The sequence below is a fragment of the Eptesicus fuscus genome, chromosome 14 (assembly GCF_027574615.1).
Source record: "Eptesicus fuscus isolate TK198812 chromosome 14, DD_ASM_mEF_20220401, whole genome shotgun sequence".
NCBI lineage: Eukaryota > Metazoa > Chordata > Mammalia > Chiroptera > Vespertilionidae > Eptesicus > Eptesicus fuscus.
This window is the reverse complement of record NC_072486.1, coordinates 26513389-26585477: the sequence shown is the minus strand read 5'-3', so window position 1 is coordinate 26585477 and position 72089 is coordinate 26513389. Positions and strand designations below refer to the sequence as shown.

Here is a 72089-nt window from a genome sequence, read left to right as displayed (position 1 = left end):
GTTGCAGAAAATATGCAAAAAAGGATTCTATCTCCAATCACCAGAACCTGGTGGAGTAGCGGCTGCTGCCTATAATTTGGTGATATAAGCTGTCTATTTAATTCATTAATTCTGACACAATATCCTCAATTTGAGTGAATGTGTTCTTTTTGATGAAGGTGTTATCTAGTGGCATGCCAGGGTCTGTGAGCTGTATATTGGACACCAGCCTAATTTATTTCTTTAGGAACTGACAATAATTTAGAGATAAGATTCTTCTGCATCTGTTGCGCATTTTAAACACATACTAATTGAACCTGGTAGTTACTAAGCATCACGGAAATATTGACTGTGCTTAACTCCTTGTGGGAATGCTGGGGGCAGTGAGCTGAGGATAAACCCTTAAATCTGAGAGACAGAGAAGTAATTACCTGCTTGCCTCAAAAGTATATGGAATAAATATGTGTGGAGTTATGCTACTGTCTCAAAGTAATTTTGTTTTTTGATTGACAGGTATATGATGAAGAAAGAATTAAAATCCAAAGGGGAACAGAAGAAAAATAGGTAGCATATGCTATTTCCCCAGGCACACTAGATTGTGTTGGAAGGAAAGATGGGTCAGACTGTCAGTAACAATCTGAGGAAGTGGTCTTCTCCCATAGGCTCAGTACTATTAGGTAATATGTGCTGATTTAGCTAATGATGATTGAGGATGTCAGCAGCGACCTATTAACTGTTTATTTCCTGCCAGGCACTACTAATTCATGTCATCTTGAAAATAACTCTATTGGTAAGCTAGTACTCATCATTGTTTGTTTTTTAAACATCTCTATTTCACCAAGGCAGAAATTGGGATATATATAGAATTGATCTTGTAAGCCCATATTATTTAATGCTTTTATATACTGTCTCTGTAGAAAAAAAAAATGGAGAGTAACAAAAACAAAACAAGCAAAAGACTTTTAACTATGAGCAAAGCACTTACACTGTTTTTTCTAATTGAAAATGGTACTTTTGAGCTTCATCGATCACTTCATTTTTTAAATGTTTATAGCAGCTTTATTTTGTCATCACTCCATTTTAATAGTGTTCAGATGTTTCCAAAATCCAGATCTAATTTAACACCATTAAGCATAATCCGAAAGAAATCTTATAACTGAGAGAGGAAGAAGGAGAAGTTCCAAAGGTGTTTTAAGCATCTTTAGAGACAAATATGCCAGGCTGATTGTTTTAAAAATCAGTCAGATTGTTTTATGGATATCAACATGACTTATAGAGAAATCAACATGTATAAACAAACACCAAGAAAAAAAGTACATGATATATTTAAAATTAAATTCTAAACGCACTACAAATTTAAGTGTGAAAAGTAAAAGCTAAAATAAGAAAATATAGGTAAAAGCTTGTAGAATAAAATAGTCGAGGAGTGAACACCTAAAATGTGGTTCCTGCCATTTAGTGGGATACAAAGCAGCAATAAAAAATCATTAATTAACTTCAATATAGCAGCAGGAACAGATCTCAATAATTTAATGGCATTTTGAAAAGCAATAAACAGTATAAAATTTATTGAACCAGGTCAGTTATGTAAACCGCACCCACATCGTAACACTATATACTTGTCAAAGGCCATTCATTAAGTAAATAAGAGTGGATGCCAAAGGGGAAGCCAGAAATGGCCCTAGTATGGGGAATTAAAGAAGAAAATACTAATAATAAAATAAACAGAAATGGGGACTTTGCAATAGAGTGAGAATTTGATCAAATCAATTCTGTGCCCCTCTGATTTTTAAACGTAACATTTTTATAACAAACGACCCTAGAGAAGGGCCTCAAATAAGCCTAGTACATTCGCAAGACTTTGTAAAGGAACAAAGTTTTCAGCAGAGTTTTAGAGTTACAGAGATTCTGGTTTGAGAAAGGATGTTCCAGGGAGGAACACATCATGGTCGAGGCAGGGACAGGAGAAAGACGGGTGAAAATTGTACAGGGCTTCATCTGGCAGAAATTTAATGAAAGTTTGACAGGGTGTGACAATAGATGAAAGCATAAGGCAGAGTTCCTTGCAGTTTGTCACTGGGGTTTTTATTTTGATCTTTCCATTGTTTTGGAGGCTTTTGGGAGCTCCTATAGACAAGTGAACGGAATCTGAAAACAATGAGACCCTGGAAAGGGCATTGGTGAGCACTCCTGCCCCATCCATTTTACTCTCCTTCAGAAACCACAGCTCCTCAGTTCTGTGACACTTTCCTGGCCCAAGACACTATAATAAGAGAAAGCTTCCAAGAGTCTTGGTTATTCTCCCCTTGGAATCCAAAACAAACAAAGAAAGAGAACAAAACCAAACCTGTGCTGGTGTTGCAGGAAACAATAGCAGCTATTCGACCCCCTTCGGGAGAAATTATTAAGGGGGCAGGAGTGGGAAACAGACCCTACATGGTTCTCTGTGTTATCATCTCAGAGTCCCCTAGTATGGCTCCTGAAGTTATTAACACCCTTTCTTTAAATTAAAACCTTCCCCCATTGGACAAGTATTCTGGGGTTTTTTGTTTTGTTTTGTTTTGTTTTGTTTTAAGGTACTGTTAGTCACTGTTGAAGAAATGTAAATTATCAGGGAAAATTATGAAGGGTAATTTGATGGTTCGTGTTGTATTACAATGTCACTATTTTTTTAACTCAATAATTTAACACTTAGGAATTTTCTAATTCTAATTTCTAAAGGAATAATTAAATAAGCACCAAAACACATGTGCATAAAAATGTTCATCATAATTCAATGTAAAAGTAAAATACGAAAACTAATTAAATGAGTAAGAACAAAGAATTAAAGGTTTTAGCCACCTTTTTTTTTTTGATGGACTGCTTATTAAGTTATAAACTTCTAAAAATATTTAGTAACATGGGAGAAACACTCTAAATATATTGCTTTGTGGAAAAGCAGGTTATAAATATATACCAAAATTGAGGGAAAAATACTTAAATGTTAACTGTTTATTTTTTGAGTGTGAGACTGCATGCTAAATAATTTCTTGTTTCTTTCTTTCCCAAATTTTCTTAAGTGATCATTTGCTGCTTGTACAAAACAAAATAAATCATACAGCTTATTTAAAATTATAGAACTGTACTGAATAAATAAGTTAAATATTGTTGAGACTGGTAATTTAAATAATTCATAATCCTTTTTACTTGTTAAAACATATGTTTGAATTTCTCTAGGCAATCTTTCAGAATGGAAAACGTAGATATACATTCAGCATGTTATAGAAATTACCCAGGAATATTCGAGGTACATATGCTACCCAGATATAGAGGATTTCATTAAAAGGAAATGGCCAAGTTAAACATGAATTTTACATCCTCAAAGAATCAAAGAAAATTGAAAAGGCAACAAAAGCTATGGTGCTGCAAAGTATAGTCAAGTACCTTTTTCAAAAGGGTATTTATTGCTCGGCTGGTGTGGCGCAGATCGAGGTTTCTCTCTCATTGATGTTTCTGTCGCTCTATCCCTCTCCCTTCCTCTCTCTAGAATCAATGAAAAAATATATATTTTTAAAAGAGGCATTTATTCTCTAGTTCATACACCAAGCCTCAGAATGGAATCACATTCTAACTCACTGCTCACAGTACCCAGGGCACTTCTGGAGCCTTTGGGCAGGGGTGTGGGTGTGGGGGGGTGGGGGTTGTTTCGTGGCATTTTTACTAGATAGGGAAGTAAAGAAGAAGCTCACTCCGGAAATTAAGAGGGGAATTTAAAGAAATAAATAAAAGCTATGAAGGTGATGACTATAACCTATTAAAAATGCTGGCCACCTCCTGTTTTCTCTTCTTATCTCTCCCCGGGGTGTTTTAACAGAGCATTCCCAACAACAGGTAATATTGCATTCAGCCGTGTAACCACCTGCAGAATTTCTGATTAGCAGGGATCAGAGTTTATTTTCATTTGCAGGAACCAATCCTTTAATCCACAAAGTAGAAAAATGAGACACAAAGTATGACAGACCTCAAACACAAGCAGAGTGTTGGCTTTGCTTGCTTAAGTGGCAAATGGCAGCCACCATCTGGCTTGATTTCAAGAGATGTGAACTCGAAAGGGCAGCTGGATCCCTAAGGTGCTCACAGCGGAATGCACTTCAGTCCTGTACATTCTTTGATTTTTTTTTTTAATTAAAGAAGTTTTTTTCAACTATAGTTCACATTCAATATTATTTTGTGTGAATGTCAGGTGTACAGCATAGTGATTAGACAATCATATACTTTGCAAAGTGTTCCCCCTGATATTTCCAGGACCCACCTGGCACCGTACATAGTTATTACAATAGTATTGACTATATTTCTTATGCTATGTTTTACATCCTTGTGACTCAGTAACTACCAATTTGTGCTTTTCAATCCCTTCACTTTTTTCACCCAGCCCCCAACCCCGCTCCCCTCTGTCTGTTCTCTGTATCTATGATTCTGTTTTGTTTGTTCATTTATATTGTTCTTTAGAGTCCACATATTCACAGTGTTTCTGAGGCCAAATGTGTGCATCCCTGGGTTCCTCGGAGTAGATGACAGTGACAGAGAACCCATCCCGGTGACTTGCTCCGTCAACACCACATGCTGGCTGCCTGGGAGAGTGAGAATGCTTACTGTGCTTCTTCTTAAGAAAGGAGGAGGGAGGAGGGACTTAGATGTCTGTTAAGGACACAGGTTAAGTTGAGTTTTAAAATTTTTCATTTTCCAGATAGTCCCTTGGAACACAGTAAATGGTGGTAGAAAATGCAGTTCTGAAGATTTGCCAGTCTCCCTTACTAACAACTTTCTAATGAATCATGGTTTAAGGAAAATGAATGCTCTAGTCATTGAGGAAAGGGGAAGATAGCCAAGATGAGAAAGGGAGACGGTCAGAGCTGAATCAGTGTTTGGCTCTTGAAGCAATCTTTCTGCCCTTTTCTGTCAATGGAGACAGATCCCCACTTCCCCAATAAGGGCTACCATCCCAGCACATGCTCACTGGACTGACTCTAAGTCTAAACCAGAAGGTAATGCCACACAAGAGTCAAGGTACAGAAGATGAGGGGTGGGGCTGTAGACATCACATTTCTGAAAATAACTAAGTGACCTTAGGCAAAGCTGAAGATTTCCCCCAGGAAATGCACATGCTTTCTTAAGATAAGCTTTTCATTTTGGTTGTTTTTATTGTAAAAATGGCTTTTTACTTTTTCAGGGTACCGATGCTTTTATAGAGTTACTGTGTGGGTAGTGAAAGCTATAAAACTAAATCTTGTATAATTTATATAATCTGACTTAATTAGTAGATATTTACTGAATCTCCATTGAAGCGTAGCTTTATGGGGGAAACTGTTTTTTTATAACAGAAAAAGATTATGATACCTCTTCTGTCCTCACAGGGCTTATAATTTATTGGATTATTCTTTAGGAAAACGTCATTCTAGTCCAGCTATGCAAAGATTTATAAACATGTATCAACTCATCAAGTTTTTTCATCAATTAAAAATAAATAAATAAATAAATAAATAAATAAAAGCTGTCATTTTCTAGTACCCACCAGGCACTGTACATAGTTATTACAATTATATTGACTATATTTCCTATGCTGTACTTTACATCCCGTGACTATTCTGTAATTACCAATTTATACTTCTTAATCCCTGCACCTTTTTCACCCACCCTCTCACCCCTTTGTAAATTATACACATGGGGGGGATCCCTTTGTAAATTATACACATGTCTAACCACTATGCTGTACACCTGAACCTAATATAAAATAACTAGAGGCCTGATGCACGAAATTCGTGCAAGAGTAGGCCTTCACAGCCCTGGCTGCCTCGGCCACCGTCACAGCCCTGGCTTCGTCCAAAAGGTCGTCCATCCGGATGGTCATTCCGCCGTTCGGTCAATTTGCATATTATGTTTTTATTATTATAGATATTAAATGCCAGTTGTAATTGGAAAAAAATATATAAATTAAATTAAAGCTGACATTTCATGCCTTTTATATGGATGTCTTATATGCTGAATGTGAATTACTTCCTGATTTGGGAGGGGATTATTTTAATACAGGCTTGCATTTGTATTTTAGTCTGAAATGTTTTACTCTGAAATGGTAAGTTCATTAGCTAGACAAATGTATTTGATCATTAAAAAGTAAAAAGCTTGCTAAATGAAGTGAGCTCATGTTAAGGTATCAACTTATCAAATATTCCCTGCCCCCCCAAAAAAGGAAGGCATCTCACTGTTACTTGGAAGTATCAGCCAGAAATCATGTGTGGGTGGCTGAACTGCTTCTTGACCTATGGAAAGAAAGTAAAAATAAAATAATTGCACAACACGATGCTTGTGAAAGTTGCATTTTCACACAACTTTCCCAAATTGCAAGACTTCTGCTGCCACGGAAGACAACACCTGCTGATTTACCAAAGTCTCAGAGGCCTGGAATGCACAGTGGCCCATTCAAACAGGAAGTGAACATTTAACTTTGTGTTTTAAGTACCGATTCAGACTAGAAAGCATAATGAAAATCTCACCTCTTAGAAGCCATAAAAGTCATATGGAAGCCTTGGCTGGGGTGGTTCAGTTGGTTCGGTGTCGTACCATGCACCCAAAGGTTTCAGGTTTGATTCCCAGTTAGGGCACTGCCTGGGTTGTGGGCTCAATCCCCAGTAGGAGGCCTGCAAGAGGCAGTCGATTGATGTTGTACTCTCACACTGATGTTTCTCTCTTTCTCCCTATCCCTTCCTCTCTTCTAAAAGTCAATAAAAATATTTTTTCAAATCATATGGGAAGTTGAAAACTTCATAAATATAAGATGGGTCAGGACTGACTCAGGTCTAAAGTTTGCTAGCTACTAAAAATCGCCATCTTTTAATAGAGCTAAATGCTTTAGGTACGTCACCAGTATGAATTTCAATATCAGATTGTAGCATACAGGAAATGTGATTTTCTTTATTGCCATAATTGTCAGACCTCTGAGTTGAGCTCCTGGCCTGCTTCATTTCTGACGTTTTATTTTCTCTTTTCAATACACCAAGATTTTGGGTCCATTCATATCTAGAGGGTCAGAACCCCTACAGTTCACTCTTCCAGCTTTTCTCTCCCTCCTGTCACCCAAAGACCTACAGGGACAAGACCAGGTGAAAACTGGCATGCTGGGCACCCTTCCTTTGGTCCAAACACCTCCTGGCCTTTCCTCCAAGGGCTGGCTCGGTTTTTAGCTTCCCAGAATTTCTCTCAGTCCTTGACTAAGCGTTCTCCCCTGATTTAGAAAATGCAGCTTAAATACTCAGCTGGCCCTGGAACATTTCCGGAACTCTTCTGACCTCGTGCCTTTTTTATATCAAGCAGTTTCCCACATCTAATTTTTAAAGTCACCCTTTCTTCAAAATATCTCTCCCTGATGCCCCTGAACCGGAAGAAAATGTTCTTGTCTGAATTCACAGTCTGTGCCTCTCTTATGACCTTTATCACCTGCTGCTGGCACAGGCATCCCACTGCCCTACACTTGTACCGGTGGAACCTTTTGACAGCTGGCATCTGTGTGATTGGGGTGATGTCCATTCTCATTGGCTCTTGGCTATGTCCTCCTGGTTGTCTTGTATCTTTAATACCACCTCTGACTTCTGCCCTGGATTACAATAAATTACATCCAGGCCTTGTTCTCCTACTGTAACCCCTTTGAGGAAAGATAAACGGTTCGGTTTGGTAGCTGATTCAATTGCCTTTGCCTTGAACATAGGCAATCAAAAATAATTTTTGAATGAATCCTTAGGTAAAAATAGACGAGGCCACATTTTCCACGGTATGAAAAAGGCAGAAGGTATCATTCATCATTGGCATATAAATACAATTTACTTGCCAGCATTCTTCTCTTCTGCCTACTCCCTAATGCCTACTCAAAGTCTCATAATTTTTAATTTGAGAAAAGAACCAGCGGGGTACTTTGGTTTTAATTTGTGGAGGAAAAAAGAAAAGAAAATTATTCAAACTTTGCTTTTCTACCCCTGACAGTTAATAATATCACTATCGTCACACAGAGCATTTTAAAGAGGCATTTGGGAAATCCATCTTTTCCCTGATTTAACATTATGTTTTAATTCTGATTCCCTCTCAGGAGGATTAAAACTCAGCAGCCACTTTGTCACTGTTGTGTTCCTCTGTTGCATGGATACAAAAACAGAAATAATAAATACAGTATAAGAATACTTACAAAAAGAAAGAATACTTAAATTCACAAGGACCAGATCCTGAAAACGTCATAAAATCTAGATTACTATACAGTATCGTTGTCTTTTGCTTTAGAACCATTAAATGAAAACAAAATAAAATAAAAATAAACTACTTTCACCCTAGGGTAGATACTGAAAAACAACATTTTTTTTAAAAGCCACTTTAGAAGACTTAGTTTGTGAGAATAGAGAACAGAATTAAAGCTCTGAGGATGTACATGTTGGTTGGAGGGCTTCGCTTACCTCCTAGCTCACACCAGCTGTCCAGAACAACAATTCAATTTTCTATCCTCACAAAGTTACCAATGAACATTTGAGATACCCATGAAATCATCTGCAAACTGCTGAAGCTACAAATGTTAATTCCACAAATGCCAGAGGCCTGTGGTTTAGGCACTCACCAAGTTAACACTAATTTATGAGTTCTTCATGTTTAAAAGTTTTTTGTGTTTGTTTGTTTGTTTTTAAATATTTTTATTGATTTCAGAGAGGAAGAGAAAAACATCAATGATGAGAGAGAATCATTGATCTGCTGCCTCCAGCACACCCCACCCTGGGGGTTGAGCCCACAACCCAGGCATATGCCCTGACCAGGAATCGAACCGTGACCTCCTGATCCATAGGTCAATGCTCAACCACTGAGCCATACCAGCTGGGCTTACGTTTAAAAGGTTTTTGTTACTGCTACCACTCCCCTCCCCACAGGACTCCCAAGACTCCTGAGGGACCTGCCACCGCCTATGTCATCCTTAGTCTCCTGGCCTCTAATGTTTCAAGGAGCTCAGAACTTGGCGTTTAGGATTTGATAAGGTTCAAGAGGGGCTGAGTTCTGGTCACACTCATAGTCCTGATTCTCAGAGTGTGGACCACAATCAAATGCAGGTTCTCGTGCCCAACACCTGACCCACTGCACTCGAGGGTCAGCCTGGGAACCAGCATTTTTATCTCACTCCTCAAATGATTTTTTAAATTAAAAAAAAAATGCCACGCTAAAGGTAGCATGTAAATTTCATACTGCCTACAGTCCCAGCAAGACAAGCTCCTAGCATCAGTAGCTTCACTGACAATTTCAGTTCACACACCCAGGGTTCCTCCCCAAGCAGTGCCTCAACCTGAGTGAATCTGCACAAAGAACAGAATTTGATTTTAAATCATTTCAAATCCAAACCCCTAAAATGTAAAGGAGTGTTTTAGTGAGTCCTGTGTTTCCCCAAAATCCCGAGCAAAGAAGCCCATGTGGCTTTGGTTAAACTAGAACCTCCCAAGTCAGGACGCCCCGGGTGACAGCAATGGAGATGGGCTGCCTTTGCCTCACTTTGTCCTCACAGATAGCCCATCCGTGAGCGAACCTTTCTGCTCTACTTACTGTCGGCAGCCTTGAAGGATAATTGCAATAAAAACTTATATTCACGTCTGAAACCAAATGGCTTTTCACTGAGGGCTGAGCTGTTCTGTTTTAGAGAAGAACTGACATCTTCTGTTTTCCAAGCAGCACATTATAAACCTCAGAGCGTTTCCTTATCCACTTCTGGGCGACGAATGGCTTCTTCAAGTTAGTTAGGTGATTGCTAGCAATTAATTAGTAAGGTTAACGCTGTTTCCATTGATCAGCTGGGCAGGAGTGATTGACAACATTAATACAATGGCTTTATTTCTCAGAAAACCTGAGTGTAAGAACCTAATAGTACTGGGAAACAGGTAGAAAATAAAAGAAAAATAGATTATCTGCTTTAAACTGGGCCAATTACCTTAACCTGCTGCCGGGGCTTTGATAAGTGAATTAAGGACAAAGGCTTCCTTCCCCAAGGCTCCTCGGAACTTGTTTTTCTGTCCTTCCCCTGCACCCAACATGAAGATGAATCTCCACATCTCCACAGAGGACAGAGAACAGGGGGTGGGGGTGGGGGGGACTATGATCTGAGGAACGACCCCTGTATTACCATTTCTATTGCAATCACCCTGAGCAAATCAGGAAACAGTTTATAACCAAAATTTGAAAATTCGAGGTTCAACGACTCCATTTAACAGTGTTGCTGATGAAATCAGAGACCGAAAGGAAAGGGAGGACACGTTTGCTTTCTGTCCCTGGAAAGTTCCAATGAAGTTGCTTGTGTTCGCTCCTCGTTATCATTCAGGTGTGGGATTAATGTGGGTGATGTCCCAGAATGATTCTGGACTTGGCTAAAATATGATTCCCGTAAGTCATCCCTGTTCAAGGGATGTAAAACCTCCTAGGAAGAGGAGGTAAAACCTGAGGATCATCTCGTGATTAAAGCAGAGTTCCAGGAGCTTCTCGGGGAATTAATTCAGCAGGAACTTTGTTGTACTTGACTACTCCTGCAAAATGACTAGTGCTTTATTGTAACCTTCAAAATGACTAAGTGAAACCTTTATAATTACCAAAGTTGTTAAAAATTTAAAAATAGCTTGTCTTCCAGTTAAAATGATTAGGAAATTAAGTAGTATAGGTTTTGTTTGGATTTTTGCTCAGGGCGTTATAATTCTTCTAAAAGATGTTCAGATAAGTGTCTTAAGCTATTTATAACATGTAAAATCGTTACAATTACCATTTGTTAGAATTACCATTTTGCTACGAGCCGAGCCTACTGACTTCCAGATACTTTTCAAAGTAATCTGAATGCAGCGAGGGGCAAAAGTAGGTCTACAGTCTCAAGTACAGGAAACACAGGATTTATTCTTGTATCATCACTCATTAGCTTTTCTGTTATTTTCCATTGGATACCTAGGACACTGGCTGACATGGATTGCACTTTCAGTAAGTGTCAGTTGTGATCATTTAACGATCAGATAAGAGAAGACCACTTGGCAAAAATACTACTTTGGAGTGGATTTTTTTCAGGGAATGCTGATGGAAGAGATCCTACACATTGCACAGGGGCAGCCCGCCATGCCTGAACTTCTAAGAGGTATCACCCGTGCATACCTGAAGGGTTCCTTCTTACAGGAAATGATATAATTTGGAAAATGCAGTTAGGAGGATTTATTAAGCATCTTATGCTTTAACTGTTAGAGATTTGGGGTCAATTAAACATGTAGTATATGCCAGGTATTAAACTAGGCACTGGAAACACTTGGCTGTGCCATTATTTTAAAAAAGATTTTCCTTCAGAGAAAATGGAACGTACATTCCCCAGCACTAGTTGCAAGGTAAATGATTTGTTTTATAGGACATATCCGTCCTTCTCTGCTTCAGTGCTCCTTTTCATTTCATACCTATTATTCCCTAAGTGTTCCCTTTTGTTCTTCCATTTCAATGTTTACTGAACATACATCCTTCTTCTGGACAATTCCTGAGCATATTCACTTTCTCATCCACCCCATGCATTTTTCTTGACTGCCCAATTCCTAGGTAATGCACAGCTCTTCGCGTTGTGTGTGTCGGACAAAATAATTAACAGGTGATTAACCATAACTTACAGGGTCCGTGGTATTTTGAACAGTGTCCTACTTACTGACACAAAATAAACTCTTTCTTGCTTGTGTGCCCAGCATATCTGCAGGCAAATAAAGGAAAGAGGACATCTAAGTCACCATAACCTAAGATCCACCTTAAAATGAGCGCTGATCACTTGCCGTCCATGTTTAACTCTATCGGATGAAAGTGTTAGAACCCCAGCTGAAAAGCAAACTTCTCGGTAGCTCCAAATGAAGGTGGGGCCACATGGCACACATCAGACACAAAACCAGAAGCTGCAATAGTCAAGAACCCCACTAAGGTGATCTGAGAGTGTGGCTCTGTTAAAGGTGGGCCATAGAACAGCTCTCAGGGAAAAGAAATGCGAGGGCAGCTAGTTGATGCACACGGGCGCTTTGATTTCACATGGGAGGCTTCATTCTTATCACTGACTCATTTTACTGTGATTACCTTCACAGTTGCCACCACCCATGATATATTGGCAGGCAATTGCTTTACTTGCTTTAATCTTCAAGTTCCTCTTTTTGGAACCAAGAGGACTAGATGGAACTTCTCTTACATATACTGGTATATGGAGCAGTGAAGTAATTGGCGGAAATCCTATGCTTTTAGTCTCAAGAGCTTGCTTTTTCCACTGAGATACCAAAAGGCTCTCTAAGTAGGTTGAAGTAATTTGAAAGGAGGCTGAAGATAATGTTGATTATATAATTCATTGTTATAAATAAAGAATCTTTGACCATAGAAAAGTTCTTCTTGCTATAAAAAAGCTTCAAACATCAAATGCAAGGTTATTTCTCTTTCTGAAGGGAAAAAAATATATAGCAGGGATGCACTTTCGCTTCAAATTGCTTTTAAGCTAATGGACTAATAAGTCTTGCACTGTTCTATTTTTATGTTTTTTTTATTGGGCCTTAGTGGATGTAGAGAACTCTAAGTGTGTTGCCTTAATCTAATAAGAGAATTAAATTAAATTAATTGATTGACTCATTAACTTATTATTGAATTTATTGGGGTGACATTGATTAACAAAGTGATATAGGTTTCAGCAGTACAATTCTATAATACATCGTCTGCGTATTGTATTGTGTGTTCACCACCCCAAGTCAAGTCTCCTTCCATCACCATTTATTCTCTCTATACCCTCGTCAACCTCCCTAACTTCCCTTCCCCTCTGGTAATCACCACACTTCCTATTGTCTGTCTTTTGTGGGTGTTTTTTGTTGTTGTTCTTGTGTGTGGGGTTTTTTGTTGTCATTTTGTTTGTTTGTTTTTTATGCTTAATAAGAGACTTTTACAGTCACAAAGCCAGTTTCTCCAATTCAAAGTAGTCCCTTCCCTGATAATTCATCTAGTTTGGGTTCTCTGTAATTATATGGCATTTTATATTCTCTTCTCAATGTACTCACATTACTTTTATGTCCTTTGCCAGAATTCTTTAGGGCAGAATAAGTTGGACTTCTGCTGCTTCCCTGATGGTTGCTTAAATACATTTTAAAATTCTTCTCACTTTGAGAAAAGCCTTTCTGAAGGAGGTCACAATGCAGAAAGCACAGACCTGTGCTGGAATGACATTGTTTGAGAAAATGTCAGTGATTATTAATTTAAAGAAGATTTGTTAGGCAAGTGGGAAGACCTGATAAGCCTCATTTCCTTGACCATATTCGTTTTCACCCTGGAATATAAATTTTGCTAATCACTATTTAAAACTGCATTTGCTTTTTACTCAGCTACAACAGTGTTCATTTCAATTAGCTCAAGTTTATGGGATGTGAAATGTTTTCTTATTCATCAAGATGTTACTAGAATACTACTGTCTAGAGTCCTAGGCATTCCTGAGAAAGTGGGGTTCTCCCTTAATAATTAAAAAGCAGTTTCAAGGGCACTTCCCCCAATCCATGTACCTAAGGAGTCCAGAAATTTATAATCTCAAGGAAAATAACATTTCAAACCTCTTATCACTGAAAATTCAGTAAGTCTAAGAAATAATTACAATAACCTGCATTAGCCTTTACATTTGCTCAATGAAACCTCCGCGCACACAGAGTGCTGTATTCAAACAGTTCCACACTAACCCCAGAGACTGTTAAAGTGCGAGTTACATTTCTGCCCAGTACCAAATTCTCGCAACTTGCTTTCGGTGCTGGGAATGTCCTCTGAGGCTCCTCTGTGCATCCAAAGGTCAAGGGACTGACATTTCAATATCAACAACATAACTTCAGAAGCTAGCCGAAAAACAAACACAGTGAGCTGCTTGTTCAGTCTTGACAAGTACTAGCACTCGAGCACTGTGAGACATCCCAAGTGAGAACAGCAGATGTTAGTATCTGCTTCGGGGAAGAGATCCCTGCAGGTCATAGCCAGAATCAGAATGAGCATCTTAAACTCCCTTTAAAAAAAAGTAAAGAGCTATCAGGCTAAGAGGATCTAACTCCGGAAATTATACCTACCCTCAGAATTCATATCACAAACTCTGGAAATGGACAGAATTGAATTCCAGTCTTTGACAATGTTTTTCTGAACCACAGATATTTTTGTGCCATCAATGCTACAGTTGAGTTTTAAGTGGATTTGAAACAAAGGTGAAGAGGAATTTTTAATGAAGGCTTTAAAGAGGGTTTACATTTAAGTTAGTCATAAAAACTTTCTCCCAAACCTTGCTGAAGTGGTTATTTTAAGTTCATATATCCCTTCCAATACATTTTTTCTAAAAAACAGACTTTCTAAACTGGTTCTGATGAATTCTAAGCTATTCTGGAGCAAATAGTTTGAGTCATTCATCTTTCTCTTCCTCACAGCACCAGACAAAATGACTTGCCCAAAGTGATGCTCAATTCCCACTTGTTGAATAAGGAATGCTATCTCATTCCCTTGCTGAAAAATCCACGAGAGACCCCAAACCCATCCTATCCTATTCAAGCTGAAACTCTCCTTAGGTCTTGTTTTTCACCACTCTTTCCTACATGCTGGGACTTGTTTTCTTATGGAGTTCTTGCTATCGGGGTTGTGCTCCCTCTTTCCCTTTGTCTTCTCAAACCCTACGCCCTGGCAGGTGTGGCTCAGTTGGTTGGAGCATCATCCTGTACACTGAAGCATCACAGGTTGAATTCCTGGTCAGGGCACATACCCAGGTTGCAGTTTGATCCCAGGTTGAGGTGCATGTTGGAGGCAACTGATTGATGTTTCTCTCTCTCCCTCTTCCTTCCTCTCTCTCTAAAATCTAATTAAAAAAACAAACAAACAAACAAAAAACAAATATACTTGGGTGAGAATTAAAAAAAATAAATAACCCTAGGAGGCAGAAATATCACTGTTCCTATTTTATAGATGGAAAAAAATTGGGGGTAAACAAGAGCTAAATAACTGTGACACACCTAATAAGAAGTGGGGCTTGGATTTGAACCCACGTTCTCCTGACTGCTAAGCAGAATAGCTCAAACAGGCTTTAAATACCAGAGTGGTAACTTAAGTGGTCATACATGTTATGTGTTATAGTGAAAAGTCCAAACTGGGAAAGATTTGACTCTTGATATATTAAAGTCGTTTTATATCATGAACTTTATTTCATGTAGAGCTATTGGGGTAGTAAATGGCAGGGTTTCTTTTTCATATTAAAACCTTTATCTGTTAAACTAGTGCACCTTATGCAGCCTCCTGCAGTGTCCCTAATCTCCTATAAAAGACGTGTGGCTACAAATTAAAATTTTAAACATTTCTAAAATTCTTCAAATGAAAAGTACTCTCGTGATAGAAAAAAGACTGTTCAGTACTTTCTTCCCTCTGAGCTTGCTTTGTCTCCCGTTTGAGTTGGTTCTCACCTATCAGCTCTCAGAGGCCTCTGAGCCTTGGTCCAGAAGCCCACAGGCTGTGGCTAGTGGACCTCCCCACAGTGTGGGGCTCACCACCCAGCAGGGGGCTGGCAGCTGTGGACACCATCATTTCAGAAGTTTCCAGAAATGCGTTCTGTTCTCCAGAATGCTGGGGTTCCTTTACATGGACAAGTGCTTAGATGCCTGAGAAGGGTTCATGAGGATTTTGCAAGGAGGTGGGGGAGGCCAAGCCTCAGGTTTTGTTTTTGTTTTTTTAACTCACAGCTCTTGGGACCTACTTATAGTTCCTAGAAACCCTGTTGGGGGATGAAAGATAGAGGAAGCCAGGCAATAAGACCTGCTGTGAATCTGCGGCATACAGAATGTTGTACTACTGCATAAAGAAAACAACGTGCCTTGCTTCTTCCCCCGGGGAGCTTATTTTCTAAAGGAGGAAGGGCAAATATTTTGAAATACCCAACTCAGTCAATAAGCCATAGCCTAATTAGAGCCATGTAACCACTGGAGACACCTATAACAACTACAGCATCCTCCCTCCCCGAAGGGCCATTTCTTCCCAGAAGCCTATAGTACCGTGGTTGAAAAGATGGTCTCTGGAACAAGACCCTGACCTTGAAACTTTCTAGCCTCGTGACCTCAGCTGGGCTGTATAACTTCTTGTGCTATCGTGTCCTTATGTGTAAGGTGGGAATAATAATAGTATTTCCCTTGTAGCGTCGTTATAAGTATTAAAAGAGTTAATATATAGAAAGTACTTATATTAGATGAGTTAATATGTAGGGAGTGCTTGTAGCAGTATCTGAATAATTGCAAGAGTGATAGCAAGTGCTGCTGCTAGCTAGTGTCTTGTTCTGTTTGTTTTAAGACAGATGTGAAGATTAAGTCATTTCTCTATCCTAATAATAATTTTTCACATGTACTGAATGCTTAATGTGAAATGGGACATGTCCTAGCTCACTTAATTCTCATAACAATCTTATGAAGTAGTTACAATTTTAAACTTCATTTGAATATCAGAACACAAAGCTTAAAGATGTTTAAATAACTTTTCAGAGACTCAACCCCAGATTTGTCTGACCCATTTTCTATTATAACCTCTTGCTTCCTTCCCTCAGCCATAAAAGACTGTCGGGGAATATTCTGGCACTTGACATGGGACATGATACTTAAAAAAAAAAAAAAACACAAAGAAGAAGAAGAAAAAAATAGTAAGTGGGTGGAGGAAGAAATTGAACAGCTCTTTAAATTTCATAATTAAAAGCAATTGAACTGAAAGGCTAACAGCAACGTTTTGTTACCCCTAAAAGTTCTTTAAGAGTCAGAACCACACATGGGAAATCCACTCAGATTGTTTCCTATTTCTAAATTTTCTTTCACTAATATTTCTGATAAGAGATGGAAAGATGAATTATAAAGGCAAATAACCAAGTTACTGGACTCTTACTCAGGTTTTGATCAGAAAAAATATAAAGGCTGATGGAGTTGTCAGAAATCTGACAAGGCAGGTAAGAGAGAGAAAAAGGATCTGTGTCCTGGGGACAGACACTCTGGGCTGCATTATAGCAGCAGGTGGCTCTTTACAAATGGTCCTCCTTGGTCAGCCCACTCTAGTTGTAAAAGCTTTGGATGGAAGAAAGAGCTAGTGATACTCCAAGAGACATCAAGACAAGGCTAGCATTTTAATTGATCGTTTGGGGCCAACTGAAAAAATAATAGGTTTCTTTAAATTGCTTATGTATTATGCTATGAAAACTTCCTACAAGGATGCACAGATGGGCTTCAATTTGGACAACTCTGTGGCTGCATATTAAAGGCCTTTGATTTTAATATCCAAAAATGAATAAAACTACTGGTGGGTGTCCTCCTGAGTCATAACGTAATTAGGGAGGATTGGCTGGGTCTGGCTCTCATTTCTTTTTGCTGTTGAATGTTTGCTCTCAGCCAGATGTACCTATGTGGAGAACACAACAATGGATATTTGTGGTGGAGAAAACCAAGGGGATTTTGTCACAGGGAAGCAAGACCGATTAAAGTCAAATATAAACGTGGCTTTGCAATTATTGGGTTTTCTAGAAGAGATCAACTCTAGGTATCCATGGTCCTCCAGGTAAGCCCAAACTTTTCTGCAATAAAACATAGTTTCTTGAGAACTGCCACCTCCACTCTCTACCAATAGGCTCAGTTCCATGCTGGTCATAGATAACTCTAGAAGTAGAGCTGAAAACTAGGAATTCGCACTACCTGCCTTCTCAGGTGCCTCAGTGCTGGCTGCTAATCACCTAGGTTGGTGATTCCTGAGTTAGAGCTTCTCTTTATGATCCTAAAGATATCGTTGCCTGAATGTTGGGTAAGATTTCCATGTGCTTTGCATCCTGTACCTTTCTCAATTGGCAAACTGCATTGTCTTAGTTGAGTTGTTTTAAAACCAAATTCGGCTTTCCTTTTTTTCCTTCCTGTTCCCAAGTAAAACCATTGTGTGGCCCCAATTCGTCACCCTTTCTTCTGTAGACTTCCTTTTCAATGTAATTTTGCAGTTCCTTCCATCAAGTGGTGGAGTCTATTTCCCCAGCCTTGGACTTGACTGCCCTTTTGATCTGCTTGTGCCAATAGAATGTGAAGAAGTAAATGTGTACGATGTCAGCTCTAAGCTTAGTCCCAAGAGGCCATGAACACTTCAGCTTTCTCTACTGCTCCCCTCCCTTCATCCTGGGAACAAGAACAGGCCAGCCTGCTGAACGGTGAGAGACCACCTGGAGCAGAGCCAAGTGAGCTCAGTTGTCCCATCCAAGGTCCCAGGGAAGGTCTACCAAAGTCAGCAAAGCCACCCAGCTGACCTGAAGGTGACATGACTGTCACTGGCTAGCAGAACCACCCACCCATTCCAATGACTCTTGAGGGAGGAAAGGGATGATAGTTGTTGTAAGCCACTAAGTTTTGGGTGGTTTGTTACATGGCAATATCTAACATGCAACTACTATGGCTTATTTCCAATTCTAAACTTTGACATGCACCCTGATATAATCCCTGATGGAATGTGAGCTGGAATCTCCTGCTCCTAGCATAGTATTGAACATTTAGTACACTCAGTACTTTCCATAACATAATTATTAAATAAATTATAACATCGGAATTACACCAGTGAATATTTGGATTGCATCTAACTTGCAATCAGATCTAAGTTTATTTTTCTTATTAATCAACATCCTTCTTTTCTGACCATGTCTCTTTTGTATTCTTAATTTGATGTCCTCTCTGTTTGTTTCCCTTTCACTTAGGCAGAATGAATAATTTGAAAGGTTAATAAGAAGAAACCACATGAACAGAAGGGCAAGTAATTCAAAAGCAAACAAGAATGGAAGGTTTGCCTTTATCTTATAAATTTGATGATGAAATTCAGAGTCACAGAACAATTGTTAGGGGTATTATTGCATAACAATGAATTCTTATGAGACTATTTATGTGGTTTAAATAGCTGCTACCTGTCCTACACTTTATACATTATAATATCTCCTGGGTTTTCTTGAACCTTCGCTCAAAAGCCTAGGCACTAAAGGTAACTATGTCTTTTTTAATTTGGTGACTGGGTCTTTCTGCTTAGTAAAATTCAGGATAGAGCTATAGTTTGTCCAATCTTCTAACACTTTCAAATCTTCAATCAAGGAGCCACATGTTGTTGTTGTTGTTTTATCGTCAACAGTAGCCATTTAACAATATGCGTAGAGATTTCTTTCTTGGGCGTGAAATCTTCTGAAGAGAACACTCTACAAATGTGAAAATTTAGGACTGGACATACCAAGGTACACCATATATATATATATATATATATATATATATATATATATAGCCTTATTTCTCCTTTGGGACAAAAATCTGCTAAATTCCAATATTAGCTTTATGTGGCAAAGCAGAGAGTCCTCTGCCTCTTCTCTGGATCAAAAGCAGTAGTAAGATGTGGGCGTTGGGCAGCTGTTGCCCTCTAAGGAGATGTTGAGGACATCATTCTCTTGGCGTGGCTGAGGGGACTGGCTGCGTGTTTCCCCTTCCTACAGAAACAAGTGAAATGACAATCAGACTGGGCAATTCAGAAAGGGAAGAATAAAGGAGAAGTGGCCTGTGTTCTCTCAATTATCACATTAGGCTGCAGCCATTTAATAAGGCTTGGTGCTTGATTGTGTTCCTTGTCTCCGGAGGTGTAGAGCATTTCCCATCATGGCTTGGCTGTTGAGGCAAAGATGCTGCGAAAGCCTTGTTCTTGTCTCATTCCTTTTCTGCCTCATTAACTTGTTCATTTTAATGATTACATCTTCATAAAGTCTAACATTTCCATATCAAATGTTCCATCCTTAAATTAAGCATTAAAAATAGGAAAGGGAGGGTTGATCATCATACAATCTGTCCTCATCTATTTCAACACTTACAATGATTTCACTTCATTATTTTGGAGGTGTGCAGGGGCTCGTGTACCCCTTTGTCCTTGCCATCTATTAATACTTCACTTTTATTTGTCCCTATATTAGCATACATTTATTGAGCATTTTCTTTTTAAAAATATATATTTTTATTGATTTCAAAGAGGAAGGAGAAGGAGAGAGAGAGATAGAAACATCAATGATGAGAGAGAGAATCACTGATCGGCTGCCTCCTGCACTGGAGATTGAGCCTGCAACCTGGGCATGTGCCCTGACCGGGATTGAAACTGTGACCTCCTGGTTCACAGGTCGATGCTCAACCACTAAGCCATGCCACCTGGGCTTGAGCATTTTCAAAGTTTAAGTGCCTAGCCTAGAGAGTGGCTTTGAGGGAAAGAAAAAAAAACCTTTGCTTGCCTTCCTTCCCTTTAAAGAGCACGAATCTCCTTCCCTAGAAGGGACTAACTTCCAGGAAATCCTGATGAAGAAAGGTAACACACACTAAAGTATAGGAAAAAAATGGAATAAAGGTCCAGAAGACTAGGAGTAGACACAGGAAAGGATAAGTATATTAGGGAGAATCACTAGGCCTTGACTTTAATAACTGGTTAAGATCTATATTTATATTATGTACTTTTCTCTAGGTTTATTAGGCTTACAATTAAAATATCAATAAAATGAAAGCATACTGGTACTGCTTTAATAGGAGCGGCATGTGGAGAGATACCAAAAATAATTGGATACTCTTAGGATGCTAAGGACAGATAATTTTTAGAAAGACAATTAAATTGGTACCTCATTTAAGTATAAATTAGATCCATGGTGAGATTAGAAGATTTCTGGTATGATTTTATTATTCTTCCCAAAGAATAAAAATGCGGCCTGTTGTGTAGGTGTCATCAATTAGCCTTTTAAAAATACCCTACTCTAACAATAGTCTGTCAACATTAACTTTTTCATATCATCCAAGTTAACAGGCATTGAAATTTGATCAATTAAAATATGCTAGTTTACTTTACATGGAAACAAGTATCTCCCTATTCACCAATTGATCTTTTTTTTTTTAACTCTTTATTGCTTAAAATATTACATATGTCTCCCCACCCCCCCCCCCCGCCCCATTGACCTCTCCCTAGTCACTCCCATCCCCACAATTGATCTTTTTAAAATCTAAATCCAGGTCTTGCAATGTTCATGAAAATTTGGTCTGCATGGTGATATGAACTGTAGAGACTATAAGTATAAGAGAGGGGATAGGAAATATGGAGGCCTCTAGGTCCTGTCACCAGCTTTGGGTTTGGGCAGGAATAACAATGAGATCAGTAGCTATAGTGGAAGGAGAGTAAGAGGAAGAAAATGAATAGCTTTCATGTTTTTAAAAAGGGTGCTGTGTTGAGAATAGACTGAAGAGGAGCAAGACTAGAAGTAATGAGATCCGCTAACCATTGCAACAGTCCAGACAAAAGTTGATACTGACTTGGACCAGGTGGTAGCAGTGGAAGGTGTGAGAAGTAGTCAGATTCGGAACCTATTTTGAATGTTGACTCATGTAACTTGCTGACTGGTTGGTTATGAGGTATGAGAGAAAGAGAATTCTTAGTTGACTCCATTCTTTGGAGACTGAACAACCAGAGGATGGAATTCACTGTTTGCTAAGATGGGGAAGGCTGCGGAAAGCAGGTTCGAGGGTGGGAACCAGGAGCTTCATAATGGATGTGCTATATACTATTTGAGATGTCTAACAGACACACAAGTGGAGATGTTAAATAGACAGTTGAATAATTGAGTCTGAAGTTTAAGGGGAGAAATTCTGGCTGGAAAGGTAAATCTCAGAGTCATAAAAATCGAACAGACTAGCTGGAAGCATGTAGGAAAGTAGAGTAGATAAAAAAGAGATGATATCCCAGGACAAAGCTCAGAAGAACACAAATGCTGACAGATCCAAGTGTTGAAGAAGAATCAGAAAACAGACTAGAAATGTGTAGCCAGTATAGTTGGAGGATTTGAGATTTTGCTCTTCTATATTTGAGCAGGGTGGCTCACTGTTTCAGTTTTTAATAAAATATTTCATTAATTTAAAATATAAAGAATATGCAGTGAAAATTCATGTAACCCTTGTGCTTTACGAGTCTTTACTTTTTTATGCACTACAATATTACATGCTAAGGTAGACTCCTCTGTGGACGACTCTGCCTCCATTCTGCTCTTGCTCCCCCCACCTCTCAGGGGTCATCACTGCTCTTTTGAAGTTGATGTTTATCATTCTCATGCACGTTTTTTCTTTAAATACATGTAAATACTTAATTTTTATAATATACATGTGTGCATACATAATATATATTTAAATGTATAAAAATATAATATTTTCCAGGTTTTTAAACTTTCTTGCACAACCTGTACATTGCCTTATACCACTCTTGGTTTGTGTTTACTTAGTAGTATATTTGTAACATACTATTCCTTGTAGTTTTAGATCCTTTTTTAAAATGCTGTACCACAGTCCATTGCCATATGCTGCAGCCTATCTCCCTAAGTATTTTATGCAGGACGTTTAGGCTGTTTCCAATTTTTTCTGTTTCCAATCACGGTGCTGCAAACATTTACGTACTGTCTTTAATGTACCAATGTGTGTGGTTTTCTCTAGCATATAAATCCAGAAGTGAAATTGCTGGTCATCCGGTATGTGCATCTTTCAGCTGATTGAATATTGCCAAATTCTTTTCCAAGTGATGGCGCCAATTTACACTATGACGAGCAGTGAATGAGAGTTCTCTTTGCTGGACTCCTTGGCAAGCCTTAAATCTGAGGAGACCAAATGGCCATTGTTATTAAAATGTTCTTTCTCCTGATTACACAGGAAGATAAATTCACCTTCTCAAAAAGTTTATTATCCTTTCGGGTTTCCTTTTCTGTGAATGGCCTGATCATATCTTCTCCCATTTTGCAATTTTGTCTGTTAATGCTTTACAAATGGGAGAAATCACATTAAATTCTGGTTCTTGCTTTTCTTGTAAAACAAGACCCTGTAGTAGTTGTCAACCTTTCCCCAAGGCAACAGCTGAAGGGAACTGTTGAGCTGGAGCATATGCTTTGCCACTCTCCGGGCTTGCCACAGTCCCAAATACTCCTGGTGGCATCACAGCTAACCTGCTTCACTCATTATGTCATCTGCCTGACCCCTGGAGGCCTCTGAACCGGGGAGCCTGTCCTATAACCACCTGAGCCAGGTGAATCCTGGGTTTCTCTTGAAAATATTTGTATACAGGGTTAGACATTTATTTAAGTGACATGTAGGAATGCTATTCTTAAATACAAATGAACCAACACCACTCAGTTGATGCTACAGACATATCTTTATTTTAGATAATTCCAAAGCATGAAAATCCAGATTTTTTAAAAGGCCAGGGTGATTTTTTCCCCTGTTCCAAAATGCTTCTGTAGGTAGATTTTAAAACTTACCGAAATTCACCATGAGACTTCTCTTACACAGCCACCTCCCATAACACACTTAAAACATACATTATTATTCAGCCAACATATACTGAACAACCTACCATTACAACCCACTTTCTGAAAACATCTACCATATGAAAGAAGTTACATGTACACTTTGATTGTGACAACACTTTTGTCTGATTAAAAAAAAAATACATTCATTAGCACCTGCCTTATTGAAAGGTCGGTACACTGGCAACCCTGGGGAGGGGGGAAACAGAAATGAGAAGGAGGGGGGGAAATGTGAGGGGTTTTGAGTGGCGATCAACAAATGAGATATTCTGGGGCATTTTTTCACTGATGAGAATCTGGGATGCAAGGCTGATTCAAAAGAAGTGAATTATTTCCCCAGGGCACTGTGTGTGCTCTTCTGGTAGCTGCTACCACATAAATATTAATGTGTGTTTTGGATAGCATAGCCTCAGTGACTAGGCTCATTTCAGGCATGGGTAATGTAGTGCAGAAAAACAAGGATATAATACATTATTAACTTCTTGATATTTCTTGTACAAAATAAACTTTAAAATTGAATTTACTTAAACCAATTTATTTCTAATTGCTATATTATTATTATAGCAAAGTATGAAAAATATCAACCTCCTAAGTTCAAATTGAATACTCATCACTCTTTTTATTCTTTCAATAAATATTTATTGTTCACCTACTATGTGCTAGGAACGAGAAATAAAACTGTCAAAAATCTCTGCCTTGTAGAACTTAGACTGTGCTTGCCCAGCCCATGCTTAATACAGCTCTACCCACGGTTGTGTATTCGAATATACCCATGGCTACTGTTTATCGAGTACATCTCTACTCCTCTTAGAAGCTTAACGTTCTGTCTGTCATCGTGCTATTATCTTTTATGTCATCACTCAGCCAGTCGCAAAAAGTGGCAGAATTAGAGATCTAAGGAACAGTAGGGAGAGCATTCTCTAAATGTGGTACCATTTTTAAAAGATACAGAAATAAAGATAATACAGGCACATTTCCTACTCTACTCCAAATCGTTGTGCTTTATCTTCTCCCAGTAGATTTCAGACAGACACATGCTGTTTACAGTTTTTGATAACATCTCTCCTCTGCTGAGGCAAGCCTGTGTGAGGGCAATAGCTTGATCTTCACTTGATGATTCCAGCAACTACACTCAAAGTCAATAGAAGACACAGGAGAAGAAAATCCAAAGGAAATAAGGAAGAAAGATACAGAGGTAAGTGAACAAACAGCAAACAGTGTAAGTAACTGTAAAGATTAGGAAGACTAGCCATTGGGAAGTTGAATTAAGATGCTGGCAGAAGCAAGATGCCTGCGGTCCTGTAACTGACAGGAAAGCGTACAAGTTCCTTCGTGGAGAAAAGTTTAAAGGTCATTAAGAGCTTAAAAGAATATTTAAGGATATTGAAGAAGAGTTTGAAAATGTTGTGTGTGTTTTTTTTTTTTTTGCTTTCTACAACACATTTGATTTGATATCTGAAGAAACATTCCTTGCGTAAACGACCTGAAATGCATGATAAAGTGCAAATATCATCTTTGCAAAATATGGCTGAGCTTCTGGGAATGTTGGAGAAATCACCAGGGACCAGAGCTATAAGGAATCATGCATCTGGAAAGATAAGTATTTATTACAGGGATATGTGAAAATCCCTTGTGTTTGAGAAGCTACATTTTAAAGGCCTATGCATGCAGAAGACAGGAGTCAAACCTGTAGACTAGATTGGAGACCAAAAACAAGAAAAAAGTGTCACTCTTGGTGGAAATCACTGGGAAAAAAAGGTAAAGCTGAGCATAAGACTAAGCATACTTACCCTGGTGTTGGTTCTAGGTGGCGTAGGTAGGTAGATAGATAGATGGATAGATGGATAGATAGATAGATAGATAGATAGATAGATAGATAGATAGATAGATAGATAGATATGACAATGCCTAACCATATAACTGTAGACTCCTTTCAAATTTGAAACTGGAATTCATAGTAACTTATATGACCTAAAAGCCCAGCATAAATATGAATGTTAAATGGCCCCAAATTACCTACAAGAATGGCAATTAAACTGACATGGTATCAATAATGATAGAAACTGAGAAATATTTTTTAAAATATTTCTTGTGAGAAAATACTTGTCGTCCATCCTAGAATTGAATACTCAGAAAAATGATTGTTTTTATTTAGAATGAGGGCAAAATAAAAATGCTTTCAGACATTAGTAACAACAAAAACTGTTCACTAGTAACAAAATTTGCTAAAAAACACAAATAAACAAACAAAAACACACACCGCACCTTCTAATATTATACTTCAGGAAGAAGAAAAATAATCCTTGAAGCAGAGTCTGAAACTCAAGATAATGGTGAACAAAAATCTGGTAAAGCTTAGAGGAAAACGAAATAACATTGACTGTTTAAAAAATAATATTAACAATAGTATCTCAATGTGCAGTTTAAAATAGGAAAAAGACCTACCTCTCAAGAAAGATAGAACTTGTACTATGAGGCAGCAATGCTTATAAAGACTTAATAATTTATACAGTGCCATATTGGCACATAAATATGTAAATGAAGCTATGAAGCAGAAAAGAGAGCCCAGAAATAGCCAACTTGTATGTAGTAACTTGATATTTGCTGTGGCAGATCAGTTGGGGCGGGGGGCGGGGGCGGGAAGATGGACTGTTTAGTAAATTGGTTTTACAGATGGGGAAAAAAAAACTTGAACCATGACTCACATCATACACAAAATTCAGATGGACCTACAGGCGGAAAGCAAAATTTCTAAATGCTCATAAGACAATATAGGAGACTATTTTAAACCCTTGATTTCACAAAAAGATTTCACTAAGACCTTTAAACAAAGCACAGGTCATAAAGGAAAAGATAAAAAAAGTCAAAAATTATATCTGGAATTGGTTATCATCAAAGACACCATAATTAGAATAAAAACACAAGGCAATAATTGGGGAAAGTTATTTACAAAATGCACAACTGTCCAGAACTCAGCAAAGATGTCTACACATCAACCATGCAATGTCAAACCAAGGGAAAAAAACAAAAGGCAGTTCACAGAAGAAGAATCATGAATGATTCATAAGCAAATTAAAAGATGCTTAAATATACCACTGATCAAGGAGAAACAAAATACAATCACTGTAAAATATCGTTTAACCTCCAACAAACCAGGGAAACAAAGGAATAGCTGGCAGCAGCCAGTATTGGGGGACACGTGAGGCAGGGAGAATGCCCTTAGAATGCTGGGGAGAGTGGACATGAGCACCACCCTTAGGGAACCAGTTTCCACTCCTCCGTCATGTTTAACAACTCTTTGATGAGTCAAATAACTCTCGTAAGAATATACTCCATGAGTGAGAGAACATATCCAGTTGGAAATGATACTTACACTTTAAAATAAAAGTAAAGCAAGAAAACACTACATTTGGTATCTTCTATTCTTTAAGCTAGGTGGCGATTGCAGAGGGTGTTTTATTATTTTTCTGTAAACTGTGGCCACATGGTATATGTAGTCTTTGGGGGAAAATGAGTTGAATATTTGAAACTATTTGTGTGTTGATCTCTGTTATCATGCATAAGTAAATCAATTGGTAAACTGTAATTCACATCTCATAGTGTCTTCAGAGCATGGATATGGTGATTCTAAGTCAACCTTCCTACAGTCCTGTGGTAAAGGCGACCTCCTCCCCATACAGAGGCAGATCTTGGAATTGGGAACAGGCTTCCTTCCACGCCACCGCATTTCCGTCTGAGAAATCGATTCGTCTTCCCATTCTCAGCATAAGCAGCGGAGGCATGCAGTTTTCCTGGGCGCCAGACTCCATGGTGAGGTGAGGCACTTCATCGATTTTATACATACTCAGCTTCTTTTGAGAGCACACGCATGGCCAGAGTGCCACGGTGTGACCTATTCAAACACCAATAATCTCACAGAACCTGGAACAACACTCACTTTAGGACCTCAGATACTGCCTCTGGGTCTGGCTTCTTCTTCTTTTTTCTTTTTAATATATACATTTTTTTATTGATTTCAGAGAGGAAGGAAGAGGGAGAGAGATAGAAACATCAATGATGAGAATCATGGATCAGCTGCCTCCTGCACACCCACTACAGAGGATCGAGCCTGTAACCTGGGCATGTGCCCTGACTGGGAATTGAACTGTGACCTCCTGGTTCATAGGTCGACGCTCAACCACTGAGCCACACTGGCCGGGCTGAGTCTGGCTTCTTATACCAGACTTCTTCTCTTAGGATGGATTCTTCTACAGACAGGCTCTGCCCTGCCCACTACCCCGCCCACTCTCCTCTGCCAGAATATCCCTCAGCTTCCACGTATTTCAGTCAATGTCCATAGCTCCTGGAGAGGGAGGCTCCCCCACGCAGTCTTTGCTTGGGCCCTGCAGGAATACCCCACTATAAGGATATCACCTTTGTTGTTACAGTGAACAGAGCGGAGGTCTAGATTTTGATGGTTTCTATTTGATTAGAAAATTTCCAACATCTTCAACTTTATGTCAGTCTTGGCATTGGATTGTTTAGTTATTCTTATCGTTATTTCTTCTTTTTACTTTGACATGAAACAATTCTGATAGTCATTTCAAGTGGAATTAGTCATTACTTAATGGCAGATGGTTGCAGAGAACATGGAAAGGGCAGAAGCTACAAAATAATCCCCAAACCTCTTGCCACCCCCTCAGAAAGCGTTAGTTATACACAAGTTAGAAGCGCTCCTTTAGATATGGATGACTCACTGCATCTGTGCCTCTTTCATCACTTTCACCCTTAAGGTTTTCTGCGGTATGAGACCAACATCACTTTGGCCTGCAGCAATGAGTTCATCTTGTTGTTTTTCCATTTTACGCAAAGACGTAATACAGTCTCAATTTATTCCTCTGGACAATGGTTTCCAGACTTCTTAGCTGACAACCCTACATTTGGTTTGATGTAAAGACTCATAGTTTTCCAATAACTGTTAAATGTTACAGAAATATTTTTAAAAGATAAAAAAAAAAGGAGTTCTGCTAGTTTGAGGCAGAGTTGTTGTAGATTTGAAAAACCATGGGTGAAAATCACCGACAAAGTACATAGGAAAGCACACAAGTAGAATGTAAACATGGCCCAATCAGGAAGTCACTGTTTGGTGTACCGCCTTCTGACATGAACATCACTGTGCCTGCATTCTCTCCAGTTCAGAATTACAAAGCCTGCAGCCCGAGGCTGACATAGTCTGTTCCAGGAGGGCTAGTCATTCTTTTGTTTGTTATATTATTCATCAATGTCACAGTCCTAAACTGATTCATATTTCAGTAATGAAAGAGAAACTTAGCTGTGGTTCTTTAAAAGAAAAAAGCAATACAAAAAAAACAAACACAAAAAAAAAGCCCAAAAACAAACAAACAAAAAAAACATGTGTTTGCCTTCAGCTATGTTTTTGATAGTTTTCATAAAATTTGGGATTTTTTTCACAGTAAAGAGGATCCTCATTAGGAAGATGCATCTGTTTACACTAACTTTTCCCAACAAATATAGGAAGTGCATTAAAAATGCAAAATATGATCTCTGTACTTGTCTCTCATAGAAACTGCTAAATGTTATCATCCATAATGCACAAGTTAGTCACTTTTTGCATGTTTCCATCTTCTCATTGCTTCCTTTTCTCAAACTGAGAAAATCAAGTTGGCAAACTGAAATGTAGCAAAAGCTTCAGGGGGTGGTTTCTTGGTCTCTGAGCCATTGGCTTATTTAGCATGGAATAAACTGCAAAAGAAGAGAATATGATTAATGCAAACAACCATATTTGTAAATCCAAATCACCCCCTTTCCTCAAATAACCTTTAACAAGGATCAGACAATTACCACATGTCCTATTCCACTTAGCTTCATAAATCGGCTGTGTTAATTGTTTTGAATTACTATTATTTTCTTTTCAATTATAAAATAATTCTTGGTCTTTTTTAAATGTTTGAAAAATAGAAGAAACTAAAAAAATACTAACATCTCTTGAATATTTCACCTTCTAGAGACAATAAAAAGCTTCTGCACAGCATAAGAAATAATTAACAGAATGAAAAGGCAGCTTACAGGATGGAAATATCTGCAAGCCATATAGCTTAAAAAGGGTTTGTATCCAAAATATATAAGGAACTCCTTTAACTCAATAGCAAAAAATAGCCCTAATAACCTGATTTAAAATTGAACAAAAGAATTGAATAGACATCTTAGGCAAAGAATGCATACAAATGGACAGCAGGTATATAAAAAGATGTCCAGCATCACTAATCATAGGAAAATGCGAATAAAAACCACAATGAGAGCCCCGTACTGTGTGGCTCAGTGGTGTGGGCTCCATCACCGATAGGGGGCATGCAGGAGGCAGCTAATCGATGTTTCTCTCCCTCTCCCTTACCCTCTCTATAAAAAATCAATAAAAACATATTTCCATTAAACATACAATGAGATATCACCTTATACCTGTTAGGATGGCTATCATTTAAAAAGTTTTAAAAAGATAATAAATGTTAGTGAGGATGTGAGAGAAAGTGTTCACTGTTGGTGGGAATATAAATTATTATAGCTGCTATGAAAAACAAGTATGGAGGTTCCTCAAAAAACTAAAAATAGAAATGCCATATGACCCAGCAATGCCATTTCTGGGTATCCAGAATAATTGAAATTGGGATCTCAAGGAGATATTTGCACTCCTGCGCTCACTGCAGCATTATTCACAACAATCTGAATAAAGATGGATAAAGAAAATGTTGTATATACATACGATGGAATATTACTTAGAATATTAGAAAGAATATTAAATGTCCGCCTTTAAAAAGAAGGACATCCTGCCATTGGTGACAACATGAACAAACCTAGGGGCCATCATGCTAAGTAAACAAGCCAGCCACAGAAGGACAAATACTGTGTGATCTCACTTATATGAGGCACGTAAAATAGTCCAACTCATAGAAGCAGAGTAGAATGGTGGTTGCCAGAGGCTGGGGGGTGGGAAACGGGGGAGTTGCTGTTCAACAGGAATAAAGCTCCACTTATTGGCTGTGAGGACCCACTGTGTCTATAATGGAAGAACTGCTGTGCTGGAGACACGCTTATGGGGCAGAACTTGTTTCAGTGGGGCTTTGGTGCTCACTGAGTCTGCCTCTTGAATGTGTCACTTATGGATATGAGAAGTTGAAATCTGGTGTCGTCTCACACTGACCACTAGATACACTAGCTTCTGGATCTCCAATGGGGTGCAGGTCAGCTACTGTCTGAGGCCACCCGGCAGGAGCTACAGCGAGATCTGCACACAAGATGAGTAAGTCTTAGAAATCTGCGTATAGTGTTTAAGAATACTGTGTGGTACATAAACTTTTATTGAGAAGGTAGATCTCCTGTCAAATGTTCTTACCACAGTAAAAGAGAGACAAATAGATTTTGCCGTGTAACACACATTCACGCTCTCTCCGTTGGATTTTGTTTTTGCTTTTGTTTTGTTTCCAAAACAAAACTGGAGCTCTTCAATGCTGCATTGCCACTGAATTACCTTGAAATGTAAAGTTCATACTTTTTTTGTGTGAGCTGGCACATTGTTCTTCCTCTTGAATTTTAAAATCTGACTTTGCTGAGGGGGATTTCATTTTCTCTCATCTGAAATTACAAACAGATCTCTTCCGTGCCTGAGTTAGGCATGAAATGGAGGTAATTAAAGATGAGTAAAGCTAAAAGTTCCCTGAGCAAAATCGAAGTAACAAAAAAAAATTAAAAACTGTCGTGACTGAAGTAGCATTACTCATAAATCTTCCGGGGGATTGTGCCTTTGTTTTTTGTTTTAATTTCTCCCCTGTTTTCTTTGTCAGTGTAGGATAAGAACAAAATTCAAGACAGAGAGACTGGTCAGAAAAGATTGCAAGCAGGTGGATCATTGCAATGTGTTGCACACCCCCCCCCCCCAACAACCCTTCCTCATTCCCTATAAATGCGTGCTTGTTTGCCTAGCAAATGTGCATAAGGTGCTCATGGTGTGCTGTTTTATAGCACTCAGATGCCAGTGAGTCAGGTATAGGCAGGCAATCGCCAATTTATGAATTCCGAACCTACTGTCAATGCCTTCAGCCAAAGACCACCGGGACCCCCGTGTAGTTGAACAAGTTGGATTTATTACTCACTGCAGTGGGAGAGAACATACAGCATCGGGAACTGTGGGGTGTCTCAGAGGGAGTTAGAAAGAGCCTGTTATAGACTTGGACTTGGATTAGGTGATTTGGGAGAGATTCTAAGCAAGCAGAGTTTGCTCTAGATTGGATACTTTTAGAGAAAGAGGGCATTTCTATGAGTATTTTGTGGATAGCACAACAATCATGTTTTTTTGTCTGTGCTTAGACAAAATGATGAAGTGGCCTTGTTCTGTTTCATTTTCTCATTGTCTCAGGGTGACCTTGTCTAAGGTTAGAAATTGTTTATGTCCAACAGGAGAATAAAATGACCTGGCTCTGAATGTCAGACCAGCCAAGGTCTCCCCAGGAAAATCAGATCTGTTCCTGATGTTAGGGAATGCTGTGGTCTCCCCAGCCCCGTTCCTCCTCCTCCTCCTCCTCCTCCTCCTCCTCCTCCTCCTCCTCCTCCTCCTCCTCCTCCTCCTCCTTCTCCTCCTCCTCTTCCTCCTCCTGACATTCTTGAGTAGGACTCTATTAATATTTCCTAATGATTTTAAAATTACAACATAAAATTTAAGATATCTCATAGGTAGTTAGAAGATCACTGATAACACACAGAGTCCAGCTGGAGAAATATTTCAGCCTCAACAATTTTTTTAAAGAAATATAACATATTATAGTTGCTTATGTGAATCCTTCTCCTCCTCCTCCTCCTCCTCCTTCTCTTCCTCCTCCTCCTCCCCACTCCTCCTCTTCTTCCTTCTCCTCCTCCTCCTTCTCTTCCTCCTCCTCCTCCCCACTCCTCCTCTTCTTCCTTCTCCTCCTCCTCCTTCTCTTCCTCCTCCTCCTCCCCACTCCTCCTCTTCTTCCTCCTCCTCTTCTTCTCCCTCCTCCTCCTCCTTCTCCTCCTCCTTCTTTATTTTTTCTGTGCTGGTTTGAACAGGGACTCTCCTCCCTATAGGGTTAGAGTCACTCTGTTTCTTCACCCAGCTTTGCTTAAGGTGATGCACTTTCTTCCCTTGCCACCTGCCCAGGGACTCCTCCTGCACTGTGGCCTCTAACTGAACAAGAACAGAATCAAGCCCCTTGGATCAGGTGAGGAGACAGGTATACTGCATGTGGTACCTCACTGAAAGTTAGAGGTTCCTGGGTATTCCCAGCTCCTCTTTTTCCCTCACTCCTCACAGTTCAGCAATTTGCAATCATTCATTCTATGGACTTGCCACCATTCACTTCTATCCATCTCCATTGCCAATACCTTAGGCCAGTCAGTGGTCGGCAAACTCATTAGTCAACAGAGCCAAATATCAACAGTACAACGATTGAAATTTCTTTTGAGAGCCAAATTTTTTAAACTTAAACTTCTTCTAACACCACTTCTTCAAAATAGACTCACCCAGGCCGTGGTATTTTGTGAAAGAGCCACACTCAAGGGGCCAAAGAGCCGCATGTGGCTCGCGAGCTGCGGTTTGCCGACCACGGCCTTAGGCCAAGCTACTATTCACCCTCACTGGCAGCATTAGCCACCTACTCTTCCTGTTGTCACCCATGACCCTTACAACCCTCCCCTCTACACTGCTTCCAGAATAATCTTCCACAAATGCAATTCTGAGGCCCTTACTGCCTACCTTTAACTCTCCATGGCGTTTATCTTAGACTTCCTAACTTTAAAGACCACTTCCAAATTCAAGCCAAGTAAATAAAATGCCTTTAGTGTCATGCTGATGTTCTGTAAAAATGTTGAGTTCTGTTAGACATAGCCAACACTTTGACTTCTCTTTCCTAGGCCTTTCACTCCCAGTCCTTCAACAAAACACAAGATGATAACATCAGACATTTTTTAGTAAATAAAAACATGGTGTAAATCATATAACACAGAAGCATTTGTATCCCAATTCTTGCAATATGGGTTGTTAGTTGCTGTAAAGTGATGATAAAGGGAGGTTGTAGACTTCTTCATATGTCTTTGAAAATCATTTGGATGGTCCCAAATGTCTGGCATTGGAAACCCAGATAGCATTTGGTTGTTGTCCATTCCAATAGAATTTGGATGATTTTTTTCTGACAAATGCTAATATCCTGTGTAATTCTCTGCAACAAACCATCAGTGCATGAAGAAATTATTCTGAATGAAATGGTTTTTATGAACAATGAAAGTGCTGGAAGTAGAAATTCAACTGATGATTTATAAAGGACGGATCATTCAATATATTAGAACTTTATGATCTCTGAAACTTGATTATCATGTTAGAGCACTCAAAATTTATCTTAGGAATAAGAATGTGTGTTGTACCTCAGAATTTATAAATTCTGTAAAATTTATACCTGAAATACCTGTTCAATTAACTTGTTTTACTTGAGTCATCCAAATGATGTTAATAAAAATTAAATTATTCAAAAATGCAAATTTACTTAGCATTTAATAAGTGCATTCTGCTACCCTTCATATTAAATGATGATATTTAAATGAGGAATAAGGATTAATTATTTTCTGCTGAGAAACTGCAATTTTTTTCTTTAAAAATTTTCCTACAATTTCTAAAGGTTTTTGCCTAGCTTTAAGCATCACAATTTTTCCATTTTTGAGATGATAGCCCTTTTAATGTTTACCATCATCTTTTGTCAGAAAAGACAGGTATTAAATAAACTTCTCAATAACCTTTAAAATAAATCTCCCTTATCCAAACAAATGTTTGTCTTATTCATGTGAGATAATAAGACAATTCTCAAAATTTGGAACACTAGTGAATCAGTAAGTCTTTTAAAAAATATATTAATAAAAATATAAAATTTATGACCCTCCAAGGGAAAAAAAAAGAACAAACTCTTTGTAAATAGCAGCAATTTGTTCTCTTTTCTTTGCTATTTACTAATGTATGATGGCTTCAACTCATCTCAACGTGTGTTAAAAATTAGAAAGCATAATCAACAGATTTTGGGCTATTGCTATCACCTTGATATTAGGAAGTTAACAGCAACAACCCATGCTTATCAACACACACACAAAAAAATCAAAACCTGTGACAAACACAGACATATTTTAAATCTCTAGTAGTTCTTGACTATAGGAAAGTCAGCCTGACAGTCTCAAGTAGGGCTCTATTAATATTTCCTAACAATTTTAAAATTACAACATAAAATTTAAAATATCTCATAGATAGTTAGAAGATCACTGATAATACACAGAGTCCAGCTGGAAAAATATTTCAGCCTCCACAAAGTTTATTTATTTATTTATTTTTTAAAAATATATTTTATTGATTTTTTACAGAAAGGAAGAGAGAGGGATAGAGAGTTAGAAACATCGATGAGAGAGAAACATCGATCAGCTGCCTCTTGCACACCCCCTACTGGGGATGTGCCCGAAACCAAGGTACATGCCCTTGACCGGAATCGAACCTGGGACCCTTGAGTCTGCAGGCTGACGATCTACTCACTGAGCCAAACCGGTTTTGGCACACACAAAGTTTATTTTTGATAGAAATATAACATATTACAGTTGCTTGTGTGAATCCTTTACTCTGGATTAAACTCTGAAAATAGAAACTGTGCTTCTTTCTACATTTTGGAATCCTTCATTCTACATAGAAATTTGCTGTACAAAAATGGTTAAGTGAAATGCAACATGTTGCCAAATGAACATAACAAAGTAAAAGGAAAATTAGCTAAACTCCAATATCCATAAATATGTTAGGATTTTCATTTTGGCTTACATATAAAGTATAATTAGTTCTTCAATTTCACAGTGTAAAAATCAAAATGAATTAAACAGAAAAAAATTCTAAAGTACTATTTCCCTTCCAGTCTCATCAAAAGATTAAAATCTGTTTATCTAGAGCATTAAGTATTTTCCAAATGCTTTCCAAGCATTTAATTTTTGGTTTATTGTTGTTAGAGTCTGTCATCACTTCGATGTGGCAGTTGACGAGACAAAAAGCTATTCAGCATGAGGAAAACTAGTGGCAGAGCAAGCAAACAAAATGAAACAAAAAATATACACACAGAAAGCCCTCATGATCAATGCGGTCCTTGCGGACTTTTAGATTGACGTTTCTCAAATCCTTTAAAAAACAAGACAGATGATAAATAAACGCCTCCCTTGTTAAATAACAATGGCAAATTGACTTGCTCTGAGAATAACCTGTAGGAGTGAGAGGAACTAAGACTTCCTTGGTTCTGACTCTGAAATCTACACTAAATGTGGAAGTTGAAATAGATAAACAAAGCTTCAACAAAGGGGCGGGGGAGGGGTGTTGGGGAGGGTTGAGAGAGAACTAAAAAGAAAACATTAAGAAAGAGAAACAAAACAAAAAAAAAACTCTTTACAATATACCCCGGGAGCCATTTATCATTCCTTGATATAACTCGGTACTTAAATTGTCTCTTAATTATCTGGGCTGCAATTTATCTCCTGGTCGACACATTTTGGGTAGAGCCCAGGCTAGACCAGAACAAAATAGTGATCAATGGGACTTAGTTCCCTGATGTGCTATTGATTACGTATAAAACAAGAACCATTTAGGGTTTATCACATTGTTGAAGAGTGATTTTTGTTTCCTTCCGCAGATGCAGCCATTAGTTAGGAACACAACATATGGCTGGAGGATAATTAAGAAGCTGGTGCTTCGGAGAATATGAGTAAATAAAATGGAGAACGCAACAGCTTTCAGCCTGGCCCCTAGTGGTCTTTGTAACAGAACTTTGGCCCATGAACTGTAGATCTAATTAATGACGTGGGGAACTCTGAGGGAAAAAAAAACAAGTTTAGGGAAAAGAGAAGAGGAAATACAGAGTACAGTTTGCACATGCCAAGTGTAAGGTGTTTATTAGACACTTGTGTATAGGGATCAAATAGAATTTGCATCTGGTTTAAGTCAAATTAAAGAAAAAGGTTAGGGCTGGAGATAGGAATTTAGGGGTTACGCATATAAATGGTATCTAAAGTCCATTGGGAAACAATGAGATGACCTGGGAATAAGTACAGGAAATAAAAGATAATGGAGCACTGAGCCCTGTGGTTCTCTAGCATCTGATATAGGAAGAAGGGGGGGGGGGGGAGGGAGGGGAAAGAGACCGATGGGCAGTAGCAAATAAGTAAAAAAGAAGAATGAGTGATGCTCTGCCAAACCAGTACAGAGATATTCCAAGGAGTGATTAGTAAAGCCAACTGGCAGTGAGAGGCCCAGTTCAATGAGAGCTGAGAACGGATCATGATGCTGGGTAACATGCAAGTTGCTGGTGACTTGAAAAGTGATGGGGGGACTTGCGTGGAATGAGAGTTACCGAGGAAATGAACATCACAACTCTCTCAAGATGTTTTGGCATAAACAGGAGCCGAGAAATGTGACAACTGAAAAGGATCTACTCCAAATTGTCATTTTTATTTATTTGAAAGTTGTACAGCATCTGTGTATGTGGCATGGGGAAGAAAAAGTTGATAACAGAGAAATGAGCAGTTTTAGAGCAGGTAAAAATGGTACTCAGAACGAGCAACTTCCAGGTTTCCAAATTGTTTATGGACTGAGGAGGAATTAGCCCTAAATAAAAGCCAGATTGCTCACGGTTCATAAGAGGAGAGCAGCTATAGAGAATGACAAGGACAATAAGACAAGAAAAGTCTTAATCACTAGGGTGGGTGACTAAGCGAGGGTGGAGGACAAGATAATCGGAAATGTGATTATGAAGGAATCAGGTGGGAGTTAAAGCTAATGAATGAATCATCTTGTCACAACCCACTCTCCACAGGCAGTAATTATTACAAGTTTCCAAGATGTGTTTTACACATTCTCCTGAATGAGAACAGAGCACTTCTTGTCTCTGGTCATAGCAGGAGGCTGAATCCAAATTTCTAAGCTCCAGAGGCAGCCAATATGGTAAGGAAAAACAGGAGTTGCTGAGAGGAAGGCTGTTGTTTTAGGTGTAAGGATCTCTTACCTCAGTCAGGACTGGATTCCAGGGTCAGGGGCTGAAAAAACATGACCTTGACTCATTGTCAGTATTGCTGATAAGTCTCATAAGGCAACTGATTAGAGATGTCAAGAAGGAGAGGATAAACATATTAGCCACTGATCTGAAGTTAGAAGTAACTTACTTTCTGAATATTGGAATATGTAATGAAATTGGGATGATTTTTAATATAATTCTCCACAATGAAATTAGAAATCATATTAAATTGAAGTCAGTTAAAAAGGTCAGAATTAACTATTTTTTTCTCTTTTTGAGGTAATAATCTTAGGCCTTTATATATCATGGAGAAACTAGAATCTAGATATACATTTATACATTTCAATGAATCTCAATTTATAAGACATTTTTCCTAAAGGGAAAAAGATGTACCTGTTGGAAGTATATCTTTTTTCTCTCTTTTCAAGAGGAAAGGCTCAGCTTATGTGAGAAAGAGAAGATTCAGAAGTCTACACTGTTTCTATAATTCACATCATGACATTTAACGGTCAGCTATTATTTCTAAACTATTAACTTTTATGAAAGCTATTTAGACAGTATTGTCGATGGTTAATAATATTGGCTTCAAAAATATCAGTGGATAAAGGACATAATCATCACGGCAGTTTCTTAAATTCTGAATTGTCCTTTTCCTTTTTTGGGGGGCAATCATTTGCCATCTTCACATTTTCTTTCACTTAGAAGAAATTTTTATTTTTTTCAATATTGAACACCTTCAAGGATTGATGCTGTCCTAAAGGCATTATAAGACTTTCAAACTTCAGGTTAGAATGGTTGCTGCAGGTGCCTTGAGTACCATCAACTTGGTGACTTACACAGTGGACAGCACATAGTAGGTGCTCAAGAACTATCTGCTAAAAGGGTTATAATAGCTAAAGAAGGTGTTTTATCCCAACTGAGAGTTGGTAGTTAGCAACATGGGTATTAGGAAAGAAAAGCCAAAGGCAAAGTCAACACAAAATATTCTTCTCATCACATTAATTTTTTAACCTACAGTTCCTTTTATAGTTTCTTTTTATGCTGTGGACAGTTCCAAAATTCCTAAACCAAGCCAGTTATTAGTTCCTTGAGAAAATTCAATTTTATTTTATAAAAAAAAAAGGGGAAAAAATTCTAAATCTTGTTAGTAGAGTTAAGTTTCAGCTAACTAATCAACAATATAAAGTAGAGGATTTTTAAGGGGATTAAGCGGGGATATTTTTAAGGAAACTTGGGGATTTTATAAACCATCAAAAGCAGTTGTTACATTCTAACATTTTTAATTCATTTCTCAAATAATAGCCCATTGAGACATTTCATTTTTCTGATCTGATTTTTCCCTGAGGCAAAAAGAAAGATATATTTGTTTATGTAAAGGATCAATAGAAAAGTGGTTCCGAGAAGGAAAATCATTAAATTTTCCTCCCAGGAGGTAAATAGAGCTCTACTCAATATGACATGAAGAAGTTTTATTTCTTATTAATAACTCCAGACAAATGATTCCTATTTTTTTGTGCCTGTATCTCCAGTTTAAAGTTAAAGCATCACCATCCCCTTGTTTCTCAAAGCACAGAATGGAGTCTGGGTTGCTGTGCACCTTCACAAGGAGGCCTAAGGGTATTCATTCAAAAGAGCTAATTCCTCTGCCCAGTATCCTAAAAACAATCCCAGATTTCCAGGAGGGTCAAGTCCAGGGGCCTCACAGAGACAAAAAGACCATCCCTAACACTTTCAGTGCAGCACAGAGGGCAAGTTCAAGGCATTGCCAAGCAGCATTAATTGGAAGACAGCAGAAGTGACCAACCCTCCTCATAAAAATAAGGTCGGCTAGAGGCTGAGTGGGTGGTCTCTGTTTAATAAAGGCATCCTTTTTGTTCCTTTTAGGAACCTTTCATGATAACTCAAACATGTAAAGCGATATCACCTAGCACTCGGACAGCAGCTTTAAATTTTCAAAAATACTTTCCTAGATATCATCCCAATCGGATCCTCAGAACATATCTGTAAGAGATATTTTGTAAATAGTTTAATGGGCATACAACACAATGAAGTGACTGCTCTAAAATCACGTGGAAATTGAGAGTCTGGGGGCCATTTAGATTTCATGATTCTGAGCATCCGGCTCTGAGTAGAGTTACTTCAAGGCTCCCTTTTGCAAGAAAAGAATTTAGAATGCTCGTCTCTGCCCTCATGACAGAGACATTTGGAAAACACAGACTCATAATTATCTACATCCTAAAGCAAAATTTTAGTTAATTGTCACCATTTATTTTCTTGGAGGAATTTAGTCAAGTAATTATGAAAATTATTTCAAAGAAAAAAGAATCTGTTGGCAATGAGGTATTCTAATGAGCAGATATTAAGCTGTTACATTAGTTCTCCAAAATTAGTGCCCTTTCTATTCCTTCCTTAAATGTAACAATTTCTGGGAAAAGAATTAGATGTTATTAGTCCTTGATATCAAAAGCCATGGGGAACTAATTAAATAAAGTTGAATGAATATCTTAACTTTGTTGTGTGGCAGCCATGGCAAGCTTGTTCATAGGGAAAAAACAACACACACTAAGTAGACATAAATGAAAAACACCTGACCCTATAGACACAGAGAAGGAAGTATATACTTTTAAGTGAAGATGGCCAGCTGTCCACAGATCCATTACCTCTTCCTCTGTGCTATTCGCTAAGGCTGCAGGTAGCCACATGACTTAATGCTGGCCAATAGAATCTAGAAATAGAAGTGATGGTTGACAACTTGGCCCATAAAAACTTCTCCAAGCCCTTTTCCCATTTGCCAGCGTGATGAAACAAGCACAGTGACCTTGGAAGCCGAGTGCTAAAAATGACAAAATCAAAAAATGGAACAAGCCCAGAATCCTGAATCGCTACATGGACAGGAGTTGCCTACTAATCAGAAACAACAATTTGAGAAGCTCTGTAGGAACCAAATGTCTATCATGCTTGAGCTACTATACCTGTTGGTGTCTGTGATAGGAGATAGCATTACTGTAACTGATGTGTGTAACACCCAGCATACCCACAGAAAAGGGGACTTTGTGTTAGAATGTTTAGCAAGATCTCAGGACTTGGGATATGGGCAGCTTGGATTCCAGGACTTTGCTGAAAAACTGAATTATTATCTTACATGGAATCATAATCACCTGGTTATTAAGGTGGACCTTTTGGGGGTAATAAAGCTTAGATTCCAGGGTAACCCTCTGTTCTGGCCCCTTAGATGAAGAATGTCCCTCTCCATGAACAGAGCATAAACCATCAGCACCAGCCTGGGTGCATCTTCAAAAGGAAGTGGAAGGAGGGTGCAGGGAGGTCATGATCATTCAGATGTTTCCATTGTCCATGCTCTTCCCATATCCCTTTGGTATTTGACAGAGCTTATGAGTAGGACTACTTGATGTTGGTGATTTCTGCCATCAATAAACGGAGTCCAGGTTTTCTCTGATCATTTGTATGTGCAATCACTATGTATACAGAGCAGAATTTATTGTATGGCAATCAAAAGCAACTTTATTTTTATTCTTATTGCACCTTTAAAAGTATCCAATGGGGCTTCCTTTGTCCTCTGCTCCTGGATAAAATTTAGAAAATGACTCATCATTTTTCAAAAGTTGCTATGACTGGTCCACTGTTGTGATTAAAACTTTAAAATTCTTTTAAAGATTCATGTTTCGTCTGCCTAATTCTTTTGCAATATGGACATCTGCAGTGAGAGAATGGAACATTTCTTTTCCTTCCCTGTACTTAAAACTAGTTACTAGTGTTTAGACTTAGAGGAGTAAAAGATTTGTTGACACTATTATGTGAAAATATGATAACTGATATCTAATAATCCAAAGGTATAAAATAATATAACAAAAGTGAAAATGTCTACACTTAGAGAAAAATTAAATTAAAAATATTATCTCTGTTAATGGTTTAATTATAACTTAACTACTACCCATTAGAAACTATTGAACATCAGCCAACTAATAATTTTAAATTCTAGTCCTTAAATCCTAATTTCAGAACACTGGTGTTTGTCTTTAGGAAAAAATAATATGTTTTCTTACTAAATTATAATTCAGTGTGAGAATGTGTTACCTCAGGCAACCATCTAAGATACTATTAAAAATGCAATTTATTCTACGACATAAAAAAATAACTAAAAATGCTTCAAATCACAGAAGTGATGTAAGCAATGAACTGAAACGTATTTCAAATCCATTAAATTTCAAAGTATGTTCATTCTACTTCTCCCCACAAACTAGCACTTTGGAAAGTCAATGCTGTTTATTAGCATCTAAATTTCATTATAAGAAAAAAATGTTTTGACAAATGTTGGTAATTGCTGAAGCTGGGTGAGGAGTACATGGGGACTCATTATATATTCTCTCAATTTTTATGTATGTTTGAAAATTTACATAATAAACATTTTGTGGTGATAATTGTGAGAATACAAATATACTTATACTTGAGACAGTTATTTAACGACTGGTAGGAAATGAGAGTGGCTCTTTCTTGTGGAAGTCAATTTCCAAAGAAAATAAGATCAGTAAAGAGGGTAAAAAATATGAAATGGAAGAGGTTGTCAATCAAAAGGGCACACCATTTCCGGGATGTGCAGAAGATTAGGTATCACCCCAACTCCAGGTTTAGGTGTAACATCAGAGCCAGAAAAATCTGAAGTTAACACATTCAGTGTACACCTTCATTGAGGAAATAAAACCCCAAGTGTATAATTTGATCCCCGGTGCCAATCTGAATTTAAATGCCATTGTGTTTCCACCACTTTGCAATGTAGAACCACCTATATCACCATGTATAAACAGAACCCTGAGTTTTGTGAGAACCAGGGCTGTGTTGCTTAGTAATGTTATCATGTACAAATGCATCCTTAAATGATATACTACGTTGTTTAGTTTTGTCTATTTCTGAACTTTATGTAAATGGGATTGTATTATATGTATAATTTCTCTCATTTAAAAGAACATCCGAGGGATTCATCCATGGTGGCGTACTTACCTGCAGTTCATTTATTTTTGGTGCAGCTCATATACCACCAATGTATTGTCGTTCATCGGCAATCTACCTTTGATGACTTTCGGAATGTGTTAATTTTCTAGTTATTATAAACAATGCCACCTTACTAATTTTATGGGTGTTAGTTAATCTAGGATAAATCTAAGAGTGGAATTGCTGTGTCAGTTGGTATAGCTCAAGTTTTAGGTAATGTCAAACTGGTTTTCAAAATTTCCGTGTCATTATACATCAACAATGTAGAAAGTTCCCATGGCTTTACATCCTTACTAATACTTTCATGTTTTGGAAAATACTGGCATATTTTTCCTTTTAAATGAAGCAATGCCCATGATGATAAGCTCCAGGAAAAAAGGAAAGCGATGCAATCTGAACCCAAGTTTATTACTAGCCTCAAGAGTTTCACATAATTTTCAGATTCTTGCCAATAAAATAAAAACAAAGGCAGTCCTTTGGGGAGTTGCAAGACAACTACTTCTAAAATAGGTTAAAAAAATAACTGCTTGAAAAGCTAAAATGAAGTGAGGCAGACATTTTAAATGAATAAAATTCCTTTTGACATTTAGGATTTATTTCTGGTATTGAGTATCTTCCAGTTGCCCATTCAGACTGACTTCCACCCTTCCCATCCTGCTCTCAGTCCTGGGAGGCTGAACTATATGGGCAAGACATCAATGGGACCCACTGTCTTCTGGCTTCTGGTTGGGTTGAGCCATCGGAAAGCTCCAGCAGCAAACAGGAAACAGAAAGCTACCTCTTGTGGGACAACTATGACCTGCCTGTGGCCCAGAAGTTTCACCTCCTCTCAAGGCATTGTCTCCACAGGAACCCTTTCATTTGAGGTTCCAGTAACCTCTTACTCCCCTCATCCCTTCAAGCCAAAGGATGGTTAATAGCTCTGCCATCCAAGCTCAAAGGTACTTCACTAGCTTCAGTCATACCTTGGCAAATTGTTATAAATAATTGCTTTATTAAACCTTTCTTGATTTATCTAATTTGAATATGGCATCTGTTTTCTGCAGGGATGCTGACTGATCCACTATTCCAGTGGTTCTCTAACTTTAGTGTTCTCAACTAAAGTGTTCTCTTTAGTGTTCTCTTTAGGTTCTCAACTTTATTAAATCAGTTGGATGACTTGTTAAAACACAGATTGCTGGATAGCACCTAGGTGTTAATAGAAACTCTATGTATCTCTGTATCTATCTATCTATTCTTATCTCTAGTTCTAATAGAGATCTAGCTCTCTATCTCTGATTTCTGTGAATATAGGGCTATTTCTTTTAATTTAGCTTTTTCTTTTCCTGAAAGAAATAAAATTGATTTTAGTGGAATAATTTCGTATAAATTATTTTCCTCAGCAGCATAAAATAGCATGTTAAAATACATAGCTTGGAAAATATTGTTAGTTTTTTTCTCAAAGAAAAGTGAAATAAATAGTGTGTAAAGAGGAAAATGCCCAGGTGAAAAATAGAATGTCTCTTTAGAGCTCTTAGGCCTATTGGAAAATGGCAGGAGGAAGACAATATTTATTGAGTACCTACTATTTGCCAGTCTTTAATAAACATTAATTCCTTTTATTTCCACACACACCCCCAAATCTCTGTAGTAGGTATTATCACTTTGTATTCTAAAATGAGGAAACAGATCTTGAGAAATGAATACTTGTGATTGCTAATATTGGAACCCAGGTCGGTCTATCTCCAATGACTATAATTCCCCCACCAACCCACATTTATCCCAAAATAGAACATAAAGATTGTCATTAATACTATGTCACTAGTGACTGGGAATATTGCCAGTTGACATCTCTCAGCCTTCAGTTATCTCCAGGAATTGCATCTAATCATTGGGGGGGGGGTGGGGGGGTGTCTTTGAGATTGTATAAAGCCCTGAATCCCTCAGCAGGCCTTTTTGGGATTGGACTGAGTTCCTCTGGCCAGTCCTGCTTTCTTCTCTTCCCTTTTATAATGGATGACCCTAACATCCCCTAAAAAATTGTCAGGACACTAATCTCTATCTCAGTCACTATTTCCCTGAGAATGTAACCTATGACAAAGATAGACCCTTTTCCTTTTTTAGATTGATGAGAGAATAAGGAATGGCTCAGAAAATCAGCAATTTACCTATATTGGTAGATGGTTTGTCATTTGTTTGCTCAATACGCCATTAAAATCGTTAACAGTAATTTAACTGAAAAAGGTCAATAGCCAATGTACCCAGTCTTACGTAAATAGATGGATTTCCAACAGAACAAACAAAAACAGAAAAATTGAAGACCAAGTACATTCCTTAAGAATATTTGAGCATACATTTTCTTGTCCTCTCTCTCTCTCTCTCTCTCTCTCTCTCTCTCATTTTGTCTGTCACTCTTTCTGATCCTTTCTCTTTTCTATAAGCATCTGTTTTGTGTTTTGGAGAAGATTTATTTTTCCCTTTTTTTTCCTTTCCAGTTTTTAAAGAAGGCTCACAATTTACCATAGTCATTTTGATTGAAGTGATCTTCGTGCCCTGCTTATTAAATTGTGAAAATAATCATTCCCTTAATTGGCCTTACAAATGCCAGGAAGAAGTTTTGCAAATACAGAATGAAAGTTGTTTATTTACAGAACATTGATTTGAATCAAGGTGGGGTGGGTGTCCATCTAACACGATTGGAACCAGTAGTTGTTCAGTTAGTAAAAAAGCCAGTTTAAAATGAGTGGGCGTACAAGTAACACATAGATCTTAAACGTTTTAACTTAGACAATACAAATATATGTTCATTTGCAATCTTGTCATGTGGAGCTAAAGCCTTTTCATTAAGCGTGGATCAAATGACCAGAGTTCCATATCATTTTTCTTGACTAAGCCAGTAATGTATCATCCTCAAATTTTAGTGTCACATTTTTTAATGTGGAGCACAAAAAATTAAAGGTACTTGTGAAGCAACCTTAATGAGGAAACTTCTCCTACATACTAGTATACCCATCTTCTACAGTATTCCACATCTAATATGACAAGAACTGAGTAAACATTCACTTTGAGTATTTCTAACCCACAGAAATCAGAATTCTTCAAACTTATATTTCATTGGCATGTTTATATCTAATTATCATAATTTCAATGTCACACACATTTGGCAATAACAGGTTTGGTAACAAACACAAGTTACTCTTAGTAAGTGTACAGGTCAGTTGGAAGTAGCAGAAGTACGTGGGTGGAGAAGTAGTTTAGCAGCCATGAGTACCTCATAGGCGTGGATATCAATTGGTATGACTTACAGAGAGAATGGAGAGAGGCAGGTAAGTGGCAAAGTGCTCAATTCACAGTTGATTAAGAAAATGTCTGCTGTAGTGTTTCCAAACCCAGTGGGTTAACGGAATTACTCTCAGGTTAGCTGCATTCTCTGAAAATTAATTCATTTACTTTCATAAAATGTATTTAATTTCCACCCAATGCTCCTTCCCCCAACATACTGACCAGTAATACCTATTTCTTCTAAAATATTGTGGAAAAAGCCTGTTCTATGTGGTCATCACAATCATATATTTTCATAGAATGAATACTTAGAGAATTACATAAAGTGTGTGTTTATGTTTGTGTGTGAGTAAAGGGTATGTTATATTGGTGGGGCCAAATTCAAGAGATATTTCCATCAGAATGCCTTTTTTTTGAAATCTCTGAATGGCAAGAAATGTCATTGTTTCCTGGTGGCTGATTGAGATTTGAAGTTCCTTTCACTTTTAACTTCTCAGGGATTAGGAGTTACAAAGTAATTGCAGCCAATTTGGGATTATTTATCACTAAATACAATGTTACATACCGTGGTCAAGTACTATCATTTTAAGGAGGAAAACACTATTTTGTAGTTTCAATTGGTATGATTTGCAAACAACAGTAAAAATAATCTGGCTCCTCACAACAGAATCTAAAAAAAAAATTCTGGATTACATAAGTGTTATCTGAAGTGAAGCATTGTTCAAAGAGATTGCTAACTCTGGGAAGTAGAGAGGCCTGGAGTTCCCTTTGTTTGCTGGCTACCTAGTAAGTACTTTGATCTTCCGTCCCAGCAGAGAGCATGTTAGGAGCCCAAACTAAAGACTCAAAAGATCTCTCTCATTGACCTTGGGTAGCACTTCTTCCCCTAAAGACGGAAGAATGGCCTGCCATTTGGTGGACTGTTCCCAACAGGGATGGGGCACTCATCTGCCTCTACCTCAGGTGAAAGAAGGAGGCTAATGAGACTGTGTGGTTCTGTCCCATTTGTTCCCAGTCTGGAAAAAGCACCCACACGAGACTGCACCAAATTTCATGTCAGAATAAACTACGCAAGATACATTGAAAGGCGTGGTTGATGTCAACTTTTTTTCTCTTTCTTTTAAATATATTTTGATATTTTGAAGTTGCCTAAAAATTATACCAGGGCATTTGAACCCTTATCCAGGACTCTGTTACTGCATCCCATGAAAAGGGACCCAGCACTGTGAGAAACACACATTTTCTCCTTTTAAAACTCATTCTAACTGATTTTAAAAAGAGAGAAATAAAAAGTATTACATGTGTTAAATACGTAGAAGAGGAAAAGAGATCTATTGATAGCAAGTAGCCATTACAATAGTCTTTCAACACCTGTGATATTTATATGATAACCAAATCCCAAATCATATGATGATCTAATTTACCAAACACCGAGTCAGGACATGTGTTATGATAGATATGAGTATATTTATGCTAATGTGATAGACATGAAGATAGTAATCTGACTTTATAAAATTGGAAATGTACCTGAAAAAAAAAAAAAAAGCAGATCCACAGGGGACAAATATAATCAAAAACCAGGACAAACAATTTTCAGACATTTCCTAGAAAATGTATCTTAATGTGCTTGCAAATTTCACGTTGGTTTCCAACATGTTTCAGAATCAGCCCTCAACGAACCTGTATCTTATTACATAATTTCATTTCTCTCTGTTGATTGCTGAGAGTCAGGCTCTCATGATAGTAAGAGCCCCAGGATGACCGGCCTGATTCCAGATCTATTGGTGACTGACTAGCTCCTTTCATCTTGAGGAAACCTCTCAAACACTCTGCCACGATTCCTTCCATTTGTGAAATGAACGATAATAATTCCTATTATCTATAGAGTTAGAGTGAGACTCAAACAAAATCTATAAAAACTTTTTGAAGTGCATTATCATTACAGATCCATTTGTGAAGGTGAGGATGATAAGTACATTCAAGCCAACTCAGCTCAGGGTATCGCACAGCCAGGGGCCAGACCACTGTACGCAGGTGCATCAGCCATCACCATTTCCTTTCCTCCCTCTTTCTCCTAATAAAACAACTGACTTTTCTGGCTTCTCCCGTAGCTTCTTTGGTAATCGCCATATTCCAAGCTCTTTCATGGACACAGTGACATATACATCTGAAATGGTTCTCAGAGCCATCCTCATTGATCCCTTGAAGCCCACGTCCCTATGACAGGATCATGCCTTCCTGGTCTCTGACACCAATCACTCCATATATTGATAAGAATGAGAACAAGAATAAGTTCCACGAATTAAAGAAAAATATTGAGGCTCTCCTTTCACTGATTTCACATTGAGAAAAGTTAGTTGTGTTTCAAAATTCAAAAGCAGCACTGTTTTTACGTAAGCACACTAAGGCATCTAGATCTTTTCTCAACTTTTAAGCAATCTATCATCCACAGTGACTTATGAAAAGAACCTAAACTAAGGCAGTGACCACTGGAAGAAAAGGAGGGTATTATAGGATCAAAAGTTCTATGGAAAATGAAATCAACAATACTGATTGTGATTGTGTTTATTGTGGGAGAGGAAAGCCTCTCCCTCTTTTAAGAGCCTTTGTGATTATGTTGGTCCTACCTAAATAATCCAGGTTAATTCCCAACTTTAAAGCTAGCTGTTTATTAATTCCATCGGCAACCTTAACTCCCCGTTGCCATATAAGCTAAGATATGTACAGGTTCTAGGAATTAAGACAGAACTATCTTCGGAGGCCACTGCTCTGCCTACCGCCCTTTCTTAGGAGTCACACATGAACAAGGCCCACCATTCCGGGACCGCCAAAGACAAAATCAGATGACACGTGAGGGGCATTCCTGAGGCAGAAGCTTGAAGCCAGAACATCTCTCATCTTTGTCCTCTCCCCTCTGTGCCCGGTCCTCTTCTCTTCTCCACCCCTCTCCCGTATATGGAACTATAAGATAATATTCCAGCCAAGAGTATTCTTAAATCAGGCAGAAATCCAGAGAGAAGAAAAAAGTCATGCAATTGGAAGTCTGTCATACGGAGAAAAACTTCCAATTTTTCATACATGTAAGATATACAGGTAATTAGGTTGAGATTTTCTTATTAGGTCCTGGCATCATTGTTTCAAACAATCTAAAATATTGCACCTAAAATACATTTATCTCTGGACAGTTCAGATGGAATCATTAACAATTTTTTCCCCCTATTCTCTCCTATTTAAACTTACTTGATAATGAAATGTCAGATTGTTGCCTTGTCTTTTTTAAAAATGTAATAACAACACCGGAAGGTGAGAATCGTGTTGTGGAGAGTTTCAGAAAAAATACCGCAGGTCAGTAAGCTGCTACATCTTTTTCCAGGACTTAATTGGAAAGCTTGTAACAGACAGAGAAAGGAGGCCTGAGAGACACAAATGAGTCACCAGCATCACCCAGCAACCCCTGACGGAACCAAGAGCACATCTCGGGCCTCTGTTGTTCAGTCCTGCCCCAACTCAGGGCTGCTGCCCTCTGCCCTTTTGTTTCTGTAAGAAGCTTCCTGTCTAAACCACACGTGGTTACAATTCCCTGATCTCCACAGTAACACTGAAAAAGAAAGGAAAGCAAGTTTACTCGATTACGAATTAACAAGGAGGTTAGAAATTCTTCTGTGCTGATTAACCATCTTCCTGCTTTTGAACCTTCCTGTCTTTAATTGGAGAAATCCTGTTTGCATCGCACTGTGAGATTCCAGACAGTGATGTCTTCATAAGGAAACAGATAAATCAGATAGGACACAAGGCAGTCATTGAAAGTTTACTATTTATCATTGTATATTTGGAGTGGTAATATTTGATTAACTTTCCTACCACCTAAATAGACAATTTGGGAAGAGCATTTGTTCCCAAGGAAATGCTATTACGCACAGGGTCTTTTGACAGTAAACTTTAAAGAACTGTCCAAGTTTCTTGAATAAAATATTGTTTGAAGTTAATGGAATTTCAACTGGAGTCTGATCATGTCGTTACATGGAGACTTTTTGGTAACAGCTTTACTGAGATATAATTCACATACCATACAATTCACCTATTTAAAGTGCATAATTCAATGGCTTTTAGTATATACAGAATTGTGCTACCATCACCACAGTCAATTTTAGAACCTTTTTATCAAGTCCCCCCCAAAAACCCTCTACCCTTTAGCTATCACTCCACAAAATTGCCTAACAATACTCCCATCCCCTGCCCTAGCCAACCATTAATCTACTTTTTTTTCTCTATAAATTTGCCTATTCTGGACATTTCATATAAATACAATAACATAATATTTAGTCTTTTGTGCCTATCTTCTTTATCCACATAATGTTTTCAAAGTTTATCCATGTTGTAGCATGTATTAGCACTTCATTCCTCTTTTGTGGTCAAACCATATTCCATTGTATTGATATTGTACATTTTATTTATCCATAAATTAGTTGGTTGTTTCCGCCTTTTGACTACTATGAATAATAATTGCTATGAACATTCTTGCAGAAGTTTTTGTATGGACATGTTTTTATTTCTCTTGGGTATATACCTCAGAGTGGGATTACTGAGTCAAATGATAACTCTTGTTTAACTTTTTGAGGAATCACCAGAATGTCTTTCAAAGTGGCTGTCGTATTTTACATTAGGTAGAGATTTACTTTATCAGAATTTTTTCATTAGTTGCTGCTTCATTGTTCTGAATCAGTAGAGTCTAACATATGTTAAGGCTACTTGTCTGGTCACCTCAATGATCAAAACGCCAATGGAAATCAGAAGAGAAGGGGGGAAAAGCTCCTTGAGGGGCCAAACCAATACCAATGGTCTTCCCACTAAAATTCGTATCTATCCTTAGAAAAATCCCCAAAGCTCTCATTTGTAGTCAATTTACTCTTTGTTTGGACTAGTTATAATAGCGTATTTTCCTGAACACTTGAAAATTAGGAAATTGGTGCGAGTTTCTGGGGAGATTACTGATGGAAGCAGGAAGAGACAGACACAACATGAGAAAAGAAACGGACACAAAGTCACAACAGAAGACTTAAGGCCTCTAAGCCATGGAAACTGTTAGTTTCAGGGGATGAGTCCCTATAGACCTGTCATTACTCTGAGATGTCACCATATTGTATCAGAATACAATTATTGCTATTTAGATTTATAGTCTTCAGTAATAAAAACACACACGATACAATCGTACTATTCAAGAATGTGGATAAAAATGTGGAAATTTTCAATAATTGAAGGGGCATATTCAAAACAATACAGTTTTTGAAAGCTCACCTGTTAAAATCATAGGCTCTCATGGCTGGAGGAGACTTTAATGACCATCTCCTCCTTGGCATGATGCAGTAGAAAAATCTGATAGGAGAATTACAGAAAACTGGTTGTAGGTCTGTATGTTTGTGAACTTGAGCAAGAACAGTAACTTGGGATCTTACTTTCATTATACATGAGGTACAGAACCTGAAACAGCTAATGTTCTTTTACATTTTTTATTCTCTTCTACCTTTTATTCACAAGGAAGGCTCCAGAGAAGGTTAGGCATCCTCCAGTTTTCCTAAAGAAAATAAAAGAACAGGATACTTTGAGAACTTTGAGCATCTTTTTACACGCGTAGACTCTTCGTTCAGAAACAGTTATTCAGGAGGCATTAAATATTTACTAAGTGCCAAGCTTTGTGATGCACTCTTGAGATAGAAAGATGAATGAATGAAACCTAGTTCTTCCCCTCAAAGGTATGCAAACCATTTGTCAAGCAGCTAGCATGATGAATGGAAGCAGTTATTCAGAGGTAATAATGTTAGTAGTAGATTTCATTTATTGATCACTTACTACGTACCAGGAATTGTGCTACATTCTTTACACGCTGTGATAATGTAATTATCATAACTGTGCCATGGACATTATTATGATTCTCAGGCACTGAGAAGTCAAATAATTTGCCAAAGATAAAAAAGAAAGAAAGAAAGAAAGAAAGAAAGAAAGAAAGAAAGAAAGAAAGAAAGAAAGAAAGAAAGAAAGCCAGTGGTCTGGTTCTGATTCCAGAGAGAACACAATAGGAAGAGAACAATGATATTGGCGGGGGGGTGGGGGGGGTGGGGATACTAGGTTTTCAATACATTTAATCCTTCCCTTTCATAAGCCCTTCCAGCCAGGACAATACTGGAAGCATATGATAAGGATGTCCTTTACTATTATGTGAAAGTTCAGCTGCAGGTAATAGAAAACATTTAGCTGTTTTAAGCAGAAAGTGATTTAATACAGTATTTACAAAATTGTTACAAGAGCTGTAGGAGCAAGTTCCAGAGCTGGGACTGCAGGAATGACTTCCAGAACCACGCTGGAGAACCGGTCTGCCAAGGGAGTCCAGTCTTCTGGGAAAGGATTCAGGAGCCAACTATGACTCTACAATCACGCTGGCCTTAGCTCTGATCGGGGCCACCGCTGCCACTGTGGGCCCCAGAGTCATGCAATCCCGCTACATCTGCACCTGCAAATGAGTGTCTCATACACTAGGCCTCAATCCTTGGTTAACTCAGTTCTGGACGCAAGAGTCATTAGAACGCTTTGATAGGCAGGTTCTAAATCACATCTGGAATTCTTACTTCTAATGCATCTTGGATTTTTTTTGCCTCTGCTTATTCTAAGGAAGTTGAAACAGATGTTTAAAAGAGCAAATCCGGCAAATCCACTAAAACCAAGAAAGAATTCCTGGGCAAACTCCACAGCCCTCGTCAGTATTTCATGCCAATATTTTTAAAGTGCTTGTGGTTTTCTCCACCACTCCTGATGGCTCTTCCCACATTTCAAAATGCATTTCCTTTTAAACATGCCGTTTCCCTTACAACTCCAGTTTTGTTTTGTTTCCTTTTTTTCTTACATTTCATGAACAAGCAAAGAACATTGAAATAAAAAGTTTATTTGGTGGTTCATCCTCTCCATTTAACTTGAAAGTTACAGTACTTTTGAAAGGGTAAGCATTTTCTAATCTTCACAAGCTGTAATTTTGTCCCTAGAGTTATTTGTATTTGCGTCTAGCCAGCTGCCTATGTTCCTAGGTTTGGGGAGAAACGATGGGAACGAGTGTCGGGTTTCTTAGGCTCCTTTTCTGGGTGGAAGGCCATTCCCACGGTACTAACACCCACTTACCTCATCCATCCTCAAGACCACCGTTGCAATGCCCTGGATTACAAATTCCATCATCAGTGCCCCGACCCCTTAGAAATCACTAAAATATCATCAGGATCCTTCACTACTCAACCCATATCCTTGTCCTTTTACACTTTCACTTCCTTTACCTCAGTCACAAGCACGTCTCTGATGAGCAGCAAAATGTACTAACCTAAGAAAGGCAGATGCACCACCTAGAGAAGCCCATCGTCACGGAGTTACTGGATTCATATCTAAATAAAGCACGCAAAGGAAGACTAGGGCCCCCCAAATCCAACTAAATCTTGAATAACGACTACAGTTTATTTTGAGCTTTCAAATCAGTCTTACATGAAATGTTAAAGGGAAAGGAGAAGAAGGAGGAGGAGGAGCAGGAGAAGGAAGAGAAGGAGAAAGAGAAAGAGGAGGAGGAGGAGGAGAAATAAAAGATAAAAAATATGAACAATAAAATGGCAATAAATGCATATCTATCAACAATTGAATCTAAAAATCAAAATAAATGAACAAAGAATCTAAGGAACAGAAGAAACTGATGAATAAAATAGAACCAGAGGCATGGAAACATGAAACAGACTGATGGATCTCAGAGGGGAGGGAGAGGAGGAGCTGGGAAGAAATTAACCAAAGAATTTATATGCATACTAGAGGCCCGGTGCATGAAATTCATGCACGGGTGTGTGTGTCCCTCAGCCCAGCCTGCACCCTCTCCAATCTGGGACCCCTCGAGGGATGTCTGACTGCCTGGACTGCTGGCTCCCAACTGCTTGCCTGCCTGCCTTCCTGATTGCCCCTAATCACTTTTGCCTGCCAGCCTGATCACCCCCTAACCACTCCCCTGCCAACCTGATTGATGCCTAACTGCTTTCCCCTGCCAGCCCAATTGCCCCTAACTGTACTCCCCTGCAGGCCTGGTCACCCCTAACTGCCCTCCCCTGCAGGCTTGGTCCCCCCCAACTGCTCTCCCCTGCAGGCCTGGGTCCCCCGCAACTGCCCTTCCCTGCAGGCTCAGTCGCCCTTAACTTCCCTCTTATGCTGGCTTGGTCACCCCTAACTGCCTTACCATGCAGGCTTGATTGCCCTCAACTGCCCTTTCTTACAGGCCTGATCCCTCCCAACTGCCCTCCCATGCTGACCTGATCCCTCCCAACTGCCCTCCCCTGCTGGCCATCTTGTGGTGGCCATCTTGTGTCTACATGAGGGCAGCCATCTTTGGTCTCATGGGGGCAGCCATCTTGTGTGTTGGAGTGATGGTCAATTTGCATATCACTCTTTTATTAGATAAGATATGCATTACCTATGGGTGTAGACAATAGGGTGGTGAAGGCCTGGGGTGAGGTGGGAACTAAGTGGAGGGGGAAAATAGTGGCAGGGGAGCGGTGAAAGGAGACATCTGTTGTATTCTCAATAATCCAGTTAAAAAAATTTAATGGTATGTCTTCAAAAGGAAAAACAAAACAAAAGGTATTATACAGAAAGCGTTAATGACAGAAGGCTTGTGCATAATCCCCAAATTTGGAAAGAGTATCAATCATTGAAAAACAAAATCCTGAAAAAGTGTAGATAATACAATTTTTAACAATGTCCTCTCTACTTCTTATTTTTTTAAGCTGTTAATTTTTTTCCTGATATTTTTTAAACATGTATCATTTAAGGACAATATCCTGGCATGCCCTTCCTATCCACTCTCTGCAGTTATGTAGGGAGATAGTAAGATAGCCTATATGCTACTTTTTCATAGCTTATTTCTTGTTTTCTAGTATAATAGGGCAATTTTAAATACTTGGGCTTTCAGCCAGAGTCGGTATATGCTTCTGATCTTTTCGGAATGCCAGTGACCAAAAAAGGAAATAAATGAAAGGACTCTTGTGCCATTTTCATCACCTTAAGAAAAAAAACACATCACTGCTGTATGTCCTAAGCTCCGGGTGCTGTTAAGAAAATTTGGTGCCCTAAGAAACAGACCAAGATCACACGCTAACCAAGATCATATGACTGAACGTATCATTAGGCACTTATGAATAGCATTGTGAATCATTAGGTACTTATGAATGGAATTAAGGAACATAAATAAAAGTACATGTATATGTGTATGTGAATCTGTGTGTGTGTGTGTGTGTGTGTGTGTGTTTTATTTAGCCAATCTCATCCAGTAATAAAAGAGATTTGGAATTCCTTCTGCCAGCAAAGAGACTCTAGTAACTGGTAGGCAGAATGGGTTTCAGTCTTGGCCTCATATAAACTATCTAATCATGTGACCATGGGAAGCTCCTTATGCCTGGAGGATCCACTCCTTTTCATGTGTTACAAAAGTGTTAAACTAAATGCTAAGATCTATGAGCCTATAACAGAATATAACAAAACATCTTTAACTCAAAATGGAGTAGTTGAAGGGTCCCTGAGAGGAATCTCCCTGAGTTGCGGGTCTAGCTATAATATGGTCCCTAACTGCTTGACGTGATGCTGTCTATTTTCAGTCTTCTGTAATGTTACATCCAGTAGGCTACAAATATTATTTAAAATTCTTTAGTAGTTTGAAGTTCACGAAAGAACACATAATTTTGGGGTTAGTAAGAAATGTGCAATGCTTACTAAATTCCATCTCTTCGTTGCACTTTCTGAAATATCTAAAATAGCCATGAATAATCACAAGCACTCCTCTCCTCATTATACTCATTTGGGTTTGTGAAAAGCGAAGTAATGCGCTGGCACTGGATTACCTCAGTCATGATTTCCCTCCATGCAATTTCAGTTTCCCAGCAGCTAGCTTTCAGTTCTCATAAACTATATTCCTTAAAAAAGCTAGAAAATGTGCTCTATCTTCTTAAAGCCTCTTCCCTTGACAAATTCTAGTAAAGTGCTAGTTTCATTGTATCAGCTATTTCCTATTTATCATTCTCTTAGAATTTAATCCTTTTTTTAGGGTGATTCAAAGACTTTTTTTGTTTCACATAATCATGGTTTCAGCAGCAAATTACATACATTGTTTACTAAACAGCATCATTTATTTGTAAGGAACATTTACATAATAGTCGCCATATGCATATTGAAAAACAAGATGGGTAATATAAGCCCATTATGTTGCTTGAAATATCTTATGAGCAGAAAGAAAGGAAATATTAAGCCAATTTGTCCCAGTTGTTTATTCTAAAGTAAAGAAGCCTTTATTTATAATAAACAGAGGCCCATATCAGCATTGGAATTTAAATTACTTTGCTATTCTTTTTCAGATAGCCTAATTTGTTTGTTGTAACTTTATTAATTAGATATTTTTCCAAAGAAGAATTTTAATTCAGAAATTCACTGAATGACTGTCAAGATGATCCTAATTGTGGATGTGAACATAATACAAAGATTTTCTATACCACATTGCTTATTACAGAGTTGAGCAGATTGTTTCTTATAAAAGATATATATATATATATATATATATATCTGGCCTACTTGAACCTCTAAGACTTTCTGGACACTTACCTATCCAACACATATTTGCTGAGCATCTGCTATGAGTCAGACATTTTTTGAGGTGCTAAAGAATCGATAAATGAAAAGACTGAAAATTCTTGTTTCCATTCTAGTGGGAAATATAAACAATCCTAAATTAAACAAGAAACATATATTGTATTTCAGAAAGTAGCAAGGGCTTAAGAAAAAGATAAAGAGGGGAATATGAAATATCAGTGAAGGTAGCTATTATGGAATTAATGTTTTGCCCCTCCCTCCCCAAATCCATAGATGAAAGCCCTAACTCCCAGTGAGATGGTAGTTGGAGACGGAGCCCTTGGGAGGTGCTTAAGCTTAGATGAGGTCTTGAGGGTGGTGCTTCATGATGGAATTAGTGCCCTTACAAGAAGAGGAAGTGGCAGGAGCATTCTCTCTCCTGGTGCAAACACCAAAGAAAGGCCATGTGACCTCCCAGCAAGAAGGCAGCTTTCTAAAAGCTAGAAAGAGAAGCAAGCCTTACCAGACACTAGCCCTGCTGGCTCCTTAATTTTGGAATTCCAGTCTCCAGACCAGTGAGAAATAAATTCCTATTGTTTAAGCCATCCGATCTATGATGTTTTGTTATGGCAGCCAGAACAGACTAAAACAATGGCCAAGAATTATTTCAAGTGACTCCAAAATATAGTATGACAAAATGAATTGCAAAGTAATCTTAAACAGTGAGTTACGATAATATTTTTGTCATTTTTGAAGCTATTATATTATAGGACAAAGCAAATAAATAATTATGTTAATATCATTCAGGACCATGATTTTCAGTGAAGAGGAAGTACACGTCTTAAATCAAGGAAGTTAAGCAAACTCCTATAAGCTTAACTCAAATTGAAAATATCAATATTTTCTTTATTTTTTTTTCAAAATGCCTAGTTCCTAATTGTGTCCACAGAAAAGCCATAACAGCAATAATAATTCAGGAGGATTGAGTATCCTCAGTGGCCAGATTTGGATTTTTATAATTTTTTTAAATCTTCACCAAAGAACACATTTTTTTTATTGTCTAAAGTTTTACATATGTCTCCTTTTCCCCCAATTGACCGCCCCCCCCTTCCCAGCCATGCTCACCCGGGAGCAAGCCCCCACTGCCCCAGTGTCTATGTCTATTGGTTATGCTAAGATGCATGCATACAAGTCCAAAGGACACACTTTTAAAAATTATTTTAGAGTGAGAGGAAAGGAGAGGGAGTAAGAGAGAGAAAGATAAAAACATTAATTGGCTGCCTCCTGTATGTGCCCTGACCCGGGATCCAACCAGCAATCTGGGTACATGTCCTGACGGGTAATCAAACCCAGGACCGTTAGGTGCACAAGACAAGGCTCCAACCAACAGAACCACACTGGCCAGGGCAGATCTTTAAATATGATTTCCCACCCACTCCCACAAAAATAACAAGGCTTCTTGGTAAAATGCAATATATAAGGTAAGAACAAGTTAAATAGCATGTTGGAAAGCGATCAGTTAAATTCAGTTTGTGGGAAATTCTATTGTATATAAATGACTGAGTTTCTTCAGTAAATACATAAATGGCATTAAAAAGAGGATCAGGAGGACATGTTACAGATTTTTTAAAAAAAGGAGAAATGTATAAAGTGAGTTGAGGACTTTAGATCTGCCAAAAAGCAAGAAACTTCTCGAAAAACAACAGGAGTTATGTCAAAAGGGCAGTAGAGTTAATTTGAAATTTGAAGGGGCTTCTACTAAGCCAATATAATTAATTTGTGCATGAAAATAATAACAGCTACAAGAGATTGAAAGACATTAAGAATATGAAAATCTACAAGTTCATTATATAAGCACCACAAACACTCAATGTTCACCATTAGAGTTTTCTTGGAAACCAACTCATTCTAAAAAACAACAGCAAAGGAAAAGCATCAAGCCAGTCTTTGATGTACAAAATGAATTTCGGTGTAATCATTTGATAAGGAAAAGTTCTTTAAAGTATTCCAGCTAATGAATGCAAATGGTTGACATATGTAATTTTAAAAAGTGTTTTGCAATCCCAAATGAAATAATGATCTACGCAACTATCCACACTGATATAAAACAATTAGTGAGAAGTTGTTGGAGAACTTTATAGTGGATGCATCATGCGTCACCTGGACACATCTGAATCTTAATATCACTTAAACAGAACAATTGGGCATTTTGTCACAGGAAGAACATAGCATTACTTATGCAACATTCTTGTCAAAAATTTTTTATCAAGCCCATATATCTACCATTTTGCAGTATATAAGGTAAGAACAAGTTAAATAGCATGTTGGAAAGCGATCAGTTAAATTCAGTTTGTGGGAAATTCTATTGTATATAAATGACTGAGTTTCTTCAGTAAATACATCAATGGCATTAAAAAGAGGATCAGGAGGACATGTAACAGATTTTTAAAAAGGAGAAAAAAAACTAAAAGACATAATGAACCAAATGTAATATATGAAACTTAACATCTTAATTCAAACAAACCAATTCTAAACATTTTTGAGAAAATTGAGGAAATTTAAAATGGGCTGGATATTAGATAATATTAATAGCTTTTTCTAGTTAGGTTTTATTATAAAGTCTTTATTTCTCAAGTATACATCCTAAAGAGTTTGTGGAGTATATTATATTGTTTTGGAGTTACTTTAATATACTTAGTCCTCACACCCAAATAAAAGTGCAAGCTCTCCCAAATAAAAGTACAGGGGTGACAGATGAAGCAAAATTAACAAAATGTAGGTAATTGTTGAATTTGGGTAATTTAGTTATGTTTAATTGTACCATTCTTTTTTTAAAAAAATATCTTTATTATTGAGAGTATTACAGATGTCTCTTCTTTTTTCCCAATTATACCATTCTTTTTCTACTCTTGTATGTTTAAAATTTTTTCATAAAGAAACCAATTTGTAAGAGAAAAAAAGAACTACAATAGCAGTGAACATCATTGTTCAGAAATCCTTGAGCTCTTGTATATTTATCTACTTAGAATAATTGCTTACAAGTAATTACATATTTCAAGTTTTGACATATGTTTCTAATTTATGTTCTGGAAAAAAAGTGTCAATTTACATGCTCCCTCGAACAATACAATAAAAAGTCAATTTCCTTTCTCTTGCCAATCTGAGTTTGATCAGTCTTTTTAAATTTTCTAGTCAGAAAAGTGGCAATATCTCATTATTGCATATTCATTGGATTACTAAAAAGGCTGAAATATTTATATAATTTCCTGACCATTTATATTTCTTCTTTTAGGGAATTGCCTATATATATATATCTTTTTGCCTATATATTTTTTCAGGGGCCACCAATTTCCTTTTCAGTTATAAAAGTGCTTTGTATACTACAAATACTTTTTTTTTCTATTACATTGATTACAGATATTTCATGTGCATCAGCCTTATATATGGTGTTTTTTTGCAGTATAAAAGTTTTCAATTTTATGAATTCAAGATTTAAAATATTTACTTGTATATCATTCTGGTTTTTATTTCAGGCTAAGAAAGACTTTTATCATGCAAGATTATAAAAGTATCTCTTTATATCTTCTGATTCTTTCATAATGTTATTTTTAACATTAATCATTGTTCAATCTGGAATTTACTTTTAAAAATACTGCATTAGTATTCTAGCTTTATTTTTTTCAAATGACTGGTAATTATTCCAAAACTGTTTATTAAATAATCAATTTTTATTTCTACAAATTTTAATGCCACTTTTACCATGTAATTATTTCCCATATATATCTGACTCTATTTCTAGATGCTTATCTACTTTCCATCCTTATCTGAGCATTTTTGGAAGATATTAAAGCAGTTTTCAGATAAAGTTACAGTTACTTTTGGTTGAGCTATAAACAATCTCTAAACTTTCTATACTTTCTATGCATGCCTCTTCACAGCCATTATTTTTCACAGAAACCTTTTTGTTGCTATTTAACTGCCCCTGTTTCTGTCTTTAATTCACCCTAATCCAGGATATGTGATATATGCTTATTCTATTATTATTATAATACTTTGAACTATACATTGGAAATTTTCTTTCAACAGCTGCATGTGATGACAAATCATCATTCATTCAAGGGCATTTTATACACGTTCCAAAATGGGATAATTTTTGCCATATTTTCTTTCATTTCTTAAAATACAGATAATAGTTTTTGCTTCACAAAAGAGTTTCAAGGATCTTCTTATTGCAAGGTGATTATGAGTTGTCCTGAAATGAATAATAACCATCATGCTCTATCTCTAGCCAGATATAAGGGTTACATTAAAAAGAAATATATTCTCTAGCGTTGCTATCCTGACAAATATTTTTATCAAGTATCACACTATGATGAATATGGCTCCTAATATTATTTGTCGTAAGAAAGTTGTTTCAGCAGATCAACTTATTGTTTACTAGTGAACAGAAATAATGGTCTGGCTGACTGCTTATACAGCTTTTGATTCCCACACAAACATTCTGCCTGCTAAGCAGACAACTAATTTCCCAGCTCAATTATCTGTCAGAATCTAACTTTCAAAGAACATGTGCTGTTGGTAGACAGTAGGGCTGTATTCCCTTTAGGCAGCTTCAGCAATTGTCCTCAAAGCCCCATTAAGGCTGAAAACTAACAGAAGATAGCCAAATTTAAGATTTAAAAACAAACAAACAGCTTTTCAGTTAAAAATAAATTGTATAAATAAGCAAAGAAGTCTTTGAGAAAGTCTTCATTTGACAAAGTAGTATTCCCTCTTCTCTCTCAGTTATACCATGTCTCAGAAAATACATTTATAGTACAAGTCATTCTTTAGATAGTGCATTCAGATAAATAGGTATCAGAAAGGGCACCAAGGAGATAAGTAGATATCATTGCTGGCTCTCTTTTTGCTTTACCAAACTTTACTTCCTGTAGGAACATCAACAATGTGGACCAAATGGTATCATTCCACAATTCACATCTTAAGCACTTAAGTCAGGTGGTGACACTCCTGAGTTTAGCTACCTTGACTAAGAGGCTGAATAAAAATATAAAGAGGAATTGGGAGCTGATAAATAGAGTCAGTTTTTCCATTTCTTGGGTGGATGAGCTAACAAACAAATCAGGTTAATCTGAGACTTCACTTGGGAGCTATGTCAGTTCTAAGTTAAAACTTCCAGTGAAGCATGTCTTGCCTAAAAGTTAAGTCTTTCAGTCCATCCTGTAGGGTACGTCTCATTCAAACGTGCCGCCTCCATGACTTTTGTGCTAGGTTGTCCCTGTGACTGACTTGTGAGCTTGTTCTCTCTGACCTCCAGAAACTTTGAGAATTGCCTGAAAGTTTTTCTGCAAGGTCACAGTTATATTGAGAGATGTTATTCTATGTAGATAAGTCCCATGGAAAGAAGGACAAAGTAATGAGTTGTCAAGACATAGAAGAGCAAGATTTTAGAAAGAAATGTTAAATGTAGCAAATGCAACAACAAAAAAAAGAGTGAATGAAAATCATGTTCAGAAAGAAAAGCTTGCACTCTGGGGAAAGCTAAAAGTAGAAGAACCATAGAGCTTCTCTAAACAAGGAATTATTATAAATGCCCTTACACCATAAATGGAAACATGCTTAAATGCTTAATTGAAATTTAAAAAGTATTAATTGAGGAATGCAAAAGTTGTTTGTCTTTTTGGAGAAATTGCCGCAGGGAATTGAAATTGCTCAATGAGAACATCTATACACTTATTCTTAAACCTTAGAGTTCGTAAGTTATAATCAATATATGTGTAGCTTTTAGGGAAGAAAGGAATTGGTCTTGAATACCAATTATTTTTCTCCATTATTAGTACAATATTAATCTGGTGTCTGGAATTCCCTTAAGATGTCATTGGAAATCCCCTGTGTGTGTGTGTGTGTGTGTGTGTGTGTGTGTGTGTGTGTTGTTGCACTGAGAAAATCAGGAAATTACTATGGGGTTATCAAAGTGATATAGTTGTCAATATGTCTCCTCCCAAAGCTAAGTTACCAAATCCAAATTCCTGCTAATATATTTGTATGGAAACAGAGCTTTCAAGGATGGGATTCCACTGGGTAGGACACATGAAAGAAAGGCGCTGTGGGGAACAGGCTGGAAAAAGAAATGCTCAGACATGATCTGATGATGTAAGTGACTTCCATGCCAAAGGAGATTTTGATACTAAAAAAGTCAGTAGATTTGCAGTAGAGATTAGCTCTGCTGTTTTCTGTGCAATGAAATAGGAAATTTACAGAACTTCTCCAAGCCTCAGTTTCTCCTTTCATAAAATGAGTTTAATATGACTTACCTTGCTGGATTATTCTAAAGATGAGGTAAAAGAACGCAGTTGAAAATACTTTATAAGCTATAATGTGGCTGCCTTTGTTATTGTTGTTTTTGTGGTAGCTGTTGTGGTTGCCATTGTGTTATCCTTGCTGTCTGTATTCAGTTCATCAATGGTTCTCAAACAGAGCTGGGCCTAAACATCCACTTGCAACATCTTCAAAATACACATGCCTAGACCCTACTTAAATGTTGAAGGTGGGTTCAGACATTCATATTTCGAAAAAGCCATCCAGGTACTTCATTTGTCGTGCCCCTTGGTAAGAACCATGAATTTATACTCTTTTCTTAAGCCTCAGACTTCCTGGTTTCCTGGTGTTTTATTACCACCGTGAACTAGGAGACCAAGGGGAGGCATTCTTTCTTCTTCAGTTCCAGAATTTAATCAACGGGTGTTTTATCCCTTAAGATTCCAGTGAACTGCCGAAATATGGAATTTACTGCAATAGTGAAGATTTGTAGTTTGAAGAATAAATAATTCAACAGCTGAAAGAATGCCAGTATTTTGTTCTCCTTCCCATCCCTAGCTACATTTTCATTTCAAGTCTATGTCATCCACCTATCACAAAGCCCAATTCCAGAGGTGTTGTTTGTTTGTTTGAATGACAATAGTTTATTCCTAAAGATTAGCTACCCTTTTCTCTATGCTGTTGGACATATCAGGGTACATGACTCCATTTGCTGCTTACCACTTTTCCACATCTCTCAGTGGAAGGCAAAGGGTTGAAAACTGTCATTTAAACACACACACACACACACACACACACACACACACACACACACACACACAGAATTGTCAGCACATCACTTCACTATATTAGTATGTTCCACATAGCATAAGACAGGCACTGAATATCATTTATGGAATATACTTAAGTTGTGTTTTGCTATTGAAGAATTCTTGTTGGGTGTAAACACCAGATAGCAAATATGACTGTAAGCAATTATAATTTTGTGTACACATGCAATAAAAGGAAGATGCACAGTTTCATATTAATTTAAACCAAAGGCATGACTGGAATAGTGTGCCACCCATAAAGAGAACTTCACACCCAACCAAAGCTGTATGATTAATATTGCTGATAGTCTCTGAGTATTCCCCTTCCAAGGCTTATCTGCTTATTGTACCCCATTTATTATTCTTTGCTGACGGAAAGCTTCACAACTGGTCTAATCCTTTCCAAACAGTCCCACTTATTCATACTGGATATTCATACTCAGATCTATCTTTCAGGTTCACCTCCAGAGCCTGAAAGTGTGCATGTGTATGTATGTGTCAGCTGTACAAGCAAAACAAAAAACTTTGTTCCTTTTTCAAGTCATAGAATTTGAATCAGCGATCCCAGTCTCAAATATGGGTCTCTTGTTCTAAAAGGTGACATGAAAGCAATATAATAGATTAATTCATTTGAAGATAGATATGTGTATAAACATATAGCATTTTATTAAGTACTATTATTTGATTGATTACAGAAGACAAAAAAATCATGAAAAAAGTTAAATTTCACATTCCTGTGCCTTGTAATCAATAACTACTATAAACAGTTTGGCATACATCTCCATATCCCTTTTATGCCTATAATACACACACACACACACACACACACACACACACACACACACACACTTTTACCTAAATGACATCATGTGTTAACTTGATAATCCGCTCTTTTCATTCAATAATGTATTGTGGACACATTTCTGTTTTATATAATATACAGAATGGGGCAAAAGTAGGTTTACTCTTGTTCATATGAAAAATAATAAATAATAATACAAAAATAAACTGTGTTTGCATATTCACGATGGTAAACCTATTTTTGCCCCACCCTGTATTTTTATGTATATAACAGTGACATAATATATTATTGAATATATTCAAAACTTTTAGAAGAAATAACAATGATATAATACACTAAAATAAGAGGGCATCAAAATTGCAGAATAATCCCTGACCATTCCATGGCAGGAAATGAGCACATTGAGCCATCTGGGAAGGTTCTACATTGCGAACCAAACCAATATCCTGTCAGCTCATAGTAATTCATGCTTCAACTATGCGAAGCCTCTAAGAAAGAAAAACAGATGCATGATTACCCTGCATAACTCTAAACTCCCTTTTATCCATCTGGCTACTTCATCATTCCTTGTTTGACTTAATCACCCATCCTCAGCTTTTAATTGTAACTTTCATTGATACCACATGGTCTGTAAATTAGTTTCAGTTTTTGGTTTCACACACACAACAGATATTGATAAGTCCAGCTCAAATGAGTGGGTGCCATACATATTTTGAAGGCCCAACCAGGGTTATAGTTAATGAAAATCAGACCAATCAACATATCATACTAATTATTCAATAAAGGCAAGAGTGGAGTCAGGAAACACACAAATGCACACTCACTAACAAATGAGAATAAACCTGAATAAAGATTCAACAAAAGTCAATAAAAATGGACAGATTTTGAAAAACACCACATGTAAAGACTTGCCATAATTAATAGGAAATAATTTCTGAAAAGTTATGAAAGATGAATCTTGGATCCTGTGCTGTTTTTGAAATCTGAAGTTCTGAGTCAGTCATCAGTCAACAAAAGCACGTGGAACATAGTTTCTGGACCTACAATGTCCCTTCCAGTGTAAAAAATAGCAGCCTCTCTGGCCTCTGGGCCCAGTACTCACCAGCATCTCAGGCTTTCATCAGACTAATATCTTTTCAATAAATTCCCAGCATGTAAGACCTCCAATCCTCCACCACATCATAATCTACATGACACTGTGTGCTTCATTGCCCTAATGCAGCCTCTCTCTCTCTCTCTCTCTCTCTCTCTCTCTCTCTCTCTCTCTCTCTCTCCCCTTCTTTCCTTACCCTTTCAGTGGACCCTATCAAATTATTATTCCAGAATTCATTAATTCTTCTATATCTTTGGCCTCTTCTCTGAGTGTTCCATCCACCTTTTGTTGTATCTGAAACCTGGCTCTTATCGTAAAAGGTTCTCAAGTTATCTCAAGGGACATCAGCACCTTATTTTCTCACACCTCATATGCATACCCTCAATGTAGGAAGTAGGACTGATGTTTTCTTGTTCTATATTACTTTTAGATCATTATTTTTTCACCCTCTAATGAAAGGAAAGGAAAGCAAAGGGAAGGGAAGGGAAGGGAAGGGAAGGGAAGGAGGGGAGGGGGAGAGAGGGAAGAGTAAAGAAAAAAAGGAAAGAAGAGGGAAGGGATGAGAAGAAAAAGACTCTCAGGCTTATATCATTCAATCGCATCAAACTCTCCACCTTTTAAATGCTGCCATCTTCTGAAGTCAGGAGCACTGTCTGTAGCTCATTAGAAAATTTGATTCATGGCTTGTAATTATCCCCACCATTCCCAAGACACCATCCTTTTGTGTCACTCTTGGATCACCTGGCCCAATGCTTTGGCCTCTCAGTCCTTCAATCTCTGAATCACCAATGGGGATATCTTGTTCTGGACTTCTCTATGTCCAAAACAATAATTCAAATATATTCATATTCATTGACCACTAACTCTTCTCCTCTCAGCTTGATTTTTAAAATTACCTCTGTTACAACAATGCTTTGACTTCATCGTGGTCTCCAGTCGAATGTTCTCTCTATTTTCTTCCAGTTTATCTCCCTCTTCCTTCTATATTTCCCTTCTGAGACCATTTAGAACACATGCTCCATTGTCTCAACAATATTCTTGACAATGCTATAAATTTCATTGCCTTGCAGCTTTATTTATTATTCCCCTCTAAGGAAACCCCAACATTGAATGTGTGTTACTCTGTGATTTCTTGATGCCTGTCTCCCAGTAGCTGAGTGCAGTCTGAGAAAAATCACACAATAGGCCAGATTAACTCCATTGTAAATCACCAGCCTCAAATGACATCTTTAGCACTGCCTAGTAATCTCATCACCTGTATCTGACTTCCCTCGTTCATTCTCATAGTCGCTTCAGCGATTGTCATAAGTTTTCCATTTTCCTTAAACTACTCATCTCTCAAACTCAGAAAATCACCTTTTCATAAAGATACTAGAGGCCTAATGCACGGATTCGTGCACCGGTGGGGTCCCTCAGCCTGGCCTGCACCCTCTTGCGATCTGGGACCCCTCGGGGGATGTCGGACTGAAACCAGCAGTCCGACATTCCCTGAGGGGTGTAGTAGTGTGTGAAGCGGCAGGCGGCTAGGAAGGAGCCCCAGCCTGGGAAGGGCACCGCGCAGCTCCTGCTCATCTCGGCCCCGCTGTGCCTGCCGCTGCTGCTGCTGCAGTAGTGCCGCCTCAGAGGCGGGAGAGGCTCGAGCCGCCACAGCTGTGCTGGCCAGCCGTGAGCCCAGTGTCTGGCGCCTGCCAGTCAGCTGAGAGGCACTCCCACTGTGGGAGTGCACTGACCACCAGGGGGCAGCTTCTGCATTAAACTTCTGCCCTTGGTGGTCAGTGCGCATCATAGCAACTGGTCAACCAATCAACCAGTGGTTCGGTCGCTTAGGCTTTTATATATATAGATAGGAACTTTACAAAGAACATGGATACATACCATCAGAAAGGACTTACTTCATTTCTTAGATATCAAATACCTGTCTACATTTTCAGTCATGTAGCTTTCTTCCTTCTTGAGAAAATTAAAGACCTGTCTCTTTTCCTAGAAACATCTAAATTCTCTATCAACTGTGCTTTGGATTCAGTGTTTTCCTGAATGCTAAAGAACCTTTTGCAATGGATTGTCTTTCCTCTCTGCTGTGTATTCAACATCTCTACCCCTCTATTGAACTTTCCATTGAGTTTTACACATTCTGGCATTAAAATGAAAAATTCTCATCTGTTCTTTTTTTAAAAAATATATTTTTATTGATTTCAGAAAGGTTGAGAGAGGGAGAGAGAGATAGAAACATCAATGATGAGAGAGAATCACTAATCAATTGAGCCTGCAACCTAGGTGTGTGCCCTGACCTCCTGGTTCATAAGTCAATGCTCAACCATTGAGCAACACTGGCCGGGCCTCATCTGTTTTTTATTCCTCTCCAGCTATTGCTTCAATCTCTCCTATCCTTCACAGTCAGACTTTTCAAGTTGTCTGAACTTTTTGTATGCTTCATTTATTTACTCGTCAACCTAATTCAACTATCATCTGGCCAAATGAGTTCCCTGAAATTGCTCGCAATAAAGTAACAGATGTCCATATTAATGTTTAACCCAACTAGCAATTTCATCTTATTTGATTCTTCAACAAAATATGTCACCATTAACCACTCTCTCCTTTATGAAATACTTTTATCTCTTGATAGATGATAACAGGAGGAGGCTTAGGAATTAAACGCAAGAAGCTTCATTATTTATTGACCTGGGAGAGAAAGATGACATTTTGAATATAGCAGATTAGGCCTATGCCTTGTTGTCTTTTCATCTACTTAAATGTTCATCTTGTTAACACCATCTATATCCACAGCTTCAATATTCAATACCCATATGACTAGAAAACTGATACTTTTCCTCTTAAGCTCCGAGTACTATATTCAGCTATCTACACATCTCACCCAGAATATTTCAAAAACATTTTGACAAATGTTTAAATCCAAAAATAAAATATTCCCCCAAACCTGGCCATTTTCCATTATTTTAAAATTCAGGACATAGCACCATCGTCCAAGCAATTACTCAAACCAGAAACCTAACTGTTTTTATTGACACCTCACTTTTCCTCCACAGTACTAATGAGTCCAAATTCTCATTAATTTCTGTTCATATTATGTCCTAAATATCCCTCAACATTGTCATGTTCTCTGTCAACACCACTACCACTCTACTCCATCAAGAACTCTCCCAGATTTACGCAATGGTCTTCAAACTAGCTGTTGTCTACTCACCCTAACTCCTAATTTGTTTTCTGTCATAAAACTAGAGTACCTTTTCAAATTTAAAGCATTGATAATATCACTCCCCTGCTTGAATATTTCAATGTCTCCCAAATACTCTTAAAATTCAGATAAGAATATATAGCATGTGTCGCCTAGCTCCTACCTATCTCTCTAGTTGTATTTCATATTATGTGCCCATTACTTGTTTGTTTTCACTCACACTGACCTTCTTGCAGCCCTTCAGACTGAGCACCATCCTTGAACCCACAGTTTCTCTATCTTTAATCCTCATCGACCCTCTCCTTACCTAGTAATGCCTATGTATCTCTCAGTGCTAATTGCAAATGTCACTTTCTCAGGGAAGCCTTCCCTGACCTCAGCTGCTTAAATGCCTCTATTATTTCTTCATCTTGTCCTTTCACAGTTGCATTTTATAAGTTTGTTTGTGAAATCATGCGATGATTGTCTCTTTCCCCCCTGTTAGATGACAAATACCATAAGGGCAAAGACAGATCTGTTTTCGGCTCATTGTTTTATCCCTGAACTTAGAACAATGGTTAAGTAAATATCAAGCAGTCAGTAAATATTGGATGAATCACTGAATTGCCTGAAGTGGATTGAAACTCTCCTAACCCTTGTTTTATCCCAGAGAATAATTTATGAACCAATATCCTAGAGCCATTTCAATGATTCTATGCCCTGTGGTTCTATCCCTCATCTCAGAAGGAGGCATATCCTCTTTCTACACTTGCGCATCTGAGAAACATCACCAGAAGATAAGTAAGGATAAAAAATAAAAGGTCAGTAGAAGACATGTCCCTCACTCTTCTGTTAAAAATATAAAAGTTTAAAGTTAATTTTACTGTGTACCTAATTCAATGTCATCGACTCAAACTGTACTCAGGTGTATACCAAGGGACACAAGAGACTATGGTCATAAATTGGGCTGTGGACAAGTTGTTTCTCCATCCTGGTGGACAATTTAATGAAAATCCACGCAGGACATAACTTCATCTATTATTCTGGGAATAATGATAAGCTTGAAACAACTTGGCACTATTTGTCCTTTGGATATGGTGTGGGATTCTCAGCTTTAATAGTTTATCTAAGATATTTGCAAACTCACATCACATGAACTTAAACTTTGCCAGTCATCACTCCTACTTCATTCTATTATTGATGGTCTGCTTTAGTCTATTTAGCACATTATATTGGATGACATTCCAAAAGAGTAAATGTGCATTTTCTCTAAGCACACACAATAGATTACAGTCCCAATAGCTTTTTAGGCACAAATGTTGACTCTGGTGATTTAACCATGACCCTATCTCTAAATTTGATTATGCAGCCTTGTGCACTTTGGTAGAGCAGTAAGTCTCAAGCAGCCAAAAAGAGACAAAATGCTAAAGCTATAACACTCCAGTCTTGGAAGAGCCATTTCTAGCAGAAATTTCATAGGAAAGGTCTTTAATTGAAAAGAAAAGAGTAAAGCCTAAGTAACAGTGGGCATGAAATGGTGACCTGGCACAACTCCAGGCTGCTGCAAATCGAGATGCCATGGGATACACGGAGCAATGTAAGCTCCATTACGTCTGTGCTGTGATGAATCCTTTTTAACTTTAAATTCTAGCTACCAGTTAATATTCACATGAGAGAAAAGCCCCCAACCAGTGTAAATTGGTACAGTCTTTCTGAGAAGAAGTTAAGCAGTATACATCTAGAGACTTTAAAATATTCTTATGGTTTAACTCAGAATTTCCATTTCTGGAATTTATCCTAACAAAACATTATATGGTAGGAGGAATACAGAGATAAAAGTACAGGGATTCTGGTTAACAGATAATTTATAACAGTAAGGAAAACAATTGGAACAAATGGAGAGTGGTTAAAATAAGTAGGAAAATGCATGTGACAAAATAAATATAATGCCAAAGCCAGTTATTGAAAATCCACTGACTTGAAGACTATTTAACAACTTAGTAAAATATTATATTAATTTTAAAAATCAAGTTTTAAAAGTATAATTATGACATTAGCTAAATTAAAGGCGCATTATCTATACTAATAATAGCCTAGGTGGCGGCACACCCTAACACTGTCACAAGATGGCCATGCGCACAGCAGAGGTGGGGCCCAGTGGAGAAGGCAGGTAATGGCAGGGGAGGGCAACTGGGAGCAATCAGGCTGGCAGCGGACAGTTAGGCATCAATCAGGCTGATAGGGGAGTGGTTAGGGGGAGATCAGGATGGCAGGCAGAAGTGGTTAGGGGCAATCAGGCAGGCAGGCAGGCAGGCAGGCAAGAGGTTAGGAGCCAGCTGTCCCAGATTATGAGAGGGACATCCAACTAGGATTGAGCCTAAACCGGCAGTAGGACATCCCCCGAGGGGATCCCAGATTGAAGAGGGTACAGGCCAGGCTGAGGGACCCCCCCCCCCCCCCGCCATGCTTGAATTTCGTGCACCAGGCCTCTAGTAATATATAAGCACATAAGATGTCAAACAGGAAAATACCCCACATATTAAGTGTTTATTTGTGGGCAGTGGGATCATGGGGGATATTTGTTTTCTTCAATATATTTTGGCATATTTTCAAAACTTTCTCCAATAAACAGTGTTATCATTGAATAGTATTACTTTTTAAATAAAACTTTTCACCAACCCAACAAGTCCCTGAATCAGCTAAGAAACATGCAGCATAACCAGAGAGGAACCCAAGACTGTAACAATGGGGATACACTGCCAGAAAAAAGATAAGGCTATGGGTCAAGGAAGAGATGCAGCTTATTCATTCAGACTTGCCTATTAAAAACTTAAGGAGTACCAGATATTGTGGGCACAATAGAAAACAAAGCAGACAGGTGCATGTCCAGGAAAGTACAATTCCACTGCCTGATATAGATAGGATGGTGAAGTATACATGTAGGAGAGAAACAGATAAATTAGAAAGAAGACAAAATGAGGACAATATGCCCTCCCCAACCCCAGCCTTATCTGGTTATGATTTCATGAATTCTTATTGAGAAATGACTGGAAGTTACTATCGAAGCTCCACTGTTTATTATCTGTCAGCATGCTGCACATTAAATGCATACAACGTGTACAGAGTTCATTGTTGAGCGCTAGTTCAGCCAATCTCATTTAGTTATCTTGATGAAGTTCATAATAGAAGAACCCTTGGATCTTATTGTAGATGGAATTCAAGCACCTATTTCAATCATCACTATGGTTATGATTCCAGTGCTTAAAATGCATAAGCCAGATAAACTGCCCTTCTTTGTTACTGAATGGCAATTTCTCTCTGGGTATGCCGAATATAGCAGTAATTGCATGCTTAACAAAAAGATTTTTGAATCTATCGACTGCTTTATTTTTTAATCTGCTTACTGTTTAAATATTGATGAAGTTATGGCAGTGTTCCCTAGAGGAAATTGAGTTTGACAACCTTTTGAAAAATCTCTAGAATAGGTTATTTCTAACTGAACTTTTAAAACTAAAACTGTATCTTTTCAAACATAAAGAGTAT

General features: G+C 37.9%; 1 long non-coding RNA gene across 2 annotated transcripts; it reads left to right on the top strand.

Moving 5' to 3' along the window:
* Positions 1-18948: 18948 nt before the first annotated feature.
* On the top strand, positions 18949-36173 carry LOC114233587 (uncharacterized). Of its 2 annotated transcripts, none has more exons than XR_003619731.2 (5): positions 18949-19023; positions 24406-24581; positions 26987-27201; positions 32553-32613; positions 36085-36173. It is a non-coding gene; the product is annotated as an uncharacterized LOC114233587 (long non-coding RNA). The 2 variants fall into 2 exon arrangements; XR_003619730.2 differs by having other exon boundaries at positions 18969-19023; positions 24403-24581.
* The last annotated feature ends 35916 nt before the right edge of the window (positions 36174-72089 follow it).